General features: G+C 40.9%; 1 protein-coding gene across 2 annotated transcripts; it reads right to left on the reverse strand.

Annotated features, from left to right (window-relative positions):
• Nucleotides 1-14,595: 14,595 nt before the first annotated feature.
• kita (KIT proto-oncogene, receptor tyrosine kinase a) lies at nucleotides 14,596-36,387 on the reverse strand. 2 transcript variants are annotated; one of them, XM_080032523.1, is made up of 21 exons: nucleotides 36,161-36,387; nucleotides 33,292-33,546; nucleotides 30,195-30,479; nucleotides 29,963-30,102; nucleotides 29,094-29,265; nucleotides 28,289-28,475; nucleotides 27,516-27,631; nucleotides 27,144-27,258; nucleotides 25,894-26,078; nucleotides 24,337-24,443; nucleotides 24,068-24,194; nucleotides 23,389-23,493; nucleotides 22,933-23,043; nucleotides 22,654-22,795; nucleotides 22,314-22,405; nucleotides 22,067-22,197; nucleotides 21,590-21,712; nucleotides 21,122-21,233; nucleotides 20,854-20,953; nucleotides 20,517-20,622; nucleotides 14,596-16,983 (listed from the first exon to the last, which is right to left on the reverse strand). In XM_080032523.1, the coding sequence occupies exons 1-21, from the start codon at nucleotides 36,213-36,215 to the stop codon at nucleotides 16,807-16,809; spliced, it is 2,943 nt and encodes a 980-aa protein (XP_079888649.1). In that variant the 5' UTR covers nucleotides 36,216-36,387; the 3' UTR covers nucleotides 14,596-16,806. The 2 variants fall into 2 exon arrangements, with proteins under 2 accessions (XP_079888649.1, XP_079888648.1); XM_080032522.1 differs by having other exon boundaries at nucleotides 29,094-29,286.
• Nucleotides 36,388-62,755: the final 26,368 nt, after the last annotated feature.

Raw genomic sequence — 62,755 nt, forward strand, 5'->3', positions numbered from 1 at the left:
TTTGACCAACTTTTGCTCGTGGGAGTCGGTAGAGCGTAATGCTTTTGGTTTCGTCCAAATCGGGCGAAAACTGTAGGAGGAGTATGTTTTGGTGACCGACACAGTTTTTGCGATGTGGCGAAAAATGTATATATACGCAAATGGGCGTGGCTTATCTCAAAAGATGCAGCTGACTTGTGGGCATCTGTGGATATAAAGTTTTTGACTGTCGGACTTTCGGTGCGGAAGTTATAGCCCAAAACGCCTTTTCCTTTGTTGTAGCGCCACCTTGTGGCCGGCATGTCTGAATTTTTGTGTCTGCGTACGGGGTACGGACCTGGATAAGCCATGCAAGTGGCATGTCCCAACCCTTTACGGTTTGGGCTGCAGCACCACTTTTACGTAAGGAATAGGAATAGGAATAAAAGGCCCAACAAAAACAATAGGGTTCCCTGCCCCGCAGGGCTTGGGAACCGCGTTGCTCTGCAAAACGCGGTCCCAGCCCTACTCGGGCTTGGCCCCCTAATGATCAATCTCAAAGCCACTGTCACTGTGTAGTGAATGAACAACATGCTTGTTTTTAAACAACACACCTACAACTAATCAACAAGATCTTGTTAAAATACACACTCGATATACTTTCTGCAAGTATTATCTGCAGTTTCAGAGTTTTGTCTCTCCTTCAATCATACTTTCTAATACAATAAGACATTTGTAAATCTTTAGCATACATAGCTTACCCTATATAACACATTGCTACAACAGAAAACAGGCAATAACTGAAACATGTTATTTTGAGTGACATGACATATTATGCTACTGTGGTGGAATTTATGTGGAGGGAGAATAAAAAGTACAATAGTTTAGGCTGGGACTGCAGTCAGACCCTCTGCTTCTCCCTGCTTCTGTCCCCCTGTCTGAATCGGAAAACCTCCTCTTCACTTTTTTCTTGATGTATTTCTGTGGCATTATTCTGCTCCGACCCTCTTGCTCTTTCCAGTATTGTCTTTTCCTCAGTCATTGGTCACCCCAGCTATTCTGGCCGGGAAGAATCAAGATGTAAAATGCTCTAATATCTAAAATCATTCAATTACATTGCAATGTGTTTTTTATTTTTTTTAATAAGTCCCGCCCACATATGAATTTCTTTGCCATATATTTTTTATAGACCCAGGTATGCCCCGTGATAGTATCCCTTGAGTTTAAAAAAAATCCCTTTTTTAAAAATGGATTTGCACAAATCTTTAAAGCGCTACCGTTTGGTATTCCGATGGTTGTAGAAAAATTCTTTAGACAACATTTGCTCGTGGGAGTCGGTAGAGCATGATGCTTTTGGTTTCGTCCAAATCGGGCAATAACTGTAGAAGGAGTGTGTTTTGGTGACTGACACAGTTTTTTTGATGTAGCGAAAAAAAATCCCTTACGCAAATGGGCGTGGCCTATCTCAAAAGATGCAGCTGACATGTGGGCATCTGTGGATATAAAGAGTTTGACTGTGGGATGTTTGGTGTGGAAGTTATAGCCCCAAACGCGTTTTCTTTGATTTTTGTGGTTTTGGCGCCCCCTATGGATTACATTCGCAAAACTACGTTAGACGGAAAGATGCAGCTCAATGTACCAAACAAGTGGATGTCAGGTTTTTGAATGTGCGATGTTCGGTTGGGGAGTTATAGCAAAATCAAATTGTCAACCTCTCCATTGTAAAGACACTTTTTTGAATTTTCCCGCCAAAACACTTCGAAACAGGAAGTAAAAGTGAAAAAATAATTTGTTTAATAAGTCCGGCATACATAGGAATTTCTTGGCCATATTTTTTTTATAGACTCAGGTATGCCCCATGGTAGTCTCCCTTGAGTTTCAAGAAAATCCCTTTATTTATTTTTTTCAAGGGATTTTCGCAAATCTTTAAAGCGCTACCGTTTGGTCTTCCGATGGTCGTAGAAGAATTATTTGACCAACTTTTGCTCGTGGGAGTCGGTAGAGCATAATGCTTTTGGTTTGGTCCAAATCGGGCGAAAACTGTAGGAGGAGTATGTTTTGGTGACTGACACAGTTTTTGCGATGTAGCGAAAAATGTATATATACGCAAATGGGCGTGGCCTATCTCAAAAGATGCAGCTGACTTGTGGGCATCTGTGGATATAGAGTTTTTGACTGTCGGACTTTCGGTGTGGAAGTTATAGCCCCAAACGTGTTTTTCTGCTGTTGGAGCGCCACCTAGTGGCCGGGATGTCTAAATTTTTTGTCTGCGTACGTACCATGGACCTGGATAAGCCATGCAAGTGGCATGTCCCAACCCTTTACGGTTTGGGCTGCAGCACCACTTTTACGCATGGAAGAATAAGAATAAAGAATAAAGAATAAAGAATAATCCCAGCAAAAACAATAGGGTTCCCTGCCCCGCAGGGCTTGGGAACCGCGTTGCTCTGCAAAACGCGGTCCCAGCCCTTCTCGGGCTTGGCCCCCTAATAATATGTATGATAATAATAAAAAACTATTTCAACTTGATTCTTGACATCTTTTATCCCAATTGCACAATGTGGCCATTCTCTCCCGTGGCCATACAACTCTTTCGTACTATACAGCATCCTTGTTAGAAAATGTAGTTTAGTGACTTCACAAACCCAAGCAGAGGTGAGGCCATCGATTGACAAGAATCATACATTTGAGGAAATACACTTATTAGCTCTGTGCTGTGATTTCGACTTTTATAGTTGACTTGAATGTGAAAGGACGGTGGTTTACTGACAGGCAGAGAGAGAGAGAGAGAGAGAGAGAGAGAGAGAGAGAAAGAGAGAAAGAAAGAGAGTGAATCCGGCTCACTGTTATCAGAGTGATCAGGGATGTCGGACTGAGAGGGGGAGAATGTGTGCATGTGTGCGTATGTATGGATGTTTATTTAGCTGTAAACAGCTCTGATTGAGGGGGAAGGAAGACTGATATCCTTATGCTCAAAATAATGAATGCAGAAACAGGATGTTTGGTGCGCACTGTACAAGGTGAAGAGATAATGGCATTGTGTGCTGTGTTGTCAGTGGAAGGGCTGCACAAAGCATTTGTCCTCTGAAGTCGTTTGGCCTCGATTTTAGTCTTTAGAAGATTGTAGTTTTATTTGGCTGCAATTTCCCCCCCAAAAAATAACCCTACCCACGCCCCCACCCCCTTTCCCTCTTCCACCCAACCAATAAGCTTATTTTTTTGTGGGGCATTTTGCACTTTATTAGACAGTTTTAGAGAGACAGAGCTGAAATGGGGCAAATAGGGGAGGACATGCAGAGAACTGACCAGAGTCTGAATTCGAAACCGGGTCTGCTGCGAGGCATAAGCCTCTAGAGGGACACTCTAACCACTACCACACGACCGCCCCCCATAAAAGGCTTATTTGTCATAATTTAAGACAAAGAAAGTCAGAAAAAGATAATGAAAGAAAAGTGTTTCTGTTTTGTGTTTGAGTTTTTCAAATATCAATTTGATTTAAATTAGAATGACCTCCAAACACCCTAAGTTTCAGAGAGCTTTTATCATGGATTTCTTAAAATAACAGAGAGTGTCCTCATCGCAGGCTGCTTTCAGGATGTTCAACCTCATAACAATCCACTAATACAATAAAACCTGAGATGAACAAAAAACATTCATGTATTGCCTGTTAATCATGTGCAGGTGACCGAACGTCCAGAAAACAAAACAGCATGACCGATCCTGGCAATATGAAAACCAGTCCTCCCTACACATCTCTCTGTTTAGCTTTTTGCCTAGAGAGGAAAGAGGGGGGCGACCGGTCACCATGAAGTCAGTTGTTGATTCCTCAGCTCCCAACAGGAGGGTGTTATTTGTAAAACTAGTGGTGGCCTGTATTATATCTGTGCCCACCATCTCTACCATTGTGGCTTGAGCAAGGCACTTAACCCCAAACTGCTCCAGGGGCGCCGTACTATGACCCTTGGCTCTGACCCCCTCCGAAGTGTGGTAACTTGAGAGGGAATACGCGAGAAGACAAATTTCAATCTGCCTTGTGTAAATTGACTAATTAACTTAACTTAACTTAACTTAACTTAACTTAACTTAACTTAACTTAACTTAACTTAACTTAACTTAAAGCTACTACGAGTAAGTCGGCACGTTGGCGACACCTTTGAACAAAAGCGGTAGTATTATTACGACGCCAGCTGTCGTGAAGCTGTTTTGTAGCTCGTGCAGGCGTGCAAGATTCAAATAATCAGGAAGCAATATGGTGCGTGTCCGTGTGTTGAAAGTGTGAGGGCACCGGACTCTTTTCGGCTCCGTGAGTCTATGGGTGACACAGCATCAACTAATGCCAGTAAGTGCTAAACACACCTGATTGCAATGAGTTGATGCATTGTCACCTCTCACGGAGCTGAACGAGTCCCCGTGTCCTCACACAAAGCGAATGAACGAGAGATGGCAGTTAGTTAGTATGGATCACGATGAGGTACTGTGTTTATGTTGTAAATAATGACTATTTCCGATGAATAATGGTCATCTGATGATGCTGGTGAGGCAAAGTAAACTTTGTTTTAGTAGGCTACCGCTCATTCATTTAGGAATAAACACTGCAGTCTAGTTTCGCTGCGTGAAATTGTGTATACGTTGCTTGGCAACGCCCTCCCGCCCGACTATCACTCTCCCTTTTAGCTTTTCTTCATTGCATTTTCTTTTTTTTTCTTTTATGGTTCAGCCCCGTTATCGGTCATTATGACGACAAACAACTGTCTCAAACAAGGCTCCCGCTCCCCTTCCCTCACCTGGAGGGATAGGCTTCTCAAATCGCGTTCCTGCGCCTCACTGAAATCTGTTACCAATACGGATATGTGACCATAGAGCATGCACGCGTGAACCGAAAATCGGACTGGGTGTACGACCAGATCAAATGCAGTAATAAAAACTATATAAAAACGTCTTTCTTTGCACTGATGGTCTCGTTTGCTGTTAAAGGTAATTTATGATTATGAGAGGAAACATGAGGCTGTTTAAAAGATATTTAAAAGTTACTCGTTGCCGCTTTAACTTAACTTAACTTAACTTAACTTAACTTAACTTAACTTAACTTAACTTAACTTAACTTTTTCTCTCACAATCAAATGAAGGACAGACACCTACAGATAAGCTCAAGGGAGCCCAGTATTGTGATGGAGGACATGTGAACACTTGTCTTTTAAGGAAAACAATCCCTCAAAAGAGACTTTTACGTTCTGTATTTTGGCACAGCTCACCTCACGATGAACCACGGCCAAATCCACAAAAACATACAGTACATGAATTTCCGAAATGAAGTGATGCCTAATACAACATGTTTGAAGGGCTGACCTCATTGCTTGCTTTTTGTGTTGTGTTTGGTTAAGTAGTTTCATTGTTGGTCAACATCCACTCATCAAACAGCACAGGGGAAAAGAAGAAAGTGCCTCAGGCCTTGTTTTAAACCTCTCTAAATTATCTTGGCGATGCGCCTGATCTTTTCCCTGTGCCTCACCTCCCTGTCCCTGCGTTCCAAATCGCATACTCTTTCGTTTTACTATACTACATACTGCAGCTGTCCATATAAAAACACGTAGATTACATGCAGTGTGCATGCAATTGGGACATAACTATACTCATCCCTTGAACTTGACTATTCTGCCTATATGCAGTATCACCTAAACCTACTTCCATGCTATTAAGTATGTTAAAAAAAGATTTATGATGTCCCATAACATGTGGTCAGATGAAAAAATGCAAAAAAAACAACCAGCGACACAATGGATATAAAAACAAAGTGAGTTATGATGAAAACAATAAGTACAAGCATGTCCCAATTGTGTGTCTACTGCATGCAATCTACATAGTTTTTATGATCAGCTGTAGTATGTGATGTTGAATAGTAAAAAGAAAGATTATGCTATATGGAATGCAGGGATAGGCTCTGTCGATGTGACTAACCTTAAATATCCACTCCTGCGCAACCAACAAACCGTCCATCAATCCACTCATCACTTGCTGCAGGACATGAAACACCGGCTTTTATCCTACACCTCAACTACTGTGACGGGCACACACTTCAAATCAAATCAAATCAAATCAAATCAGTTTTATTTGTATAGCCCAAAATCACAAATACATTTGTCTCAGTGGGCTTTACATTTCATACAATATGATACAATATGATACAATATGACACCCTGCCCTTACACCCTTAGCTCGGCTGAGAAAAAAGTCCCAGTAAAAACCCTTTACTGGGGGATGCGGGACTAGTGCCGCATCCCCCAGTGCGGCACTAGTCCCGAGGAGGACTGGGGCCATAGATAGAGAATAGACAGTATAGAATAGGGAAATAGCCAAATGCACCGCTGCCACGAGGAGCAACCACAGCCGAAACCCCCGGTGGGGCGGGCCGTACAGCCCACTCGGGCCCGCCGGACCGGCCATGCCCAGCCCATGAGGTAAGGCCAGAGGCGCCAAGCACAAAGGGCGCGACGCATCGCACACCCAGAGCTAGGACCGGCCGGAGGAGTACCGACTCCGGGCAGCGAAACACAGACGCCAACAGCAACGCCACAGAGCGGACCGCCAGGCAGGGATAAATGATTAAAACAGTTTAAAAACAGTTAAAAACAGTTAAAACGCAAATTGCATAGATTGCTTCTAACCACCCCAGGACAATCTATCCGCAGTTCTCCCGAGGCGGTCAAAAGCAACCCGCGTCTAAACGATTAAAAACATCGCAGTGCCCACCTACCACTGCAACAATTACACAATCTGCACCCGATACCCATTTCCACCCACTTCAATCCTCCTTGCTTTCTATTATATTATCATGTACAGGATACAATGCGTTATGTTGATTCCTTACCTGTACTCACTGCCTTTCATTGTGTGTCAGGACCATCTCATACCTACACCCACCCGCCCAACCTTTGACATCACAAAGGCCTACCAGACAGCTCATAGATAGATAAATACACTCAACAAAAATATAAACGCAACACTTTTGTTTTTGCTCCCATTTTTCATGAGATGGACTTAAAGATCTAAAATTCATTCCAGATACACAATTGTATAATTTCTCTCAAACATTGTTCACAAATCTGTCTAAATGTGTGATAGTGAGCACTTCTGCTTTGCTGAGATAATCCATCCCACCTCACAGGTGTGCCACATCAAGATGCTGATCTGACATCATGATTAGTGCACAGGTGTGCCTTAGACTGTCCACAATAAAAGGCCACTCTGAAATGTGCATTTTATTGCTTTATTGGGGGTCTGGGGACTCAGAACCAGTCAGTATCTGGTGTGACCACCATTTGCCTCATGCAGTGCAACACATCTTCTTCGCATAGAGTTTATCAGATTGTCAATTGTGGCCTGTGGAATGTTGGTCCACTCCTCTTCAATGGCTGTGCGAAGTTGCTGGAGACGGCTTATGGTGGATAAATGAACATTCAATGCACGAGTAACAGATCTGGTTGACATTCCTGCTGTCAGCATGCCAATTGCACGCTCCCTCAATGCTTGTGGCATCTGTGGCATTTTGCTGTGAGACAAAACTGCACATTTCAGGGTGGCCTTTTATTGTGGACAGTCTAAGGCACACCTGTGCACTAATCATGATGTCAGATCAGCATCTTGATGTGGCACACCTGTGAGGTGGGATGGATTATCTCAGCAAAGCAGACGTGCTCACTATCACACATTTAGACAAATTTGTGAACAATGTTTGAGAGAAATGGTACAATTGTGTATCTGGAATGAATTTTAGATCTTTAAGTCCATCTCATGAAAAATGGGAGCAAAAACAAAAGTGTTGCGTTTATATTTTTGTTGAGTGTAAATAGATGAATACTTTATTCATCCCCAAAACGAAACTGTATGGTTGCTGTAGCAAATAATGATGATAGAAAATTAGTCAATTTCTTCTGATTAAAGGAGTCTCCTATCCCGGTACAATACAGAGCCATCGGAGATGATTATTGCAGTTGACAGGAATGATCTTCTGAAATGGTAGTTGTCATAACTTTAACAGCTGAAAGGTCTCAGTGTCACACACTTAACTGCACCATGCTGTTTGCTCAGTGTCATGATACAAAGCAGTTGGAGCAGGGAGTAGTGTCAGTCAATACAGATGCTCCATGAGGTTCACATTTGTGGTTTGTATGAAATAAAAATGATGACGATCGCTTAGAGTGCAGTAAAATGTGTTTTAGACATTTATGTTCAGCTTGGAATGATCTGCGAAAACTTTATTGATCCTCTGACATTTACCAGCTAATCATTTAAATGTGTCCAGTAAGGTTTGGAATGTTTTTCAATAATGTTTTTTTAAAGTAATTTAAAAAAAAGTAGCTTTTAAATTAGATAGCTAATGTATTATTGATATTTGGCCCAAAAAGAAGATTTTTAGAATTGATGTCCCCACAGTGTTGCACGACTGGGGAGAATTTAGTGTTACAGTCCAGGAAATCGTAAGTGACCCTTGATAATAAAATCATCCCCTTTTCTTTTTTTAATATGGTGATGTTTATTTGGGCCCTCTGCAGTCTACCTGTTCCTGTTCAAATTTGCACAGATTGCGAAGCTAAACTAACAGTTTGTGAAGTGTTTTGTTTTAAATGTGTAACTTTATAATTCACATTGTTTTGCATTATTTTCATTCTCATTTAAATTATATTGTTGAGAATTATTATTTTATTATTATTTAATATATGCATGTTTAGGTAACATTTAAAGAGATATTGTTTTTGTCCATGTGTCGAACAGATATTTTCTCCTACCTACCTTTTGTTTTAGGGGGAACAGTTAAGTGTAGGAATCAGTTGAATAGTGATCGAGTACATGCGAGTACACTGTGTTGCAGTGTTGGCTTTAATTAAAGAAGAGATACACGCCGAGAACAGTTCTATTTCGTTCCTACTGACCGCCAGAGGCGGGGCTGTCAACCGGAACTCATAGTTACATACGTAACTATTGTTTTATGTACTTACATATTTATGGTAACCCGAATGTTCCCACCATCCAAAAGTGACTGGAGGACACTACCGAGCAAAAATAAGGGTTACAAATGTATAAAAATATACTTTTTTTTGCAAACCCTGCTTGCAAAATTACATATTTGTGAAGAGGACTTCCTACAACCTGAAAGCATAAAAGACCATTCCAAAGTGATCCTTAGAAATTCACTAGAAACAAAAAGTACCATTTTACAAATGTTTTTGAGGAGGTTATAATGGAGTTTGATGCAGTTCATGCTGCATATGTTTATACAGAACTAAAGACCTTTATAACCTGTTTTTGTTTTTTTGTATTATGCAAGCTTCCCTGGGTTTCCTCACTCATTCCTTCCTCACAACATATGTGAAGGGATTGAGGGACTATGAGAAACAGCTTGCTGGAAATATCATAATCCTGTGTGCCCATCACCTCAGCTACTGCAACATACAGGACTATACTGTATAAACATATTCTACACACTTTAATTAAATGTGGATCCTGTTTCTAATTGGGAATTCTTAATGAGACCAAGAACAAATAAACCAATTACAGTCTTTGCTACCTTATGGATATACATTCAATCTCTATTCTCATTATAAAATTTAAATGTGTGGCAGTTGAGCTTATTAGATCATCATGATATGTTTTTTGCCTTTTATAATAAAGAATGCTATCCAACTTTCGAATACAGAGAGCCGTTATATGTCTTTGGTGATGACAAAGCACAATGTACTCAACTGGCTTTACGTAATGGCTCCATCAGGAACACAATGTCTCCCAAGTCAAGATCAGACATAACAGCGGAGTGAACCTTAGTTTGAACTGGAATGGATGCCATGTTTGGCACAGAGTTAACTCTGGGTAAACGTCCTGATCTGTGCACCAGATCCAAGGAAACTAGAGATTCAATGAAATCAATACCTTGCTTTTGTCAACCATGGAGCACTAGTTAAATATTTGATGCACGGACAGATGATATCTCTCGCCCAGTGGAACGTTCCGGCCCATGCGTAGGCTCATTTCTCTGGAACAACCGGCCCTGCCTAAGCTAGGTTTTTGTTTGAGATTAGGGAGTGGATGAAATACTGAAAAAAAACTGATCTTTTACTTTGTTTGATTCTAGGTGCATGACCTGAACAAGGGGTTTCACGGTAACACTTTATTTTTATAGTCCAAAGTTGACACTCTGCAAGCCTTCAGTTGATGCAGTTGCATGTCAACAGTGAATGAGTTGATATTCAACATAACTCTTTCAATAACATGTATTCAACTAACTGCCAGTTAACTATAAGTTGCATTTTTAGTTTGTTTTGTTGCATGTCAACAATGCATTAGTTGATATTGACTGATCATTTATTGACAGTCATCTAATTATTAGTTGACAATCAACAGATAGTCAACTAAACATAATGTGCTTAAGTATTGAATGTCAAGATTATATTATCTGTATGTTTCAATGAACAGATGATCAACAGAGGGTTAACTGCTCATGAGATTGAGATACCTTGTAAGTGGGGACATGAGCTACTATCATATGTTGACATCACACTGTTGACTTTCAACTGAAACTTTTGTTGAATGTATGTTAAGTATTTATTGAAATATATGTTGAATATCAACTAATGCAACAAAGCATCTACTTACAGTGCAACTTATAGTTAACTACTGATAGCTTGTAGATTGTCAACAGTGGGCTATCAAAATAAAGTATTACCCAAATTAAATCAATCGTTTCATAATATTTGACACTCAGAGCGAGTGCTCCAACCGTCTAGACCGTCGGTGTAGACTCGATGTGGGGGCAAGCCCCAGCGTCGATCCCCGACGGGCGGGGTGTGGCTCACCCCGAACCTTTGCGTTTAAATAGCCGTTTAAAGAATCTATAGGCTGTGTATATACACCAGACTCTTTTATCATCATGCACACACTACGGACAGGTAGCGGATGGTGAGTAGATCTTTTTTTTTGACAAAAAACATTCTGGATTGCATTGACTGAGTATGCCTTTTAAATAGACGGGGAGGTTCCCATGGTGTTGTGTTGTTAATGACAACAATATGGCATCAGTTCTCAGCGGTGAAGATCAGATGAATGATAACCTTAACTACACAGGGATAATGGCATCTTGAGTAACCTTTAATAGAGTTAAACACAGGGTCCGAGGGTCATGACACACTAATTCTATAAAGACGTGGTTAAACCTTTCTTTTGAAATTAATACAGCTTTTCTGTACTGTACTTGTACAAGTATTTTTGGCCATGCAGGGCATGGCTCGCTATGACTGCCTGTCCCACACTGTGATCTCTACTGAAATATTAATTGTTTGAGAAAATTACAAATATGATGCCAATATTTTCATCATCTGATCAAAATTTTAATCTGCTCCATATCTTGGTTTATGACCAAGTAAATGAACAACAAATGACCTCCAGCTGTCCTAAGTGATTAGCGCTATGAGCAGCTATCACGCTATGTTAAAGTTGTACCTTCTAACATGTTGTCTTGGTGAACATGTTATGTTTTGGCTGAAGCCTCGTATTTAACAAACATATATGATAGTCGTATGTAGCCTATCTTCAGAGGCTTACTCTCTGCACGTGTGTGAATGGGAGTATTTCCCCAAATGTGGAAATGTTCCTTTAAATACAAAGCTGACATCAGGAGACTATTAAGCTCAGTGTGAAGATTGAAACATTTAGACAGCATGGCTCCAGGAAGTGAATGCACCCGTCCAATAAATAGTCTGGCACATAACCGCTCCTCATCATAAAAGCACAATATATTCTGTTTACTAGTGAGGCTTAGATATGCAGGTAGTTGGATCTTTTGTTAAACATTTGCTTTAGGGTTGCTTCCACTGTTTATGCGAAGCCAAAACAAATACATGTCAACTCACTTCACCCTCATACTGTATTAAACAGTCAGATGTGAGAGTGCCATCAATTATCTCACGTAACTTTCGGGAAAGAGCGCACATATAATAAAGCCATAGTACCATAAGAGTTTTACACATTCAAACAATTTAACAAAACAAGAAAATGTCTATGGTGTCTTTTCATGTGAGAACACAGTGAAATCAAACACTGTGTACGATAAAGTTGTTTGTCTATCAAGTTTGCTCTGTGTTTTATAACCCTAACCCCTTACATTGGTTTTAATTAGAGTCAAGGCAGCCATCTGCTGGGTCCCAAGCCCAGCCTGCCTGGGACTGAACCCAGCCTGTTTCTGACCTGACACCCCGCAATGGGAACAGAAGGTTTGCCCTTAACACATGAGAAAGCACAGTGTACCTTAGATAACAGTTGCCCCTCAACAACCCCTCACACACACACACACACACACACACACACACACACACACACACACACACACACACACACACACACACACACACACACACACACACACACACACACACACACACACACACACACTACCCATCCTCACTCAACCATCTCTGCTTTCTCCCACTGCGGTCTGCGTATCTGGATCTGGGCAGGCTGGCAGGCCACAGCACCCCCCCCCCCTAGCCCTGTCAGGGTGCCCAGGGGGGGGGGGGGGCATATTTCCTGAGCAGCTTGTGCAAATATGAGTCGTGGTGGCGACCTGAAAAGTATGTGCGGCACCCATGTTGCCTCCCCCCCACCACAGCACATTGGTTAACCGTTTAAAGAGTTCACAACAGAAATAACTGAGATACTTTTTGTTTGGTTTGATTTTCCTCTGAGATCAATGGGCCTTCATACAATGTATCAAAAGTGGCAGAATGTCAACTCAGGACACATTCTGTGACACCCCATATTCATCTCAGTAAAGCCATTGGAGGCCAGCCAGTATAGGAATGTGTTCTGGTCAGAACATTTTTTTTCTTACAGAATAATTGATGCTATCTAAGTAACATAGAAGCTCACTGGACAAAAAGATGCAAACATCACATGGTAAGGCATGAAACATCACATGACGCTGAGGAAAAACATGACCCCTCACATTGTGATGTGGTCAGGCCCATTTAAAGAAGGCCCCGGAGGTATAGTGCCTAATGTTTCTTTTTTCCTAAATAAATGTGGGGTAATTTCACAGAAGCTTATTCCTGTGTATGGGCTGCAATTTAATTTCTTCAAATAAGTAAACATAATGCGGAATATAATACAACCATTATAACGGAATGCTCCTGTTCACAGAAACGGCCTCCGGCTTCTTTTTCTTCCTTACCTTTGGCTTAAAAACATACAGGAGGGGTTTCATATTAAACTGCCAGATTTACCACAAACTGCGTAGGAAGGAGAGTGACATGCTTATCAAATTCCCCCCCGCGGCAGGGAACCACAGTAAGTTGAGCAATCACACACACACACACACACACACACACACACACACACACACACACACACACACACACACACACACACACACACAAAGAGGGGTTAGATGCACATGCACATGTTCTTACAATTTTTTTTTTAACAGTTTCTGATTTAATATACAGTATATCATATATAATAATTAATATGTATATTTGAATCTACTATCTTGGAGCCAAATCACATTCCAATATTCAACTAATAGAGGGAAATAGAGGAAAGAGGCGATTGTCTGGAGATAAATTATGGCCCCACAGCAGAGTAGCTGCAATATCAATCTCATAATTACTGTAATACTGGTCTAGTCGGCTTGCTCTGACAAGATCATCTGAATTATGAAAACACTGCCCACGTATTGGCCGTTATGGAAACCTGAAACCTATAAGTCAATGTTATAATGAGCTGTTATTTTAAGGAAACAGTCATTGGTATGAAAATGTTGACAGGTTTTACGAATTCCAAAGAAGACAATACAGGAAATTGAAAATGTTTCATACAGCTATCCTGTCAGCCACACCTGGTTCATACATGTACGTGTAATTGATTGACATGACAATAGTGTGAGTGTGTGTTGCGACAAGTGACATTTTATATTGTGAGAGTTGTTGTGTTGAGCTGATTTATTGTACTTCGGGCCACATTACTATGATACTGCATGGATTCTTTCACTCAGCCTTTCCTAATTTTTCCCCTTTAAAAAACTTGAGTCGGACAAACAAACACTTTGCCTCCAATCCCTCTGCTTCAATGGTGGGATTTCCTGCTTGTCTCTTATCAGTTAGATGCCGAAACAATGGACTCTACCCCCGCAAATTGCAGCGGGCTTGTCCTGTGGTCTGAGTGCGGTTGTCCTCCTCATGGCTTTCCCCCCTCATGACCAGATGTCCTTCTCTGGGCTGGAGCCAAACGCTTCAGAGTGGAGAGTAGAGAGAATGGCTCAAATTGTCAGATGGTGTATCGGCCATAGCTGTACTCTACGTTAGCATTTGGCAAAACTGAGACTTGGACAACCTCCATTTTACAGAAAACTAGAGGGGATCTGAACCTTTTGCCACAACCGCTTTGATCATCGCGCGCGCACACACACACACACACACACACACACACACACCACACACGCTATTAAAGTTGATTTAAGATAATTGCAAGGACCATGGCCGCACAGAATGGCGGGATGATGAACATGGTATGTTTCCATGAGCGAAGGGACCAAAAAAGTTTCATTGATAATTCAATATACACAATTTATTTACATTGACACATATATGAGCAACACATCAAATGTACACAGTAACACTAAAGCCACAGGTTTAATAAATATTTAGCAAAATGCAGGAAAAACTCTTGTACGGGCAGCGATGACATGAAAAATAATCTCTATATTCTTAGATGACCTCGTCCTGTTCAGTATCATTTAACATTGATATTTCCAAGATTTTTGAGGAATCACATATGTACATAAAGAGCAGTTTAGCCTGTTTTGCTGCGGCAGTTTCCAAGGAACTGGCTTAACTGGTTAAAATGATTCATGATCCGTTTAAATTACAGTGGTGGTGACATAAGACACAAGCAACTCCTCCAGTAGAATTTACAGTTTAAAACCTATGCACACGTAAGAAAATAGAGCATAATACAATTTTGCATCGATGTACCTTTGAAAGCCTCAACATTACTTTACAATGAACGCACATTTATATTTACAAAGAGACGGTAAGACTAAAGGGTTTTAGTAGCCTGAAGGACTTGATGAATCTTAAGTAGTGGCACCTATTGACAGTAATTCTTTGACATGCACACAATGACGACTAGACGTGCATGCTCTCGCGCGCGCACACACACACACACACACACACACACACACACACACACACACACACACACACACACACACACACACACACACACACACACACACACACACACACACACACACACACACATTCAGACGCACAAAAACAGGACGCTTTTCTGGTGCTTTTCATGACAACATTCACCAGTTGTGACAGGGGTACCATAATGCTCTGGACAACAGGCTATACTGGCTGGAGAGGTGCTGAAAGTCCCACTTCTGACGGAGGAAGCAGCTGGATACAATAGTAGAGAAGGACTGCTCGTAAGCCACAAGCTTCAATAGGAGAACAATGGGATGACCAACAGAGTGTCGGAGCGCTGTAACCCAGTGTCCCATGTGAACAGCCTCTGGTTCCTCTGGCTTAGACAACCTCACAGGGCATTGCAGTCCAGCATAGTTGTGACTCTTTCCATGATATATACTGTACAATAAAGAAATGACAGTTTCAGCATCCGGGAAAATACACTCTAACTTCCGTCAGCCAAAACAGAAAGGTTCCCGTTTCCCCCGATTCCTTCGCGAGAGGGGAAGAAGGTGAGAAAGCAGAAATGGCAGTACCTGTATCATGCTTGTAAACAAAGGTCATACACTGGATGTGGCGGGAGAAATAAACCAGAACAGTTAATAATACAAGGGGGGGAGGGGTAACACATTTGCGTTACATGTTTGTGTGACAAAACTAAGACTATTATAATCCCAGGCTTCTAGGAATGTCTTCTTTGACAAACTCTGATGCCTTTTGTCTCGTCTTCAAGCATCAAATTACAGCCCATACTTGAAAAGCATAGCGTACCACTTCTACACCCTGTCTTCGAGGAAAACTGTATGTGCTGATGCGTGTTATGTCTTACAATAATAGACCAACTTAAGACTCTCTAGGTAGAGAAATCCAACATAAAAAAGAACAGAATCGTATATCCTGATCAACTTGAAACACTTATGGACTCTTAGCATGGCCGACCACGCTGTCTAATAGCTTATATACCAGTGTCTCGATATCTATATTTAAATTGGCCCCCGAAAAGTATCTCCTTCACACAAATATCGATCTAAACAGTTGGAATTAATACTGACAACAACAAAGTAAATAAAAATAAAAAATAGGACCGAAAACATGCATTTTGTGGTGTGTGGAATAACGTGAAGTTCAAGTGCCTCGAAATGCTTTTTCTTCCCCGCCAACAATTGCAACAGCCAACGAAAAAAATTAAAAAGCGCTACATAAGAAAATGAAAATCAGAACACAAAATGCAAAAAGAAAAAAAACAAATAAAGACATGGAACAGTTGATATATGGAGTGATACAAAAACCAAACAACCTTTATAAAAATGAAATAATAATAAAATGATCTCCTCCCCGCCCCCACCCCAGTGCCTGAACAGTACATTGCCCTGAGCAGGGGGAGAATTAGTCCGACTCTGCTTCTTGCGATCAGTTTAGGCAATGATAGTGATAACAACGTTGAAGCCCATTTGGTCCTTTGTAGTTCCTTCAGGTAATAGATAGTAGGACAAGTAGGAACAAATGCAGCCGGTGGCGGGGGGCCAGTGTGTAGGAGTGTAACGGTTGGGTGGTTTGAAGCGAGAACATTACAGGCACTTTATGAGGCAGCCAGACAGGTTTGGTGGGGTCCTTACACCTGTTGGGCTCTGAGGGATGTCCCCTCGATGAAGACCTCGTGCTGGACCAGTAAGGGCTCGGTGGCTGTGCCGCTGCCGGCGCTCACAGAGTTGAGATGGTGAAGAGCCGGACTGGGCTCCTCCCTGGCTCTGGGCGTCATGGGAATCCTGGAGTTAAAGTTCAGATAAATCTAAAAAAACAAAAGGAAAAAAAAACTTAATGAACACATAGTGTAGAGAAGGTGGAGTTTGTGGCGGTTGCCATTTTATATTGCTTCAAACATCTCAAGATTCATCTCACACGCACAGTTTGTAACATTGCCGTTTTAATATTGTGCTATTACACCATGGGAAAACATGATCATTCACGGTCTTTCTGAGAGATGGAGGAGCTTGAAAACCAGACCAAAGGTCTCTGTGAGACTTTACTCAATCTTAGTGATTCTAAATGGTCTGCACTTATATAGTGCTTTTTTCCAGCTGTTAATTGTAGGGGCTGATTTGTGATATGTCTTACAGTAATAGATCCAGTTAAGACCCGCTAGAGCAGAATTGTATCTCCTGATCCACTTAAAACCTGTATGGTCTCTGAGCATGGCTGACCACGCTGTTTAATAGCCTATAAACCAGTGTCTATATTCCCCCATTCAGTCATACCAGCTACCACACACGGTTCAAAGGTTCCACCGGGAGCAATTTGGGGTTCAGTGTCTTGCCGAGGGACACCTTAGAACATTTTAATATCTAGAAAAAGTCCACCTCATAATACCCAGTAAAGCCAAAACTTTTCATCTATTCGCCAAACGTTTGTATGGATCAAATAAACAATACATAACACATTGATAAGCAAGCTTAAGAAGTGCCGACAAAGCCAGATATTTATTCAGCTTGGGCATGAGCCAGGCTACCATTTCCCCCTGTTTCCAGTCTTAATGCTAAGCTAAACTTATTGTCTCCTCCTGGCAGTAGCTTTGAGATGAATGCAAAAACAAAAGCAGCAAGATATCAAGAATTCCCAAAATGTTTATCTATCCCTTAGAAGTTAATATCACCTGTTGAATATGTTATGGTGTAAGTGGAGGCCCCTCATATGCAGCATGAATAAATCAGACAAACTGAGACTTCAAACACGTCTCCTCAAGCTGTGAAGGACACAGCTGATTTCGCTGATTTATGTGTAAATAATTGCTCGGAGTCAGATGTCTTTTCCATAACAAGGTGAAGCCTCAGCATTAGGGTCACACACCTAGCTATGTACATACACTCAACAAAAATATAAACGCAACACTTTTGTTTTTGCTCCCATTTTTCATGAGATGGACTTAAAGATCTAAAATGAATTCCAGATACACAATATTACCATTTCTCTCAAACATTGTTCACAAATCTGTCTAAATGTGTGATAGTGAGCACTTCTGCTTTGCTGAGATAATCCATCCCACCTCACAGGTGTGCCACATCAAGATGCTGATCTGACATCATGATTAGTGCACAGGTGTGCCTTAGACTGTCCACAATAAAAGGCCACTCTGAAATGTGCATTTTTTGAGAGAAATGGTAATATTGTGTATCTGGAATGAATTTTAGATCTTTAAGTCCATCTCGTGAAAAATGGGAGCAAAAACAAAAGTGTTGCGTTTATATTTTTGTTGAGTGTATTAGAGGTTTACACATGAACCATGTCACATCAGTGTTTACCCATTTAAAGCCACTACGAGTAACATGGCACGTTGGCGTCCCCTTTGGACAAAAGCGGTAGTATTTTTACGACGCCCGCTGTCGCAAAGCTGTTTCCTAGCGCGTGCCAGGCGCGCGAGTGTGAACTGAGAAGGGAGCAATATAGTGCATGTCCGTGTGTTGAAAGTGTGAGGACTTTTTCGGCTCCGTAAGAGTGGTTTTGACACTGCATCAACTAATGCCAGTCACTGCCACACACACCTGATTGCAATGAGTTGATAGGGAGAACGGGGTAAGTAGGCACACTTTTTACTCTAGTGAGAATTGCTCATCACCAAAACATCTGTCAATAGCCATTCCTACATTAAATTGAAGCTTAAGGTGTTGGCTAGAAATGTGTGTCTCTCTTTTTTTCCAACTTATTGTAATGAAGAAGTAATTTACCATCAAAGACACTCTGACACATTGTGACAACCAACCCCATCAAGGGGTCGGTTGTCACACACTATGGGGTTGTTTGTCACAATGTTATCTTAATGGGAAAAATCTTAAAAAGAAGGCAAGGAGGCAGAACCAAATTTGAATGTTTAATTGCATTGTCAAGTTGACAAATAGGCCTACATAACGTTCTGTAGCCTTGGCAGCTGGTCTAGTTTGGGATGCACTGGAATGTTTTGATTTTGTTGCTCTTTTTTCTTTTGCTTGCTAGCTGCCTTTTCCTGCTCTATTCTTTCCTTCTCTGGGGTGTCAGTGAGGATACAGCTTGACAATTTCTTTCGTTATTGGGTTCCTTTTCTGGCTGCAGCCTTGAGATAACATGTGACAACCAACCCCCCAAAAAATTTGACCACCAACCCCGACTTGAATTTCTTGCTAGCATCAAGGCCAACAACCATCTGACAACTAATTAGCTTGCTAACCACAATCTAAACTATAGTTTACCCTTCACACTTTCTGAGGGTAACAAGTGTTTTGTTATAAACCCATTGTGTAAAAGCCTAAAAGAAAAATACTGAGAAGCAAAATATTTTGAATTTGACATGAAAAACACAAAACATCCTCTCACCTGAAATGCAGCTGTCTTCCTCCAAGGAAGTCTATGTATGTGACCTCTGATCCCAATTCTGGGCCTTTTTTATATCAACATTTCAGAGCTAGCGCGCTCTGGTGGCGAGATATAACGAATGTGACATCCAACCCATGTGACAAATTACCCCGTTCTCCCCTCCAGCAGTGTCACCTAACTACTCTCTCTCACGGAGCTGAAAGATTACGTGTCCGACTCCTCACAGAAAGCGAATGAACGAGAGACGGCAGTTAGTATGGATCACGATGAGGTAATGTGTTTATGTTGTTGTAAATAATTACTATTTCAGATAATGGTTATCTGATGATGGTGAAGCAAAGCAAACTTTGTGTTAGTACCAACCGCTCATTCATTTAGGAGTAAACACTGCAGTCTAGTTTCGCTCTCGTGAAATTGTATACACGTTGCTTGGCAACGCCCTCCTAGCCTATATCACTCTCCCTTTTAGCTTTTCTTCATTGCATTTTTTCTTTGATGGTTCTTTGATGGTTATTTGACGACAAATAACTGTCTCAAACAATGCTCCCGCTCCCCTTCCCTCACCTGGAGGGATAGGCTTCTCAATTCACGTTGCTGCGCTACACTGAAATCTGCGACCAAGGCTCGTGCAGGCTCTATGTGACCATAGAGCCTGCACGAGCGAACCGAAAATCGGACTGGGTGTGCGACCAGACCAAAAGCAGTAATAAAAACTATTTAAAAACGTCTTTCTTTGCACTGATGGTCTCGTTTGCTGTTAAAGGTAATTTATGATTATCAGAGGAAACATGAGGCTGTTTAAAAGATATTTAAATGTTACTCGTAGCCGCTTTAAGACTCTGGAGTTGCTTGCTTTTTACTACCTATACAAATTCCACTGAGCGGCCTGTGGAGCCTCCTTGGTTCATTACTTTGAAGGAATAGAGTTTCAAAGGCTTAACGGTTAAAGTAAACATCAAACATCAAACTGGGGCAACCTACGTGCTTAGTGGCATCGGACAACTGTTGTTCAATCTTTTCCACAACCTTCCTGAAGGGGGGTCTGTTGAAGGGGTCAGCATCCCAGCAGGACCTCATAATCTGATACCTGCACAGCAGCAAAGACAAATATTTCCTTTGAAAATGTGAACTTTTACATCCCCTAATGTTTGTGTGTTTATTGATTTTTCTTTTTTTTTCTTTAGTTTTTGTTATGAGGCTTGAGAAAAGCCAGATACATCAGGATGTGAGCGTCTCCTCACCTCCATCTAGCAGGTCACACTATCTCTCCCATGATCCTCAAACAAACACTTAATATTTCGCTTCAACAATAACTCACATTTCACTCGGGGCAAACTCTGGGGCCTCCATTCTGTATCCTTCTTTGATCAGTTTGTAGAACTTGGCATCGACAGGCATACCAGGATAAGGACTGTTTCCTGCATTCAGTTAGAGATTCAGTTGTAGTACATCATATACCTCTGAAATTACACATTGAGCCATAAAACACACACGCGGATGTACGCACACGCACGCACACACACACACACACACACACACGCACACACACACACACACACACACACACACTGGATGTGTAGACGCACCTAGTGAGAAGATTTCCCAAAGCAAGATGCCGTAAGACCACACGTCACTCTCAAACGTGTACACACACTCAAAGATACTTTCTGGAGACATCCACTTGACTGGAAGACGAGCCTAAAAAGAAGGGCACTCAGTGAGTAGGTGGAGAGTTTGAGAGTTTGACACTTTTCCCTAGTTATGTTTGTCTGTTTGTTACTTTTTACTGTGGTACTGAGCAAACACATAATGTTAGTGATAGATGAGGACTAAAAGAACAGACTGTACCAAATGCCAGGTGTGCACACATTGTTCCAGAAATACATAGCGGCACACATACTGTATCTATATCTGAATGTCCAATCTTAATAATTACATCTACACTTTTTTTTTCTTCTGGAATTGGAACAGTCACTTAGTAGGAAGTTACTGATTGGATGAATCCTGCCTCTCATCTCGTGTTCCTAAGCGTCACACCTTTAGAGCAGACTTACGTTGCCTTTGACCACGTAGTTGGAGTCCGTGGTGATGTCTCTGGCCAGGCCAAAGTCACATATCTTCGCCACTCTTCCTTGAGTCAGTAGGATATTTCTGGCAGCCAGGTCTCTGTGGATGCACTGAAAGACAAATGCGCCACTTCTTTTAATATCAAATGATACATGACCAATCAATAATATAACATGGGGCGTGAATGGTGTGCTTTTTTTTCTAATGCAGTTCGGTACTGAATTTCCACACTTTGAATCGGTAACACCAATGACACCATGACACATGAGCTTCCTGGCCACAGTATCTTTCCTCCAACACTAATAAATCTTTCAACGGCATGCTCCGACATACGTTTGAGATCCGTTAACTGGCTGCGGATACATGATCATCTGCAATTTTATTATTTTTAAAGTCAGAAAAACTGCACAACTCAGATGTTTTCCCCATCCAGTTTAAATATAGTTTTGATATTCGGTGCTCACATTTTTAGCAGCTAAAAACTCCATGCCTTTGGCCACTTGGTAGGAGAAGCTGAGAAGGTCTTCGGTGTCTAGAGACATGCCGTCCTCATCAAACATCTCGCTCTCGGCGTCTGCTTCAACGTAAGAGCCACCTGGGAGGAATATCAGAATGGACATTTGGAGTTAAACTTTGTAGCATTTGGGGAGAATAACCTCCCTCCTGTCTATTTCGAGACGGATCATTTAAATGAATGGCTGGCTTGCTTGCCTTTGCGCAGTGAGCGCCTCTTCTCCGAGGAGCTGGACGGAGGGTTGCCAGCAGCAGAAGGCCTCATGGTCATGTAGCCGTTCAAGCTGTCACTGTGAAGAGGAAAAGGAGCAGTCTGGTCTAAGCTAAAGCACAGCCACACATAGGCACGCTGCTGTACAAATACCTCCCTCCTACGCACGTTCTGGATAGTAAATATACGAGTACTCTCTTTTCTCTTACACACACACAACCACACACACACACACACACACACACACACACACACACACACACACACACACACACACACACACACACACACAATAAACCACTCTTCATATACAGAGAGAAACCTTACCCAGCTGCGTCTCTCTGCATCATGACGTTGCGGTAGTAGCAGTCTTCCTCCAGCTTGTAACAGATGAAGGATTCCCTTTTTCTTCGTAGAAAGTTAAGAAGGTCTCCAAAGCAGCAGTACTCTGTGATCACCAGTGTGGGGCCTGCAGACAAAAAGACATGCAAACGTTATCTTTCCTATCATACAACACACATATAATGAATCAGTCTAAATCTCTGAATTGTCCATCTTCACTCCACAGTCTCAAATGACAATGCAGTGAAAACATGGCTGCCATACCTCCCACAGTGCAGGCTCCCAGCAGGTTGACAATATTCATGTGGTTTCCCAAGTAGCTGAGGACTTTCAGCTCAGACATCAGTGCCTCTTTCTCTGTGGCATGAGCGCTTGCTGTGGGAGGGAAAAAAAAAAAAAAAAAAAAAAGATTGGAACAAAATCCGTATGTGCACAAGGATTTGGAGTGAATTGAAGTTGTTGAACTAAAATTACATATCCTGATCTGGTATTTACATAGTTTAAAAAAACAGGTTGTCAATGTAGGCTAGTAACAATAATAAATGGTTCAAATATGTTGAATTGGCAAAACACCAAAGACAAATATCCACTCCAAGCTGCCTGAGCTCCTGCTGGTAAATCATTGCTCCATTACCATTCATTCAGTTTGTGGAAGCTCAAAGCTACTATGCTCAGTGCCTTTCCCACTTCATTTGCACGTGTGCTGACACTAAGGCTTACATTTGAGCATTTTCACAGCCACCGTCATGACCGAATCTGCTTTGGAGAGTCCATATGCGGTGGCTTCCACCACTTTTCCAAAGGCACCTGATCCCAGTGTCTTCCCTAAAAGACAAGGAGAAGGACAAAAAACTGTTATTTCTCATCCTTCCCACAAACTGTCCGCCTGCCAGCTACCCTGGGACTACACCTATGTCCATGGACTACACCACTTTTAGCCCCGGGCTGTGTACACAGGCACCAGGACATGCAGGATCCTGTTTAAGAACATTTGTTATAAACCAACACCCAGAAAATGTCAACAGTGTAATGTTTGCAGTGAGGGAGCGGGGACTCCTCATTAAAGGGCAAGAGAACTGGTTAGTGGCTAATGACCACGGACACAGTGGTCAATTGTGACCATCTGTCAATACGCAAGAAGTAGCCTGACACACACACACACACACACACACACACACACACACACACACACACACACACACACACACACACACACACACACACACACACACACACACACACACACACATTATTCCCACATCACTCCCGCCCCGACGGTGATTTACTGGAATTACATTTCATCACAAGTGAGTCAGAAACTACCATGTTACAGAATTATGGAGGCACAGGTACAGCACACACTGTTAATCATTTTGACAGGGCAGAAGATGACGCTCACCAAAGCGCAAGTTGTTTCGAGAAAACTCCCACTGGTGATCGTACGGCAGCTGGGTGGGATCAATGTACACATAGTTGTTTCCGTGGATGCCCTCAATCACCTTCCACTGAATCTGGTATTTGGGTTTCTGGCATGAACACAGACAAAGAGATAATAAAACATATTGACTTTGACATAGGGCAACATGTGCTTTTTCGACATCCTCTATTCTTTTTTTTCTTTTTCTCAGATTTTGATCCAAGAGGTTGGGTCGTGCTTAGCGGTCTTACCTGCATGTACTTGCAGAACAGCACGACGAGGATGAGACAGAGGATGCACGCTGCTGACACTGAGCCAATTAGCAGAGGTGTGAAGAGATCATGGGGAACAGTTCTCTCTGCATGGACACAGATATGAACATGTCAGATACAAGAGCAGTGAATGGAGCCATTCAGTGAATCTTTCAATGGTGTGTCATGTTTACACTCGAAATGACATTGCAAACGGGCATTAAGGTAAGCCAGAGGGGGCTAAATCAGACTGAGACCCACGTTGGACAACTCGGAGCGACCTAATCCAATTATACATGGAAACACATCTGTATAAGCAGAAAATACATCATCGTCTTTTCTGCTTATATCTTTGTTTGAAACTAAACATTAATCAGCATTTGACTGTATTGCTGTTGCTTTGACAGCTGCGGAGGTGAGTTATTATACGTAATCAGTGTTCTGTTCCTTTGAGTCTGGCTGTTTGTGATGCCTTATTCTTTTGCCCCTTTGTACAGAGGGGCGTAATAAGCTCTTTAGAGATAAGGAGCTTTCTCTCCACTCTAAAGCTGAAAATGCAGAGTCTGCAGGAACTAATCCCCTGTAAACCTGTCAGTGGTTTTTAAAGCTCTGTGCATTCCCTGCCGCAGCTCACTGACACCTCCAAGCCTTCGCCGCAACCGCCAGGACTCCCTACTGTGCCCCACACTCTCAGCGCCTCCGCCTGGTCTGCTATTACTCTGCAAAACCCTGGACACACTCTCCCAAAGGCCTGTCCTGCCTGGCCACAAAGACCATCCTCCCTCATAATTCTCGCCCACATACCCGCTGTAGCCCATTTAGCACCAACAACCCCCCCCCCCCCCCGTACTGAATAAACCCAGGTATCTGCAAGGGACAACTTTGCTGTATACTTTCGGTTCCTGTACTCAGGCCAATTTACGGACATTGTGGAGCAGATGGGATGGCCGTTAGAACAGGGCGGATTTGGAGTCATAAAGTAAACAATGGGCTATTGCTAATTCCTATTTTGTAAGTGACAACATCTTATCGTGGTCAATCTTGTCTGAGGTATCTCTCCACATGGTGTTTACCTACAGGATTATAGATCACCTTGATACAGCTGTAAAACGTTTATGGGCAAATCCTCACCTTGTAGTAAATATTTTGTGCCGAGGATTAAATACCACGTTTTGTTTACAGAGGGACAAAACTGCTAAAATAACTTTATTTTGTAGTCCATAGAGCAGAGACACACACACACAAAGACTTTAGCGCACACAGATTACTCTATTAAATTTTACGATGAACGTAACATCAGGTGGAAATAAAAAAATTTGGCAATTTGATAAAGAGGAAACTTTCACGCAGGTATATCCTCTCCCATGCTGCTAACTCTGTTGCGCTTATCATTTTAATCTGAAGGTGAAGATATGCAGAGGATTACATCAACCCAGCAACAAAACATGAGACTTTCAGGCGCCCCTCTTACATATCACGTGACCCCTATTTAACTGTTTGTGGACTCACACATTGCATCCCGCCTTGTGTTTGCAAGAGCATGTGATAAAAACTCACCACTGATTGAAAAGAGTGTGTAGGCCTGCTCCCCTTCCGCCGTAGCCACACATTCTAGTGTATTGAACCGTCCCCTGCTGACGTTCACTCGACTCTCCACCTCTGTTTTCCCAAACAAGGGGCTGAACAGTGTGATAGTGAGGACATTTTGCTCCTCCTGGGTGGCATTCACCTGTTGGGAGCACCTGATGGCAGATAAACGTTGTTGAAAGAAGGGCTGAGGCAATCACAAAGCTTTTTTATCAACTGTTTCATGGTTGGGAAACCGACAGACCACTCTCCCGCTATTGTCTCTGCCAGACACACATTCCTTTCCTTAATCTTGAAAACACTTGTGTGGATAACAAAGCACAGACACACATTTTTATATTTCAGTTTGTTGACAGCTGTTTGTTTCAGTAGAATTTGTAATAAAGGGGAAAATGTATTTATTCCACAGCATGGAATGATAAAAAGCATCTGCTGTCTAAACACTGCCTGGTCACAGGCTAACTTGGGTCACACCCCCCTCTGTTCCCGTGTCAACATTTGCGTGCCAGCATCTTATTAACACTAAGTGGATTTGATTATAAGCCACCTCTGTTTATTTCTAGGAAGGAGTTTAGGGATGTCATATGGTGGGCCCCTGCCAATCACAAGTCAATACTCAATCCCAAATTCCACAGTGATCATCATTTCCTGTCATTGGTGTGACCTCTAGGACCATTCAGATGCACAAATAAGATTGAATGTGAAAATGCAAAAAAAAAAGCACAGATCTGACATTGTAGGTGCACGCATTGCAATGGCAATAGGTGTAGCTCTGTGGAACATTGGAAGAAAAGAAAAGAAACAGAGGCACAAAGAATTTTGCAGGATTATGAGAAAGGTGCCCATGTTAAAGGTGGAGTCAGTGAACGCTTGTTGTCTCAATCACTTTTTGTCAAAATCAGTGAATATCTACTCACTATCTCACTTATTAATTACTTTTGATCGGAGAAGAGGATCATCTTACCGTCTTCAGCACCCGAAATCTGAACATTCAATTATTATTGGTATTATTTGGTAATAACCAAAAACTATCTTGTTTGAAAACAATCATCTTCAGAGCACATGAAGATGTAACCCCATTAACCCCACCTCACTTAATTCTGAAGGGACGTACTACACCACATTTCCTGACTTAACTCAACTCCCCCTACTGCAAACCACACACACAATTGCCCTCGGTGGTCAGAAAAATGCTTTCAGGACCGGTAATGAAATCTCACCTGGCATAGGGCTGCTCACAGTAGTACCAGGTGATCTGCGGGGCAGGGAACCCCTCCGCCACACAGCGTACCTGTCCATCCACTGGGCCCGTATGAGACACGATTTCAGGTTTACCTAACAAACACGAGTTAATATCATAATAGGTAAGAGGTTAGAGATAAATGACAAGCGACAAGAGTTGATTTATTTAACTGTTTTGAACATAAGTGAGGTGTGAATGATACAGGGCGAGGTAAGGCAGAAAGCAAAAGGTCAATGAAACCTGTTCTCCCATTTCAGCTACTGATGCATTAATGCCTTGCACACCAAGGAAATACCATGTGTGGCTTAAGGGGACAAAAAACCTTTAGAAAATCTACGACACAACTTACTGATCACAAAGATGGTGAAAGTGTGGTTCACTGATGCATCGCCATTGGAGGCTTGGAAGGTGTACACTCCACCCTCTTTCATTTTCAGTCGCACCAGCCTCAGCTCACTGCTGTACCTAAACATTACGACATTACATTTGAAATGACTGCAGTTTTCAAGAAAAATCTGTTAGAAATTATGATGATTAATTGTTTATGTGTGTATGAACAGAAAGGAGCAGATGGTCCTCCATTGAGGCCCATGCTGTCGGAGAAAGCAATGCTCAAGTACTTGCAGATTAGATCATAACCCATCTTGTCTCTTTTATGCACATCTGTTTATTGACGATATGCGCGTGGATTGCATCAATAGAAAATATTAGGTCTTTGCAGTTTTTAGTCGTTCTCAGGCTACCTAAAATATCTCAGAAATCTTGTGATGTCCCATGTCTAATAATTCCTATGTAACAGAGCAAATGAGGCCTGATCTCAATTGCTGAATGCTGAACTACATCCTTGGATATTATTTTGATATATTTCTATTCGTAGCACAGAGGTGTTGCAATCACTTCATGGTTTCTTTCCCTGTGAAAGCCATTGAGTATACTAGAAAACCCGGGGCACTTTTTGAGTTTTAGCTTCTTTTTTGTCAGTGAGCTGTGAAAGGGCAGCTGTTAAATTAGCACCTCCACTGACCCACAGCCAAACCAGAGGCGTTACATTTCACTGACTGAGGATAATGAACATTCTAACCTATGTGGTAAGTGCTTAAAGCAAGCCTGTGTATTACTCACCTGTATTCATGGCTTTGTGTGGTGATGACATGGTCGGTTGTGTTCCTCAGCTCCTGGTCCATGAAGCTCCAGGAGAAGGTGTGAGGCTTGGGATAGGCCTCAAAGTCCACATTCAGGGACAAACTCTCACCCGAACGGACCTGGATGGTTTCGTTGTTTGTGGGTGTGACGTTGATAAATCCTTTTTCTGTAAAATAAGGAAAATAAGATATTGTTTCACATTATAATATTATTATATTATAGCTATTGCGTAACTTTTTCATATAAGTGAATGTCCGTTACATTCAAGCCGTTGCCACATTAGCTGGCACAAAGTTGATTAAGTCCATCAGCTCCACAAAAAAACTGTCTGTATTTTCTCAGTATGGCAATATTTTTTTTCTGCTGAGGAAAAAACCCCGGACATACAGCAGAAGGAATAAAATCCAAAAGAGAAAGTGACCTACGGACATCGAAGGCTTACGCCATGTAGCCGTGGTGACAGTGTTGTTGTAATTACTCAGAATTACCCATTGGGACGACACAAATAAAATGGGGAAATCTAAGACTCTCTCAAGGCTGTTGAATATGAAGCCACAACTAGAGGTCCGTATAGGTTTTTAGTTTGCATAATGGAATGAGGGGAAACAGCAAGCTTAGGTAAACAACCAGCTGACAGTAAAATGAATGCAATTTCTTGTGAAAAAAAATATTAGGAAATATATTAGGTCACACATTTTGCCTCAAATGTCAGGCAAATGCATATTTAATTTGCTTTTCAAACAACCACGGCTTTAACAAAGAGGGAAAATCTTCACATACTCACCATAAACATCCAGCCACACTGACTGCGATGTGACCCCCTTCTCATTCTCCGCTTCACACCGGTACCTCCCGGCGTCCCGATCTCCCACCGCCTGGATGTTCAACGTGGCACTGCGCGTGTGGATGAAGTGCTCCTCCAGAATACGCGAAGCACGGTCAACCTTGGGTGGTTGCTGTGGATACCAGACGGCACCCTGTCAACGCCCAGAGATCTCTAGAGATTAACCCCGACTACACGTCTATCCTTGCCAGGCACACACACAGATACTGACTGACACACACATATGGCCTCTTACATAGGTATGCACACGGTAGTCCACATGGAACACACACACACACACACACACACACAGACACACACACACACACACACACACACACACACACACACACACACACACACACACACACACAGCCAGGATCCTGAAGTTTAGACGGCATGAACTTTGACCCCTTTCACTCTTTCACTCTTGTTCATAAAGACAGATCACCAGAAAAATCAACCAATTTTGGGAAATTGCTGAATCTAAATTTGGTTTGTGATGTTTTCGGTGAAATAGAGTGTCACTTTTCTCACAATAATCCTTCACAGTTCACGCACATCTCTTAAATGCACCCCAAAAACTGATTTGAAAACTTTTGTTTATTTTTTTTAATTTTTTTTCATTTTTACAGTGGATTCAGAATACCACACTGAGGGTGGGCATAAATTCCCAGGACAACTGGTGGTTCACTCTTCCAGACTTTTAGGTCAAATATCTATTCAAACTCATCAAAACCTTTTTAGAATCTTACAAGAAAACAATTAATACCAAATGTGCAGCATTTTTCCTGTTGACCAACATCAAAGAAAAGGCAGAATGGTCTCACCGAGCTGGGCGGGGGGATCCACTTTATATGGATTTCTCCGTTGACGTTAGTGGTGTTGCAGGTGAGGGAGAGACTCTCATCCTTGGTGAGAATGACTCTTTTGGGGGCCTGCAGCTCGATCACAGGACGGGCAACGGGGACTGAAAGGAAACAGAATCTAATGTGAGTGAATATTCGCGTAGCTTTTGATGCTGTGTGATGCGCACACACTTAGTACTTGACACCACTTTACCTGGCCTTACTGTCAGCAAGTAGTCATGCGATTTGACATACTGTCCACCGAGCCTTCCTGTGCACACATAGCAGTCTTCGTAGGCCTTCTGTGTGTGGTGGATGGTGATGCCCTGCTCCAGGCTAGCAGAATACTGGAGACCAGAAGCCAGAGCTCTCCTGGAACATGTTTCCAGGCGCAGGTTGTCCAGAACTGGATCTGTTGCCAGGCAGGGGATGGAAGCAGTGTCTCCCACACGAGTGAGTATTTTGGAAACCATTGATTTTCTGAAAGGATTGTCAGGATCTGCCAGAAAAAAATTAAATACAATTGCACATCAAAGGATGTCAGAGCGGAAAGCACATTAAGGTATTAAGTTTGTGACATCTGCCATTCCCATGCTGGATTCAAATTGCCTCCACATGCACAATGGATTCACAGAAAACGATGCACGCATGTCATTTAATTTCACTACCCAGGTTTCCATCCAAATGTAGTGCAAATTCGAATTGAATTTCAGGAAGATCCACAAAAAAAGGGAAAATAATTGAGCACTTCCACCCACTACCGTTTTGACAATATTGTCCAGAATCGGTATATCAAGATGCATATAACGTGTGCCTACTTGCATTTTCAAACCATTGCAAAAAGAGTGGACTTGTTCAACAGATTATTTAGATTATCATTTAGAATACTAATCACAAATGGGCAATCCATTTCTAAAGTATATCCCATCCATGTAAATAAAATAATACATATACTAAGAATAATCAAACAGGATCATCAACATCAACATGCCAAATGACAACAGGTGCTCAGTTCAATGGGTTGGGTCTATTAGCCTGATAGCTGAAGAAATGAAGGAATTTGTATGGTAATTACTATGCAGATAAATACACCACCACCCATTCTAGTGGGGCAGAAGCGATCATTGAGAGGGATTGTTTTTGTGTGACTCTATAATAATTTTTTCTTCATTTTTATCTTTGACTGACAACCCATTGAACCAGTGCAGAACTGAATATTTTAAAAGAAGCTCGATAAAAGTTTGCTACAAAAATATATCAAATGTTCTCGCCGACAGCAAAAGAGTGGAGCCTTCCGCTTGACAAAACAATCAGTCTTCTCATTGAATATCAGTTGCTAGTCGAACACTGTAGTGTTCCTACATACTTGTACATTTGTATACGGTAAATACATTTTCGCCGTTTATTCGGTTTGACAATGCACTTCCTTTAATCTAAAATTAGTTATTTGCGTTTTTACCACATTTATTTGAAGGAAGTTGTCATCACACATCATTCGATGAATGCAGGTAGGGAACAAGCATGATCAGATTAGAGGCACTGAAGAGCAGACATAGGGATGGTGTTTACCTTGCCTTCCTGAGAAGACCTGCAGCTATCTCTGTATAAATAATAATACGCAAGGGGGGAGAGGACACAGCCCTGAGCAGCGCCAGTGTTTGATGTAGCGACAATGGACGTGTCCATTTATAAAAACTTGATGGATTCTGTTTGTTAAAAAGTTTAAAGGTAACAGTAAAATCTGATCTGAAGCTAATTGCTCAACTAAAATATGTGGCTGCATCTTGTTAAAAAGTAGGCCTAACCTAAAATCAGCAAATAAATGTCTTGCGAGTTAGTTTGGTTAAAAAGCTTTGAGTCCTCCACACCTTTATCACTGAGCCACTAGTGGCACTGTGAAGCTGTTTTTCTGTGACTGGGGAATCATTTTATTTGTCTTGTGCGCATGCCATACACAATAATGGTTTCTCACTATTCCACTGATCCACAAGTGGCGTTGATGTGCCAAGAAAAACAACAACGCACCAACAGAAACAGTGATGAAGAAGACTGTTGACTAGAAGACATGGACGTAAACAACGTAGGTCGGATTAAAGGTAGGCCTACTCGTTATTTAGGCCTCCAGAAGACAAACAATGCAGTATGTTAAGTGACAATGTGAACATATACCTTTTGTTGGTTTACAAGAATACTCCCCAGGGCTCATTTTAAAGTCACATGCTTCATGTACGTTGCAATGTATTGGCCAAGTCAGTTTCCAATGCAATTTGTTGTTGCATGGAAACCATTTTGGGCAATTTTTTCACTTAAGCGTTTTTATGCACAAATTGAACAATCGCATAAAAACATGTGGACAGAAACACAGTTATACTGATAACAGCCTCCCTGTTTATTGTACACTCTCTCGACAAGTTTCAGAGTTGTGTGAAGTTACTGCTCAAGCAAATGGAAAGTTTCCTACTCACGCATTAAAACATCTTCCAACTGGCAAAATCACATGGCGGCTTTTATTGCAAAGCAGCCACAAGAGAAGTGCTGTGTCTTTCACTTAGTGCTGACTGTGAACATTTATTCAAAAGTATGTTAAGCTGTTAAGCCCATACACCAGTTGTCCTCCGTGTTCTAGGAACTGTTGTATCAGATTGCACTTGCTGTTACTACTTGTTGTTACTACCTCAAGAGTGGTATAAGCTTGAATTGTCAAATTATTTTAATAAAATTTGGTATTATAAAGTACCACCATAAAATGAGTGCACAGTGTTCAACCGCACACTTAATGACTTTTTATTGATGCTACATCTGGGCGTACATTGAGAGAGATGTTACTGCAAAGCTGGATGAGTGTACTGTGGAGTGAATGATCAGCACATGATATAAGCCTGCAGTGTTGGCAGCAGGCCATGTTGATGGGGGGTCATACAGAAAGAAAACAGTAAAACCTAGCCATGCGCTCAATGAAACACAACTACAGTATCTACTGTACCTGTCCAGGGCAAAGTGAAAAACACCTTTTTACACAAACACACCCACGCACATTGCTCCTTGTCAATGCAGTGAGAAAGCCAGATTTCCTCATCTGAAACATGCCATCTAGTTCCACTTACATTTCAGTTTGTGCTTATCCCCTCTCTCTCTCTCTCTCTCTCTCTGTCTCTCTCTATCTCACACACACACACACACACACACACACACACACACACACACACACACACACACACACACACACACACACACACACAAAAAGAAACCACAACAACAAACACATTTCAACCCAAAATACACTCAAAACACTGTTACATCAAGCTATTTACCTTTCACAAAGACGTAAATAGAGGTGTGCTCCCGGGAGCTCCCCTCCACACAGATGTAGCGTCCCATGTGAACAGGCTGAGCCCTGGGGATTTGCAGTGTGGACAGCCCGTCCACCTTCTTCTCCCCGCGCACCTTCAGTCGGTCCTCCCTTAGCCAGTGCATGGCCCCCTCACCCCGGCAACTCAGCTCAAAGGACCTGCTGAGTGCCACCACAACGTGGGGGCCATCTGGGGTGATAGTGGGCTTGGTGTTGCCTGTGATGCCACGGAAAAATCAAATTAGGTGCATTACCAGACATACCAAAAATCACGACAAGCCAAGTTGTGTTATTTATGTCATAGAGTAATCCCGTTTATACCACACTAGGGAAGAAAAAAATGCATCATGGCCAGGTTACTGATGACAGCTATAGTTAACTCAAAGTTTGAGAGAATTTGAGAGGATATTTAAACTTTGCTATAAAAGTCTCACCACTGTGACATCACGAAAGATCCAACCACACACAGCATTCCTGTTCATTTAGAAGTGTACAATTCCCAATCCTTCATCCACATATAACACATGTGTTCCCCCCCCCCCACACACACACACCCACACAGATAAACACACAAAGACACACACACAAATGATTTCTTTGTCCTGTATTCTCCACCGTATAGTTCCCTTTTCTCTTCCTAACAATGCCAAGTTATTTATTATGTCTCATAGTGACTAATACTGTATATGTATTTCCAAACTTCATTAAATTGCTTTGTTTTATTGTTATGTTTCATCAGTTCTTTCCTAATCTAGGGGCCCTCTGTTTTTTTCCCACAGTATTTTAAAATGAGCTTCTTATAAACAAGAGGGAGGAACTTTAAGAATCTTCTGACCACTTAGATTTATCTTTAAACGTCTTGGGGGGTTACGACTCCGAGGTTCGGTACAACGTTGTAAAAGGTTGTTCCATTTCAGTGATGTTTGTTAGACTGTATAGGTCAATACAGATGCACTTTAGATAGTTTGATAAATATTAGACTGGCTGTCATCTAATGCAGGTAACCTCTTGACATCTGAGCAGATCTCTGTAATCGCAATGAGATCAAATGATATTAATAAATAAGGGAACATGAAATGCCAAATTGGACATTCTACCATTCATGGTATGAACGAAACCCAATGGAGGTGGTCAACCAGAGAAGTGCAAATGAGTACTGTTTTTTCACTTATGTGGGGGCAGTGGGCACTCAGTCTCTATTGAAACCACAAGTGATAGCTGTGGCACCTCAACTGGTGAGACAAGTCTCTCCAAACTACAACCCCTCATTTGAAAAAATAAGTAAACATCATATATGAAATTTGATTTTCCTATTCCTAAAGTTTGCACTTTGATGACTGAGACAAAGGGTGTGGTTGCGTGATTGACATATCTGAAACGTTTAAAGTAGAATCAGAGAACAGCAAACAATCATAATTAAATTAGGTATATTTAGAGACCTGTAGTAAGGTTAATGATCTCTTTTGGACTGTGTTTGCAGAGCCTATGCGTAAATATTTGGCTAACAACTGTAATATTATGCCTAAAGATTTGGTCATCAGTCATTTGAAGGAGATAAGAAGAGGACCTGCAAGTTCGCAATGGGATGTAGGCTATGGTATTTGGGTAGTTTAATACTGTATGGATCTTATATGTAGGCCTATTAATCATCATAGGGCACAGGAAACCACGGGAAAAGTAAATGAGGTCTGCAGCAAGACTACTATCAAGCTGTCGATCATATGGAGATAAGGGCAGAGAGCACCTGCATGGTGCCAAACAGAGCTGCGTGAGGTTCACAGACACACCGAGGGCGCAAATGAGCGCAACGTTACACGGCAACTATTGTTTCGGCCAATATGTGCTCGTGCGAGGTTAGGCGACTCTATCATTCCATATAAATAAGCAGCTCTAGGAAAATCCCCAATTATGATTCGTGACAAGAATCATGGACTCGCCCATTATCCGACATAAAATAGAACCTTTGGGTAAAAATAAGTAAAAACGACATATTTTAATAGGCCATACAAAAACTAATAAAATAAAAATACATAAAAAGGCAGTATAATAGTTCGTTTTGTGTGGACCTTGACCTGCAGCTGGACTCTGAAGGTGATGCCAAGTTTGAATAGAGAATAGGCAAATCTGTCCTCAGAATTCATCGTCAGAGCAAAAGCGCAATAGCTGCGGGGAAACAGTTTTGTGCTCAGTGTTAAAGTCACACAGACTGGTGATAACATGTATCCCACAAGTGAGAAAATACGGAAGCATGCTAAGCAGCCCCTGATAAACCACCTGCTCGTTTGCATGTACGCTTCCCAGGAATCAGCGGTGGCTCAGCAATAATAAAGACGGTTATGTGCTTTCCGCACATAGAAGCGGCAAACCGCATGAACCAACCTGTCCGCTTCATCGACCTGTCTATTTGCATTGCGCACACTTAACCAACAGTATATTCTTCAGCATCCCACTTTACCTCATTGTTTTATAACTTATTTTTTTATTATCTTCTTGTTCTCTGAATAAAACATGTATTATTAAAGTAGCGCGCTAGCGTCACTTTCCTCATCAGGTTTCAGAGACGTCAGGTTGCTTTATCAGTAGCCTTCAGCTCCCATTGCACCAGCACTTCCCAGAACAAAGAAAAGTGCGGAGCAAGTGGGACAATTCAATGCGGTGCGGAGCAAGTGGGACAATTCAATTCACTACAACGAGGATTTTTCTTGAGGTTACTGCTAGTAACTTTACTGGGCTAAAAGGGACTGAATACCCTTAACAGGGTCGAGACATTTCACTGTCATGAACAGCAACAAGTTGCGTGCGTAAAACGCCATCAAGTGCAAATGTCTTACCTGAATGGAAGGTGAACTGTAAAAAGAAAGACAGCAGTATCCAGTGGTATTCCATAGTTATTATTCCATGAGTCTTGCCGTGAAGGTGAGCCAGTACCTCTATGGTTAAGGTTGCTCTTCTCTACTCGCCCGAGCGCGTCTGAGTTGAGGGAAGTTGACTCTGACCGAGGCGCACTCACAAGTATTTAAAGGCACAGATGCACAGTACGACTCGCAGCAGCAGCAGTCGTCGCCTATCTGCAAACATGCTGTTCTCTCGGAGCACGCCAGAGGGGAAGGTGCCGGACGATCGGTTATCTCTCACTGATGTGGCTTCAACAACATGTTTATAAGAGCCAGTGGTGGAGCCTATTACTGACACGATGCATGAGGGAGGAGGAGGCGTCTGGGACCTAATGTCTGTCTGTGACAACAACACCGAGTATAGCAGGGTTTAAAACGTTAGTGATGACTTTCACCAACAACTGTACAATATCTTCTCATAGCGTGATGTAGATAACTTAGATAAATCAGGGAACACCTTTCACATTAAAATTACCATTACTATAAAATTTGTCCAGTACATTTTTATTAAATTGTATGTATAGGCCTTTTCGCTCATGTGTATTTCTTTCTTTCTTTTTCCCCCTTTAACACACAGTGATTCTAACTGATAAGCCAAATCCTAAATTGAGACAAGACCACATAACAACCCTTTGTCTTTTGCCCCCTCCTGATGTCACACATGACACTTTGGAAACAGTGGGGCACACTCACACAGGCTATAGAGTTGGCCTAGTTTCCACTGGCTGTCATGCAGAATACAGTCTATTCGTGATGATGCAAAATGCTCACAGCAATTAACAATTCCAGGTCATAATAAAAAAAGATGTCTTTATATGTACAATAGATTTGCCCTCCAAGTATTTCCTTTAAAAAAGGTTTCTCACCCTTGTTGTGATCCCATCACACACTGAAAGAGATGTAGGGGGAACCATTGGAGAAATTTGTGATGATGTGCTTGTATTTATCCTGGAATATGATGCAAGTCTGCTTTGCTTTTCCTGTAATCTCTCCCAATGATTCGTGCACATGCTGTGAGAGCTATCCAACAGCAATTTCACTTCTTCATTGTTGTGCATTTTAAGTGGTTTGACTAGTTTCACGCTTCTAGGAAATGTTCAGCATCTGTGTAACTGATAAAAAATTAGAGAATTCCGCCAGTTGGAGTTTTAAAATTAAATGCAATAAACACCTTTATATTTATAAGCCACCTCAGTGATTTGGTTGAGCACCATATAAAAGTGTGTGTGTGTGCATGAGTGTGTTGGTAGCGGTTTAAACAGATGAACAAAATTGAAGCTGTAGAGGCTGAGGAAAACAAAAACACTGGATCCTACATTTCCCACAATGCAACTCAAGCGCATTTTGCCTTGTTTAATTCCCATATCGTTTAAACTCAACACTCCATGTTCATTTCCAGTTTATAACACAGTTGTTCTGTCTACTATATTAGTAATAACACAACCATATTCTCAGACATTAGGGAGCTCTCAGCAGAGTCCGGTAAGATATTAGTAGCAGTCCGCATGATGAGTAAACAGATCATAATGAGTAAACTTGGTGGAGTGCCTTGTATATGGTTGGTCTGATTTAAGAGAACTAAGAGTCCAAACACTCTGTATAACTAATGTGATACTTGGTCTATGTGTTCGACAAACAACTTACCTGGCTGTCACATTTTTCAACTGAGGCCATGAATGTCAGTCACCACAAACCCATTTAAACACAAGTCAGGGAATGTGGTAAAAAATTAATCTCTCTAAATCCAAAAAACTTTGCTAAAATAACCTGGCTGATGCAACTTTACACGTGGAAAAGTTTAACTGGATGCTTTTCGAACTTAAAACAATAGCTATCAGTTTAGTATAAAGGTCATTCCCTGCTCCCTGATAATAATATTAATGGATAGGATTTATATAGCGCTTTATTGCCTAGGCACTCAAAGCGCTTTACAGGGTTCCAGGTTCCATTCATTCACACACAGTCATACGGGTGGTGGTAATCTATAGCCACAGCTGCCCTGGGGCAGACTGACGGTATATGGTCATGAGTACCATAGGTGCTTGGGCCACAGAATCACTTCAGGCTGCTTTATGAATATATTTATTTAACACAAGACACTGTATCCCCAAAGGACAGTTTGAAATCACAAGTTTCTGCTTTCACTGTGTGTGAAGAGCTGTCTTCACAATACCACAGCGGATGAGCCTCAAGCAGTGCATTTGCGAAAAACATGATTGTCGTAAAACATTTCTTCATGCCATTTAAAGATATGCACCATAATGTCAAGCTAGCCTGCCTAGATTGTTTCTGTCATCTTATATCTTCCAGAATCACTTCTCATAACGTGAGCACCAGAGACGACTTGTAAAGGCTCTAATGGTTTACACACTGAAACCAAATATCTAATTGGACTTCCTCGAAGCATTACCTCTGGTAAAAGACCCATAAATGATCACACATTGATTTTTTCCATTCACATGAATGTCTTTTTAGATGACAAATGGACATGTTTGTCTAATCAACATATGGAAATGCAAATACTAAATGTAATAGTTCACAAGTTGCTTGAAGTGGCATCGTAAACATGAACATTAATGATAATGAAGAAGGATTGGCTCTCGGCAGATCAGAGGACTGAGAATAATGGGTGATGTTGAAACAATGTAAAGCTCAACAAGAAGGCTTTTATTACATTTCTACTGGTAAATATAATACATTTATCATAAAAAAATTTTGCAGAAAAAACTCAAGGGTACATTGTTCATCACCTCGTCCGTGTCTACGTGAAAATAGCAACTGCACAGAGGGAAAAACATGTTGCCCTCTATCTCATAAATATGGAAAGTAGTACCAGCTCTGCAACAGTCACAACCCAGATAATGCACATTAACTAAACTATAATTAGTTTATCTCCCCCTTTAGCCAGAGCACACATTTCTACCCACAAAAACATGATTGTAATATTCAAATGTTTGGTATGTTCAGTTCTAAGATAGAGGAAGCGTCAAAACAAAGTCTTCACTATGTCTCTGTCCCAGAGCATTTCCTATTGAAATGTTAAGGGGAAGAGTAGGGGAACGCACGGGGATGCTGCGAGCAGGAAGTGGGAACGTGATACTTGTCCTCATGCTAAATAGTGTTTGTCTAAAGTCAGTATCTACCAAGGAGCAACAGACTCCAGTCCAGGTTCAGCAGTCGCTGACAGTTTAGATACAATTTTCTGACGCACCTTGCTTCACTTGCTTCCTTGAAAGTACATGCGGGCATATGCAAAATTTGTGAAAAGCAACATGCAGAGATGAACACACACATGCAGAGGCTTGTTTTAACCCTTGTGTGGTGTTCATATTGTTGTTACACAGCCAGTGTTCGTGGGTCTAGTGGACCCGCTGCATTTTAGGAGGTTTTAATTCAACACAATCAAACATTTTATGTTAAAATACTCAACAGATGTTCACTTCATCCTATTTGCAAGAAATATAAACAGCATATATGGTTAATATTTGCCCTTTACCTTTGTTAGATCACATTTATGAATTAAAGTACCACTTGTGTTTTGTCTGATTTTGAATAAATGTAATAAAACAAGAAAAACAATTGTAAAAAATTATAACAACAAATTAACAAATGAAGCAGGGTTTTTCACATCTATTGATTTTAATTTATTTTAAATTAATTGGAAATTTAACCCATTCAGGTCACTTTACACTACAAAGCTAATGGGCTGGTCCTAGGGCTGGCTGCTGAAGGCTGGTCCTGTGTCTTCGTTTTGGAACTACTGTAGCTGATGCTCAATCTCATTCTCTTCTTCAAAGTCACTGTCAGATTCTGAAATTTCAGAAATGTGATCCTCACTGTGAGCTCATCACTGCTTTATGCAGATGATGTGGTCCTGATGACATCATCAGTCTGTGACCTTCAGCTCTCACTGGATTGGTTCACAGCCGACTGTGAAGCAGTTGTTATGAGGATCAGCACCTCTAAATCTGAGGCCATGGTTCTCAGTAGAAACCTATGGATTGTCTACTCCAGATAGGGAATGAGTCCTTACTCCAAGTGAAGGAGTTCGAGTACCGTGGGTCTTGTTTGCGAGTGAGGGAGCAATGGAGTCTGAGTTTGGCCAGAGAAACAGAGCAGCGGGGGCGATATTGCACTCGCTTTACCGCACTGTGCTTCCTGCTTTCCTACTGTGCAGACGCTTTTCAGACCTTCTCAATAGAACGTGAGGGGGGGCCTAACAACAGGACAAGCCTGTGGTGACTGGAAGCGAGGCGCTCAGCTAAAGCTAATTAGCAGCAAGATGCCTCCCTTATCAAACGAGGAGTATCAAATACTCCTACAGAGGATTACAGCACTGGAAACAAAAATGAATCGAATAAAAGTGAACATTGAAGTGAATGGACTATGTGGGAACGACACCACTCTACCAGTGACTTTAAACGGCAGTGGCAAAGTGGGTAGGAAGATTGCCTCTGGAGTGCAGGGTCAGAGGTTCAATTCCCCGCCTACCCGCCACATGTCGAAGTGTCCCTGGGCAAGACACTGAACCCCAAATTGCTCCAGATGGTTCAGAGAGCGCCTTGCATGGCAGCTACTGCCATCGGTGTATGAGTGTGTGTATGAATGGGTGAATGTGGTAAGATATGTAAAGCGCTTTGGGGCTGAGAAAATCGGCTAGAAAAGCGCTATATAAGTCAAGTCCATTTACCACAGCAATGGATTACTGCAAGGGGGAGAGGTAACAACAACAAACTTCCACAGCAAACAAGTGTGCAAGTGTCGAACTGGTTTACTCCACTGATGCAAGTCCCAAAATTTCCCTCTGATGACCAAGATAGCATAGCACCTGCACACAACAAGGTAAGGCCTGAAAGCCAAGAGCCACAGAGAGAGCTAACAACCGGGCTAACCAAGCTAACAACAGAGCCTGAAAATCTGATTGTTGGAGACTTTTCTGTTAGAGATATGAAAAGCATGTGTAGGGTTGATACCAAAGTACTCTGCTTTCCCAATGATATGGTGTCGGACTTAGAAAAAAGAATCCTGGAAATTGCAGCAGCACACACAACTGTAAAGAAAATCATTCTGCACATCGGGTCAAATTATGTTGTAAAGCATGAGTCTGAAATGTTGAAACAGGACTTTAAGAATCTCCTGAACACGGTCAGCTCACTGAATGCTGAGGTGTATATCAGTGGTCCTCTGCCACCAATCAGAAGAGGACTTGAGAGATTCACTAGCCTGTTAGCACTGAACACGTGGCTTTCAATAGCGTGCCCTGACCACTCAGTGCATTTTATTGACAATTTTAACATTTTCTGGAACCGCAGGCAGCTTTTTAAGACAGATGGACTTTGTCTAAATAAGGATGGAGTCGAACTATTCACATCCAACGTGATCTACGTCCTACATCACCCATCTGTTCGTGCCAAGGACAAGGCCCAGGAGGAGAAGATAACACAGCGTAGCAGCAGCGCCGAAGGACAACTGCCGGCCCCAGATGACAGCTCAGACCATGAGAGATACCAGGGCAGAGAGGAGGGGGCCCGACCCATAACAAGCCCACCTCTTGCTCATTCAATCTCTCCTACAACAACCCTTTCTCCATCCTCTCCTGATCTGGGATTCAAGGAAATCTTATGTACCCCCAGCAGTCAACGTCCCCCTCAACTCGCCAATCTAAGCCACAGCGCCCGGCTCTTCACCCCTCCACGCAAACCCCCTCCGATCCCACCGCGACGTCATCATCATCAGGCTTGGGAGACTGATGTTGTCAGCACTTGTGCCGGGCCGCGGCTACACAGTTATCGCCTTCGACCCACAGGATAAGCCGGGGCCCTGTTTTTCAAGGTTTATTTCAAGAAACGGGAAACCGTTATCAAATCTGATAAGCATTCCTCTTCAGCCACAATCTGCTGAAATAAATCGGGCTGACAATGCTTCGAACACACTAAATTTAGCTTTATTAAACATCAGATCCTTGGCAGGTAAAACATTTTTAATTAATGATCTTATTACTAGGCACAATCTTAATTTTATGTTTTTAACTGAAACTTGGTTAGACCAAGATAACAGCTCAGCTGTACTGATAGAGTCCGCCCCCCCCCCAAACTACACTTTCGTGAGTGAATCCAGAGTGCATAAAAAAGGAGGGGGGGTTGCTATTTTGTTTAAAGAATCTCTACAATGCAAAAAGATGTCATTTTGATTCATTTGAGTATGTGGCTCTCCAGTTAAATTCAGCCTCTAGAGCTATTTTCATCAATATCTACCGGCCACCACAATACAATACAAGCTTTTTAGATGACCTTTCTGAGCTGCTGTCTGTAATCTGTATTGAGTTTCACTGTGTATTAATTGTTGGAGACTTAAATATTCATATCGACAAACCCGAGGACAGATGTGCGAAAGAACTGTGCTGTGTCCTTGACAACTTTGGACTAAATCAGCATGTTGACAAACCAACTCATAACAAAGGGCACACTCTGGACCTTATCATTTCCAGAGGAATGAACATTTCAGACGTAACAGTGGCAGATATAGGTCCCCTCTCAGACCATTCCTGTTTATTTTTTGAGAGTAAAATGTCTGTGCACACAACTGATCAATCAAAAGTAATCAAAAAACGGTTTATTACAGAAAATACCAGTGAAACATTTATTCAAGCATTTTCTTTAATACCACCCCTCCCCTGTAACTCAGTTAATGAGCTTTTAGACAACTTTAATGGCAAAATTACAAGTGTTATAGATGCTATTGCGCCCACTAAGATGAAGGTTGTCTCTGGTAAGAAAAGATCTCCTTGGAGAAATGCCCCGCAGGTCAGAATAGAAAAAAGAGAGTGCCGTAAAGCGGAACGCAGGTGGCGAAAAACAAATCTCCAGGTTCATTATGACATCTTCAAAGAGAAACTTGCACTTTTAACTCAGAGATGAAAAGTGCAAGGCAGTCTTTCTTTTCTGACATCATCACCAAAAACAACAACAATGCACGTGCCCTGTTTGCTACTGTCGACAGATTAACAAACCCTCCTGTGTCAGTAGCGTCTGAACATCTCTCCACGAGGGCCTGCAATGAATTTGCCTCCTTCTTTACTGAGAAAATTCACAAAATTAGACAAGCTGTCACTGCATCAATACAAAGTTCAACATATGTGTCATCGCTATGCCCACTTAAAATCAATCCAAATGCAATGACACAATTTTATCTGATAAACCACAAAAACCTGGAGGACATTATACAACACCTGAACTCATTGAAAATCATTGAAAAAGCTGTTTATCAACAGCTAAATAACTACTTAGCAATGAACAACTGCTTTGATGTTTTCCAGTCAGGATTTCGACAACACCACAGCACTGAGACTGCTCTGGTTAAGGTCCTCAATGACATCCACTTAAACACAGACAGTGGCAAAAGTTCTGCTTTAGTTTTACTGGATCTCAGTGCCGCTTTTGACACAGTTGACCACAGCATATTACTAGATTGACTAGCAAACTGGGTTGGACTCTCTGGAACTGTACTAAACTGGTTTGAATCCTACTTAAAGGACAGAGACTACTATGTGTCAATAGGCAATTTCACATCTGAGCGGACACATATTGAATGCGGGGTCCCCCAAGGTTCCATTCTTGGGCCTCTTCTGTTTAACATCTACATGCTCCCACTAGCTCAGACTATGAATAAGAACAAATTATGCTACCATAATTATGCAGACGACACACAAATTTACATAACCATATCACCAGGAGACTACAGTCCGATACAAGCACTGAGTAAGTGCATTGAACAAATCAATGATTGGATGTGCCAAAATTTCCTTCAATTAAACAACGACAAAACTGAAGTAATTGTCTTTGGTGCCAAAGATGAACAATTAAAAGTCAGCGCACAGCTTTCATCTGTTATGCTAGAAACCACACACCAAGCCAGAAATCTTGGTGCTGTCATAGACTCCGACTTGAATTTCAAGAAACACATTAAATCAATTAATAAGTCAGCATACTACCACCTTAAAAACATATCAAGAATTAAAGGACTTATGTCTCAGCAAGATTTAGAAAAACTTGTCCATGCATTTATCTTTAGTAGACTTGACTACTGTAACAGTGTCCTTGCAGGCCTTCCAAAAAAAATCTATCAGACAGCTTCAGCTAATTCAGAACGCTGCTGCTCGAGTCCTCACTAGGACCAAAAAAGTGGATCACATTACCCCAGTTCTGAGGTCTTTACACTGGCTTCCTGTCACTCAAAGAATTGATTTCAAAATACTGATGTTGGTTAATAAAGCACTAAATGGTTTAGCGCCAAAATACATTACTGATCTGCTGATACGTTATGAACCGTCCAGAGCCCTTAGGTCGTCTGGGACAGGTTTACTTACAGTCCCAAGAGGTAGGACTAAACGAGGAGAAGCAGCTTTTAGTTTTTATGCACCAAATATCTGGAACAAACTCCCAGAAAACTTGAGGTCTGCTGCAACCCTCAGTTCTTTTAAATCGAGTCTGAAGACTTTTCTGTTTCCATTTTAACCTGTACTTTTAATTTAATTTAAATGTTTTACTTCTTTTCATTCGCTTTTAAATGTCTTCTAATGTGTTTTATGTATTTTAATCTTGCCCCTGTAAAGCACTTTGAGTGGCCTTGTGTTTGAATTGTGCTATATAAATAAACTTGCGTTGCCTTGCACTGTTGTGCCAAAAAGAGAGTTGAGTTGGAAGGCTAAGCTCTCGATCTACCGGTCGATCTTGGTTCCTACTCTCACCTATGGTCATGAAGGCTGGGTCATGACCCAAAGAACTAGATCGCAGGTACAAGTGGCCGAAATTGGAGGGGTGGTTCAGGAGGGTGGCTGGTGTCTCCCTCAGAGATAGGGAGAGAAGATCAGTCATCCTGAGAGATTTGGAGTAGAGATGCTTCTCCTATGTGTAAAAAGTAGCCAGTTGAGGTGGTTCAGGTATCTGGTAAGGATGCCCCCTGGGGGCCTCCCTGAGGAGGTGTTCCTGTCACGTCCAGCTGGAAGGAGGCCTCGGGGAAGACCCAGGACTAGGTGGAGAGATTATATCTTCACACTGACCTGGGAACACCTCAGGATCCACCAGTCAGAGCTGGTTACTGTGGCCCGAGAAGGAGAAGTTTAGGGCCGCCTGCTCGAGCTGCTGGCACCGCGACCCGACCCCTGATAAGCAGTTTATCATGAGTAATGATCATGAGAGAGTGTGTGATCCTCACATTCTGAAACGTCTAACCCTACATAATCTTTAAAAGCTTGTCTCTCTTCCAAAACCTACAATTTTCACACTTTTATTAGCCCTGGGTCCAGTAGACCCGAACATCCTGAATGTATAAATGTGTAGGGGGGGTGTATGGTGTGTTGACCAAAACATTTTTCTGATATATGTTCTTCACAGTAAATTAGCCAAGGCCAATGAGTCTCAGTTTGAAATTATAATTTATAATATAATTTTTCTTTTGATAAAAATTAAAATGAGTCCCACAGACCCTAACACCACACAAGGGTTAACTTGTGAATGTGTATCAGTTGACAAACCTTCAGCTCAGAAATAGGTAACATGACACCAGAAACAACTTTTTTGTATATTGTTTCTAGGATTAAGTCAACTAAAAAGACAATATAAATGGTAGTGGAAATGATGAATGACACTAAATGATTAAAATCAATCAATTATTTAAAACATACAGGGAAAAAATGATAATATGCAAATAATTTTATTTGACCTACCACTAGCCTCCCACACACAGTCTTCTTAGGAAATACTGGTGTTAAAGACAAACACAATGAGCACAACGTGTAATGTCTTGTGTGTGGCAGGGCACAATACAGTGTGATACATAACACTTTGTTCAGACAGGCAGATGTATGTAGGCTTTTTTTGTTTTCGTCAAAGCCAGCACAGCAAGAAGCCAGGTCTCGCTCACCTGCAGACTGTAATCGCTCTGTTGGAGAAAAGTTAACAAACTAAAAGGTGTTGTGTTGGCATTAGAGCTGAAAGGACATGGTGTAATTTGCATTCCTGTATGATGCAGTTGTCACTGAATTGCAGGGTTAGGAAAGCATGAACGCGTTATTTTGTGGAGTACATCGTGTTCTACTGACAAAAATAAATAGGAGAAAGTTGGCTGCTTAAGAAATCCAGCAGCAATAATGAAAACAAATGTATTCCTTGCTAAGAGAAGGCACTGTTTTCTTATTCAGTCATACTTTTGAAGAAAAAAAAGGCTTAGTGATATTGTTAACAAACGTAGATTTAAATCTCTGGCTAATAAAAAGGCTTATTCTTCACAATTAAAGTCCCTTGGGAGTGCCCCATAGTCAGTCATTTGGGCTCAATTCCAATGTAGCCTATCATGCTAATTGCTGTACAAGGGATGTATATGTTGGATGTGCTTAGTGAAGAGCAAAATCCTTTCTCATTGTCTCAGCAATAAACAGTGACAAAACACATGGAATTTAAAAAAAATCTTCAGTTGAGTTATCGTAGTAGTGTACTCATTATAGACTAACACTTTCTTAGACATGTGGATTAGAAACAGTGACGAATTTAAAAAATAATGTATAATACCATGCATACTTAAATAAGCTTCTTCTTAAAATTCTGCTCCGTACTGTCATTGTTTCTGTGGTTGGTTGACAATGAGCAACACAGTCATTCACCATAAACGTAGTCAATTAGATTATGTTTTCTTCCAACCAACGGTAGTTAATGGAAGATTGACTGACGTGTCATTAAGATAACACTGGCATTATCATGCCTTCTAACAGCCAGGGCTTGAAATGTAGAATGCATTATCTAGAGAGTTTACATTTATTCAAGGACATTACTGCAGTTTGGTGTTTATTAACATGACCTACGTTCTTCTTTCTACAGCACTGTAAAGATTTGAATCAACCATTAAGTGTTACTATTAAATAAATTATCAATCTAAAATTACGATCATGTCAGAAAAAAAGAATCACTTGTAGCTAGCTCCATTATATTTTACCCATGAATATTCATGCAACAGCTTCTAGTTAATCAGATTTTGAAAATCACATTAGAAGAACCTTTTTCCCAAAAAAACAACAACATTGCTCTCATACAGTTTAATTACTTTAAAATTGTATAGCATTGTAAATGCCTTAATGTGCAGGTCTGTGTCGCCCAGGCAAAGACACCAGTCCAGCCGGCTCTGTTAAGGATGTCTGAACATCAGATAAAGTAAAGGGGGCTCCGCTCAAGGCCCTGTAGGCTAATGATCAGACAACTGACAACAGTGATCAGATGGCAGTAAAAATGCCAACAGATTAGCTCACAGGTTGATAGGGCTAGCTCAGCTCCCATACGGCGAGCAGGTTTGAACAGTTGGCATTCAGAGCAAAAGCACTGACACAGAGAGGAAGGTAATACAAATTAAGCAATGGAAGTTAAACAAACTTGGTGACCACAATTTTGATGGAAAAAACAAACAATGAAACTGACATGGATATTGAGAGGAGGGTGGAGGGTGGGAGTATTCTTGGGAGTACAAAAAAAAGAAAATATTGGTTTGAGTAAAACCTAGGAATGCATTTTCATCAAGATGTGATGGGATCCCGGCCACAACTGATAGAAGCAGGACAGATCTGAGCCAAAAATCACTGATAACATTCATCTACACCAGTCGAAACCTCTAAATATAACTATCACAAAAGCAAAGAAGCTGAGCAACTCGCAGGCAGCAAGACAGTCACTGCAAAACCTGTGAGCGTTTTGCTGCTACTGACTTCAGCTTTTCAGTTGTGAGAGGAATGTTGCATTATTACCCTTTGTCCAAAAGCTACAAATGTTGTCTTATTTCCAGTCTGTGTATTATGTAAGACTAAGAGATCAATATTGAATCATGGCAGGACTTCAAATGTTTAATAATGCTGAGAGTGTAATTGATAACTGAAGCTGTTGAAGGGAAACTTTAGATATGGCCATCCCAACACTTGACAAAATAATTTTTTGGGGAAATGCATTGCATAACTTTTGGAGTGAAAAAGCCTATCATTGTATGCCGCTGATGTTATTCTGTTAATGATATGTTGTAAATTTGGTCTTGAATGTATGTATTTTTGGGTTCTGTCTTCATTTTTGTTTTTCTGTGATGTTGTAACTGGAGCTGCCGCGATGCAAGACACATTTCAGACGTGCTTTGACAATAAATAGTATATCTTATCGTATTATATTGTATTGTATCAAATCGTATAATGCTCTTGGATATATTCATTACAATATGAACATTTGGTACAGTTTCTACATGTGTTACTATCAATAAAGTCCTAACCTGCTATTTAATTGTTCGGAGAGGGATAAAGGTGGTTAAATGTACAACTTTACAAAGGACCAGGTGAGCAGAACACCAAAATGTTCCAAATATTTGGGTTTATTACTGGGCAGTCTTTTATACAACAGGTATCAGGGGGGGGAAGAGGGATTTGGAGCAGATATCCATGTTGCCTAGAGTAGGAGTCTTCTTTACCCATAGAGTCAGCAGCTGATCAAACTATTTACTTTTCTAGGGAAATGTTGCAACATTGACCTTATGCATTTGCATAAACTTGTTTTTACAGACATTCATGATTCCTGCATGCAGCCTTTTGGTGACCCCCTCACTTGTTTACTAGTTCTACCACAAGGTTCCTGTTTTTGTTTTTGAGTTAAATATCTCAACAACTATGGGATGAATTGTTTTAACATTCCGACCACATGGTACCCTCAGGATGCATTGTAATAACTGATACCTTGATGTAATGACACCTTCGGGTCAAACCAGAGCCGGCCCAAGCCTTCAGGGGGCCCTAAGCGAAATATGTTTATTTCTCTCTCCAATGTTAGCGCTGCTGAAACTATAGATCATTGTTAAATATCATTCACACACCCAGTGTTTTCCGCTAGTGCCTCCACTGTGCGGCTGTGCGAAAATATTAGACAGCCGAGATTCAGACCCTCCTAGGGGGGTCCGGGGGTATGCCCCCCCGGGAGATTTTTTTAACCTTTTTAAAGTGAAATGCATGAATCTGGTGCACTTTGAGAGGAAAATTAAGAGGCTAAATCTGAGAAATTGTGTGTGAACGAATAATTTGGAGACACTGGGTCAGATGAATTAGAAGCTATTGAAGAAGGACACATGGATTTTCCATAAAAATATTAATATAAAATAAAATATTATGGGTTGGGCTTTGAGCTCTTTTTCTTTTACAGGACATATTTCTCTGTAATATAGTGAATGCATTTAAATGCAGTGTGAGGAACGAAGTAGAATAACTCTGTTGTCCAGCTACTGTATCTTTTTTTCCACAGACAAGGCTGACATAGGCTATAGACTATACACAGTGCATGGGCAACTGAGGGCAGCCCCATTTCCAAATGTTTTTAAATAAACTCAATACACACTGTGCATGGATGTGAACGTGACATGATCAGATAATTTCGGATTTCCTCCCAGATGAACTGATTTTTAGGCTATTAATTATCTAGACCAAAACATTTGATTCCTTTTTTTGTTCGATAACTCACTTATTATACTCACATTTGCATAGTATGATGTTAATATCAAACACACAAACTAAAAAAAAACAAAAAAAAAAACATTATTATTATTTTTTTTAGGGGGCCCCCCAGGCTGCTTAGTTCGCTTATGCCTCGGGCTGGCTCTGGGTCAAACGATGTTTAATGTGTCAAATACTTTTGTTTGGACTGGAATATACAAAAGAAAAAGGAAAATGAGAAAGATTTTTCAAACTATTAATTTTGTCTGTGAACGTGTGAAAGTGTGTTTATATATTTAGCATTCTCCAAAATAATAAGCAAATGCTTAAACTCAAATATCTCTCACCAACAAACAATCCTGTGTTGTCAAGTAGTTTTTGTTTTGTATTTATTTGCATACGTGTCTCTGTGTCTGTTCAGTGGTACACATGCTGTACTATGGCCTAAGTATTTTTTCCTGTACATTTGTTTATTTTTTCAAGCATGTATTTTCTAAATTGCACCATAAGCATCTTATTGAGCATACAAATCGATTCCACCCATAGATAGCATATAAAAGATTCCACCACAGCTACTATAGCTCAGACCGCTACAGCACTGCACACATTATTACCGTGGATCCCGACACAATGTTAATTATCCATGAGAGGGAAGTTCATTTGAGAAGATGAAAAGGTTTGACAAGCACCACTTGTCCTTGGACCATAGTAGGGATTGCTGGGGATACCAGACACCCAGCTATTCAGTTCCACTGTTGCCTACACCACTCCGGCCACATAGTATATTTAAAACATTTATGTACCTTCTCAGTCGCACAGTACAGCATTTCAATTCTGAATGACCATTCCAATGATGAGTTGGTACTAAATTAAAACATTTACACCGAAAGGATTTAACTAAAATTGCTCTGATCTTTATACAGAGATGTGTGTGCTCATTGGCAGTTCCGGCCCCTGAGACAAATGCCTTGAACCAAGCAGACTGTTGCAGAATGCTGCTTCAAAACTTCTAAAAAGCAACAAGACCCAAGGCGTGCACTCCCCCCCCCTCCCCTGACCCCTTCCCCTTTGCCTCCAAATACACACAGGCATCATGGAAATTCTGGACAGAGTGATGATTGTTATTCTTTTTATTTCGCTTTATGACTTACCCCGTTTCTTTATTGTGTAGATTTCGTTGGGGAACACTGAGCCCGTTGTTGCTTCCTGAAGAGGGGTAATGGTGGCAGGGGGAGGTGACCTGGACGTAAAAATGTTTACTCAATTGTGTGTTTGGCGTCTTTTTAAGTTGCGAAGGCCTGTTTTTGCCTTACACTGTTTTTTGGATCTTACAATAGCTTGTGCGTGTTTGTGTTCGTGCGTGTGTGTTTTTGTTCTGGTGTGTCTGCTGTTCCGTGTGGATGCATGGGGATGTGCGTGCTACTAAGCCGTTGTAGTAGTCATGTGCTATGTGACTTGTGGCCTTGGCCTGGGGATGACACCCTTCCACTCATGTGATCAGTGACACTGGGTTGTGTGGGTTTTTTGAAGGAGCCCTCAGGCTAAAGTAGGGAAAGATCTATTCTTTCCTTATTCCAGACTGAAATAGATAAATGAACCCTCCAAAGTCACCGCTGTCTCCATCTGTGTACCAAAGGGTCTAAAAAGCTGGCATGGTTTGCCCTCCATGTGGTGTGAAGCGACATACAGTTAACTCAAATACTCCCCAGACACTATCTGCACATATTTGCCTTGTGTGCTGAGTTTGACTGATTCAACACAGGCAACACGTACACTGATGCCATCTTCATCTGCACCCGTTGTTAAACCAGAGGAGTGAGACTTGAGGTACTCTCAACTCATGGGGATGGGAAGAGAGTGACGTTAACTCTATTTGGTTATTTGATTATCATGTTGGTCTCATTTGCATTCAAAGAAAAAACAAATCCAAATACAGAAGTGCTGCAGCTCTCATTTTCCTGATGGTCTGTGCACGGCAACATTCCCTGTATTTTGGTTGTGTGGCTACATCCTGTCTTAGTTTTACTGGATCTCAGTGCCGCTTTTGACACAGTTGACCACAGCATATTACTAGATCGACTAGCAAACTGGGTTGGACTCTCTGGAACTGTACTAAACTGGTTTGAATCCTACTTAAAGGATAGAGACTACTATGTGTCAATAGGCAATTTCACATCTGAGCGGACAAATATTGAATGCGGGGTCCCCCAAGGTTCCATTCTTGGCCCTCTTCTATTTAACTTCTACATGCTCCCACTAGCTCATATTATGAATAAGAACAAATTATGCTACCATAATTATGCAGACGACACACAAATCTACATAACCATATCACCAGGAGACTACAGTCCGATACAGGAACTGAGTAAGTGCATTGAACAAATCAATGATTGGATGTGCCAAAATTTCCTTCAATTAAACAACGATAAAACTGAAGTAATTGTCTTTGGTGCCAAAGATGAACAATTAAAAGTCAGCGCACAGCTTACATCCATTATGTTAGAAACTACACACCAAGCCAGAAATCTTGGTGTTGTTGTAGACTCCGACTTGAATTTCAAGAAACACATTAAATCAATTAATAAATCAGCCTACTACCACCTAAAAAACATATCAAGAATTAAAAGGCTTATGTGTCAGCAAGATTTAGAAAAACTTGTCCATGCATTTATCTTTAGTAGACTTGACTACTGTAACAGTGTCCTTGCTGGCCTTCCAAAAAAAAATCTATCAGACAGCTTCAGCTAATTCAGAACGCTGCTGCTCGAGTCCTCACTAGGACCAAAAAAGTAGATCACATTACCCCAGTTCTGAGGTCTTTACACTGGCTTCCAGTCACTCAAAGAATTGATTTCAAAATACTGATGTTGGTTTATAAAGCACTAAATGGTTTAGGGCCAAAATACATTACTGATATGCTGATACGTTATGAACCGTCCAGAGCCCTTAGGTCGTCTGGGACAGGTCTACTTACAGTCCCTAGAGTTAGGACTAAACGAGGAGAAGCAGCTTTTAGTTATTATGCACCAACAATCTGGAACAAACTCCCAGAGAACTTGAGGTCTGCTGCAACTCTCAGTTCTTTTAAATCGAGTCTGAAGACTTTTTTGTTTCCATTTTAACCTGCAATTTTCATTTTATTTGCTTCTTTTATTTGCTTTTAAATGTTTTATAATGTGTTTTATGTATTCTAATCTTGCCCCTGTAAAGCACTTTGAGTGGCCTTGTGTCTGAATTGTGCTATATAAATAAACTTGCCTTGCCTTGCCTTACATCCTTTGAATTTCTTTATTTTATTTCAAAATGTACGATCTTTCCTTCATCCTATTTTGCGTTGTGTGTTTTGTAAGTCGCAGTTCAATGTTCACCCAGGACCGACTTTGTTGAAAAGTTTTTGTTCCGAGCGAAAAACACATCATAACATTCTTCAATGCTCAAAATTCACATTTCAATTAGAGGACACTTTAAAATGAGTGATTTGCCACAGCTGCTGAGCTATCGATAGTTTGCTCTTGACTGTCTTTGCATATCACAGTCACCTTGTTGTCCTTATGAGCACTGGTAGCCCGTATGTGAAGAAAACTGGTTCCTCACAGAGCAGAATTCGCCCCAAAGCCATGCGATGATTCGGCTATGGTGGAAAAAACCGATGAAATTGTTCAGAGCTCTGTGTTATGTTTTTCATTTGCCTGCAGTTGAGGCTTATCAAAGGCCTAATGGATTACTTTTCTATCGTTGGTTATAGGCTTACTAGTCACCATTCTATTTGGACTGATCACAATACATTTCTGATTTTTTTTTTTACTAATCTAAATTGTTGCCCTAACTCTATATTGCAACATCACTTCATAACATGCACTCTTTACACACCAGCTTGCATTTGTTAGTCACAGCCTGATTGTAGATAATGACTGTAGGTCGGATTTCCTGGGGCCTCTACGGATTCTCTTTTTTGCATAGGAAATTTCCTTTCCTATCGAGATGACCCGGAAGTACTCGGCGGATAGGTGGTTCGAATTCTCAAAATGCTTAGGAAAGGACCCTCGATTCATCCTTTAACCCTCCTTTAACTCTCCTTTAGCATAGTATACTCCGGACCAACCTATGCGAAAGGAAAGGAGATAGCCTAGTGGTATCCCATAATCCTTTACGGCGGAAATGTTTAAAGCAACAAGCCACGGACGGAGTTTACCGACTCTACACGAATACGAACGAGAGGTAAAATAGAAGAGAAGAGAAGACAGGAATATTTAACTTGGCTAAAACAAAATACCCCCCTGCCCCCCCATAAAGATAATAAAGAACTCATAAAAGACCAACATCATAATAGTTATTTTCGTAGCACATTATTTACACAATAAGAAAATAAAATGCCAACTTTACATTTAGCCTAATGAAGATTACTGGGGGCAGTTCATTTCAACATCAACATAAGTGTAGCCTCTTTTTTTTCACATGTGAATTGGGCTTCAAGTGGCCTTAAATAGTCCCCTTGGCCAAGTCCGATCTAAGTGATTCTCACTCTGTTGGCGACAAGCTGATTAAAATCAATATGAAAAGAACGTATGGATCAAACGAGTGCTTGTTGTAGTCCATTTTCAGAAAATAGTGTAGTTTCACGCTAGTGACTTACGTCAGCAATACTCGCCGTCGCGCAATGACGTCGGTTAGGAAAAGTGGAGTCGAATTCATTTGAAACAGTGCTGTCTTTTCCTATGTTCGATAGGAAGGACCTTTTCATCTCTCCTTGACCCCGATGACGTTTAGGGTTAAGGCATAGGAAAGGAGGCTTATAGGATATGAGATTGGACTATTCGTAGAGGCCCCTGGTGTTATATGCACCACTTAAGCACCTATGAACTTTGATCAGAAATGTGTGAACTTTACAGTGAAATCTGGGCACCAGGTTGATTATTTCAAGCAGGAGGCTCTCTAACTAGCTCCAAATCCCACCATGATCCCAACACCTCATGCACCATTTTTTACTGGAAATCTCTTACTTGATATGCTCCAGAAAGAGTTCATTTGTGGTTTCACACGAAATTCAAAGCGAGAAATTTGATGGTGTCACGCTTGTCTGTCACACTAAGACCGTTAGCAGACGGATGGACCCTGTTCAACATGCCTTAGACTCCTTCAGATTGATCTAGCTATGAGATCACAAAGCCTTAATAGTACTGCTCTGATTGTAAGCTATAACAGATGTCATGAAATATCATGGCCACAACTGCCTTTAATGAATGGATTTATTGACTGTGAATGATGAATATAAAGTAGAAAATAATGTCTTCAGTGTCTGAAGGCTATAGGTGTCAATTTACTTTTCTGTTTCCAAAGGTTATTTCGGTATAGCAGAACCAAGAAACCTAAACTTTCCATACGTCCAAAACATATTCTTTGATAGTCTTACAGTTATTTCTACTTTGATATGTAGCAGCTTCACAGATGTCAACAGAGTCCTTTTAAACCTAAGTTGTTACACTGTGGGTGCATTGGCTGTGTCAATATTGACATATGCAGACAAGGCATGAAGGGAATGCTGCAGGAGAGCTGCCAAGGCTTATTCTCACATACTTGTAGAGGGAATTTCATACTTGAGTAATTACTTTAATAGGGACATTCAGAGTTGTCTAATTGTGTTTGGTATCCAAGCAAACATTCTTGACTATCAACCAGCCTTTGACGAATAAAAAATTCTGGTAAAAATGTCTCCTCTATTAAAACTGCAATTCACATGAAAAGTTACGTTGTAAATGTGTCTGCGCTAAAGCAGCAAACAGCCTGGCCTATCTGGTAAACTGGATTTTTTATGTAACTGACAGCAGCTGCCCCCCACCCATCACACACACACACACACATACACACACACACACACACACACACACACACACACACACACACACACACACACACACACACACACACACACACACACACACATACACACACACACACACACACATACAATACACACACTCCCTTGCCGCACACGTGGATAATAGACAATATTTAAGTAGAACGGTGCCAGACATGCTACTTCCTCTGTTGTAAATCTCAAAGGCTCATTGCAGTCTGTTAGCGTCATGTTGATAGTTTTATGGTGCATAACAAACAGAGCAGTATATTTAGAAGAGATTGCAGACAAGTTCATGTGTTGTGTATAAAATTGAAGGAAGTTGACAATTCACACAATAGGGTACCACAAGTGATAAGTGCTTATTTTTCCTTCTAGCGTCTGTAAAAGGCAGCCGTCACTCAGTCTCTGCAGTCCTGGGAACCATCAGAGGTCCAATGAGGCGCTCAAATGATACAATTAAAACAATGATTGGGTATTATTATGCTTTCTCAATGTGTTGGATAAGCTACAGTGGTAAAATATGCCACTGTCTGTTGCACTCTTTTTTTAAAAGTCAAGCACTGTAAGAGCCCGAAAGGTAACAACAACCCAAAATGTAACAATTTGTTTGGAATAAAACCCGAAATGTAATAACTGGTCTATAATGCTGAGCCCAAAACATAATAACTTTTTGCCCAAAATGTTACAATTTGTTACATTTTGGTTCACTTCACATTATGGGGCAAAAAAATCTTCTCCGAATAGTGTAATAATGGTATTACATTATAGAGTGAGTAAAACATTTATAGATTAAAAGGCTAATTGCTCCAATGTAGATTGTAGTTTTGATGAAAGCATTCTTTCAATAGTTATAATTTAATTCAAGGCTCAAAGTGTTCATACACAAACTTTGATTCTAGACAATACATATTTTGCTTGCTCCATAATGTAATAAGTGACCCAAAATGTCAAGTTGCTACATTTAGGGCTATATATTTTTACGTTTCGGGCTCAGCATTTTGTTACGTTATCGACCAGTTATTACATTTTGGGTTGTTGTTACATTTCAGGCACTGCAGTATACCCATACAAAAAATGAAAACATTTCTGACAGGGATGCAGTGGGATATTAAGAAGGCGCCCATGTTGTGTAGCCTGAAGTGATTTTTCAGGGCTTTTATTCATAAATGACCTGTAAAATACTGCCATGAATTATTGTTATCGTTCTAATCCACATCAACAGAGCACAGACCCATTGTACTGATATTTTATAGCTGGCTATTGAAGGAAGAAGCACGAACATCTGGCACTTTATCAGCCTTATGTATTTGAATAGATCGTCTTGTAATAAAAAGGATAGAGCAAGATGTGACCCAACAAAAGTTGGCTTGGTAACATGACAGAATAAATATAAAAGGAAGTATTAAAAGTGCTGTTTGGAGGGCTGTACCTCTACAGCCTTGAGGGGTCTCATATGATTCCTGAAAGCGATCTGTCTTCCCAGTCATGAGTTAGCATGTTTTCCTTGCTCGCAGCAAATTCCCAACAACAAGACCTAAGTTAGAGATTTACGGTGTCTTTGCCTTGCGACAGCGTATATGTGTGTGTGTGCGTTGCCTTTTAGAGGGCAGTTGGGTTTATGTAATCTGAACCCTGTTTATTTTCCTGTGCGAGTGTGATAAATCAATGGTGGTATCTCTTACAGAGATAAGGGTTTTAATCTGCATATGATTCCCCCTGTTAATCATAAAGCCAGTGAGGCACATGCAGGCCCAGGCCCCCTCAGAGAGTAAAAGCCTGAAATGGGACACCGGCCTGGAGGACGCAAGGCGGCCAAGAGACAAATCTATTTTACAGCTGATCTGTCCTAAACCTCTGGACCACTCCTGGACCTGCTCTCCCAGAGGATCGCAGGAGGGGAGACCACATGGACGGCAGCGAGGCGTCGAGTTTCACCAAGGAGACTGATGTTACATATCAAACAAACCAAAGAGATGGCTAATCCAATTGTCTCACACTCACTCGCTCAGCCAAATATATCAAAATCAGATTTCCCTCTCACTCTGGCAAAGTAAAACACGAGACAATCAAATTTCCCCTCAATCTCTTTCATGACTTATGATCTGGTAACGTCTCACACAAGCCTTTCCATATTGTTAAGAGACATCTTTATTTGTCATTCTAAATCATATAGTCTCAGCTTGGTTCTCTGGGCATTCAGTAGCTACACCACATGTCATTGCACTTAACCGCAGTTAACACATGACTTTGCTTGTTTTAAAACACATGCGCTAGTCAGCCCGGCCATAAGCAAGTCAAAGAAAGAAACTGTTCCTGTGGAGAGGCAGGGTCAACCAGAAAGCAGTCATATGATTTGTTACTTCTTTCTGTGTGCTACCTTGCCCAACACATGTTTTTCTGTTTCTCCGTGGGTGAAAGCTCCTTGGACACATTTGGACAGAGACCAAAACACTGTGGGGCATCAACAGTTCTGAACGGCTCGGTAATTTTACCCAAGAAATTAAAGTAAAGCGCGTGAAGTGTATCAGCAGCAGCACACCAAATCACTTCATAAATAAACAAGTGTGGAAACAGTCGATGATGTGTTATGTCTCGCCCTGATCTCCACTTCTGTCAGATCCTTATCTTATCACACAAGCACATCTCTAAGGTTGATTTCCTCTGCTTTAACAATTTTCCAGCGCTTTGGTTTCAGTTGAAATATACTTTCAGATGGATTATTAGTGGATGAGTAATTCTTACTATCATACGCTGTACAGATTGTTATGGATTTTAATGCAGGCAGGTTTTTGATCATATACCTACAAAACTTAATGGCATTCCCATCAGCCTCGGCTGTTCATCTGCTTTTGGAAACTATGGTTGCGTTCCGAATCGCATACTTTCTACTATATAGTATGTAGAAAAATGATTTAGGATGTCCCGATTCTTGTGGCCAGATTTAGGATGGTTAGAAGTACCCGGATGTCCTACTTCATGCGGCCAAGATTGTTAGTGTAGAAAACTGCATCCTATTTGGGCGATTCTGACCCACAATCCATTGCGCACGTGAAGTGACGTCACATCAACGAAGCCTCCATATGAAAACAAACGGGGATGCGACGGATATAAAAGCAAGAGGCAAGATCAAGGCGCAATGTTATGATGAAATAAGAGAGTAAAGTATGTCCGAATAGTATGCCTACTACATCCTAACTAGATTATTTTTATCGTTGGATGTAGTATGTAGAATAGAAAAAAGAAAGAGTATGCGATTCGGAACGCAACCTATGATTATAATCCTGGTGAATATGATACCTGCTTAGCATTAGCTTTTTGGCGTTAGCTCGAAGCACAGCTTCACAGTGCGGCTAGCATGGCTGCTGATCCTTAGCCATATTCATTTCTTACAAGTGCTGCAAATATGTTTTGTCAGAATCTTAATCTTTTTTTTTTCTTACAGATCAGATCAGAGTGATATTTGATTTTCTTTTAAGTGAAGCTAGCCTTAAAAGGAAAATATTTTCTAATCAGATACACTACTTTGAAATGCAGTTCTGCCAAACCTACAGTTATTTTATTACTTTATGTTCCCCACGGGCGGCAATGTCACACATTGAGCAGTGAATGGTGCATGCGCTATCATTACGAGGGGATCTTCCTCCTCTGGAGCCGTTGTTCTCTTTTTTGTTGGGTTTTTCAAACCATACTAAATAATACTTAGCCTACAACAGTGACATATTTTGGGACCTTTTTTTTATGTTTTTCTTTATAAAAGTTGTATTTTCATTTGCAAGCATCTGCTGACTTTAACAGACTCTCAATTATTTCTCTGATGGCTAAACGTGAGCGTTATCTTCATATTAATGCCCAGGTGCCAGTGTTAATCTTATAATGATATTTGTAACCTTTCTGTTGGGTTCTGGTCCATAATTTCCATTTCACTTTGGGTCTTTTGGTCAACTTTTGTGTTCCCGGTGTTTAAATGGATTTATAATCAGCTATAGTCTTAATGTAGCGGCCATTTTTGATAAGGAACACCAAAGTAGTTAACATAAAACCAACACAAAAGTAGAGTTAAAAAGTGTTCCTTAGCTGCACCAGTTTATTTTCTCATGAAAAAAAAAAAAAAACTTCAACTGTCTGCTGATGTGTTTACCAGTAGCTTCTAGAACATATCCACTGACTATCACTACTTGTCTATCCAGTCCTCTGGTTGCTCCCCTGAGGTGCTGCTCCCTGAGATTTCTTCAATTTTTTTTTAGAAAAAACTCTCAGTAAAAACCCTTTACCGGGAGTTTTTTCTCAGCCGAGCTAAGGGTGTAAGGGCAGGGTGTCATATTGTATCATATTGTTAGTTAGTTAGTTAGTTAGTTAATTCTTTATTGTCCACGGTGTGGAGATTTGTCTTTGGTCTCATATAAAAAACAACAAGCATTGTATCATATATTGTATGAAATGTAAAGCCCACTGAGACAAATGTATTTGTGATTTTGGGCTATACAAATAAAACTGATTTGATTTGATTTGATTCTGCTGCAGTTTGGAGAAGATATAGACCCTGCTTTGTTCTGGCACAGGTCTGCCTTAAGGGTTCACCACTTTGAGCTAACAGAAAAAGAAAAGAAAAAAAAAATTGCACTTAACCTTCCTCCTGTGTTAACTTTCTGCTACCATCCATGGTGTTAGCGGGTCGGTTTCGACCCGTGTCTGAAATGAGCTGTAAAAAACACTAAAAACAATTATCTATCATCCAGTTTGTTTCTCATCTCTTGGTTACCTTGGCTTCCTTATCCATGACAATACTGTTTTTAATATTTTTGGTGTAGGAGACTAGGCCTTTTTTTGTCAGTATGCGTCCCAATTTCAATAAAAAAAAAATTCAAAATGAACCTTAAGAGAATCATATAAATAATATATATTTGGTTGTTGTGTTACCTGATTATTACTGTATCAGTATGAGAACACATTTCTTAACTACATTTGTTTTATTTATTGTTTCATATTAATATTATTGACCTTTTAACATCTATGGTGTTACTGGTCAATTACGACCCATACATATTTATTTCAGAAAACAGCAAAAAAACTTTTATTTCAGCATTATACAAACACACAATGAAAACCAGAACAAGTCACAACACAAAATATAGATTTGTAAGGTCAAATAAACAACAACCAATCAACAAATCAAACCAATCGAAATCAATTACTAGTTCCAAAACTAGTAAAAAAACAGAGTAAAAGTCTCTGTGTGCATATGTTTGGTTGTGTGTTCAGATGTGTGACAAAAAGCAACACTTTCAGTGTTCTTTGCAGAGATATTTCTTGCAGGTAAAGCACAATACGTTTATCTTTCTGTCCTTAGTGCTTCGGCAGACCTGAAACCTCTTATTTATAGAATCAGGTGGCCATTTTCACCAAAAACATGATCCAAAACTTGGCTCACTGTATATCTCCTCATTTTTGAATACTGCAAATAGGATATGCACTCTGCAAGTCACCAAACTGAATGGACCTCACATGTCTGGATATGCCCGTCTGTTTGTTTTGCTTTTATGCAGGTATAAGGGCAAAACAAGTCAAAATGTGAACCCCCCCAGAGCTCACATGATTGGGAGAGGAGCTGACTGTCATTGTGTTGGCTGACAGTGCACTTATGATTTCAGTTTTGGCTCTAGTTATTGTTTTTTACATCTTATTCTATAACCGGGTCGAAAACGACCCTAACACCACCAGTGTTATAATTTCCACCAGAGCATTTTATAATTAAGTGAAACATTTTTTATTTTTTATTTTGTTGAAATAGAGGTTCCTGACAAAGTCAAGAAATCTTTATGCAATAAACAAAATGTAAGTGGTTCTTTTATGCATTTGAAATCCAAAACGGGTCGGTGGCGACCCTAACACGAGAGGAAGGTTGTTAGTAGCCTAAAGATAAATAGGCCTAAGAGAAAAGTGGCTGTAACGTTGTGTCTGTGCAAACACATATTTGCCTATTAAAATGTTGTTGCTGGTTAACAGCGGTAAACAGATGCAGATAAACAGTGTCAAGAGACATCATTTGAGGATTGCAGGATGCATAGGACTGTACTTAAGACAGAACACAAAGCTGTATCTTTCTAATTCTCAATGCCCTTCACAGGTTGTTATGGTCAGTCAGGGTGGAGGTCCACCTACCTCTGCAGGCTCACATCTTCACACCTTTCTTCTCTCTCCCGCTTTATTTCTCCCACTGAAGGCACGGAGCATTATCTACACACTGCTTCCCTCTTGTGGTAGACGATGGTAACGACCAGTCCCTCTCGATGTTGGTGTCATCAAACACAGTGGAGCTTTCGCTGGGATTTGCAGATGGTTCAACATAATCTCAAAGTTCCACCACACCCACCAATTCCCAAAATGTATAGGCAGCATATTTTATCACCAGGTTCTTGTTCGCTGACCTTTCTATGGAAGCCTCAAGATGACTGCCCTCTAGTGGCTGTCCGTCAGATTGCATTTGTTATGCTGAGGCATCTTAGTCAAATATTGCTGAGTAGTACAGTATATAGTTGTAAAATATAAATAATACTGATATTGTACACATATACATTTTGAATGTAATTTACTAACTATGCATATAACCAACCAATACATTAATGTATCAATCATTTCATTTTTTCATTGACCTTTATTTAGAGAGATCATTGAAGGTGACCCTCATTTACAAAGATGTGGAGTCAAAAACAACACAGTATACAATGCAACACAATATACAATGCAAATACATCAAATACCCAACAAGCTGATAAAGACACCAAACAATTGGAACGTTTAGACAGCGATCAAACAATCAATCAATCCTTCAACCAATCAAACATTCAATCTAACCTTATTTATAAAGAAAAATTCATACATCCAAATGCACTGAAAGAGCTGAACATTGGGATTGACATAAGGACAGATTTAAAGCTTGACTTTAGTTGCTCTCCAGATTTAAATTTAAACCAGAAACATGTGATAAGTTTTGAAAATAAAAATCATTGGTAAACATCAAACCAGAGATTTGCAACTTGTTTAGCTTGTGACCCCTGAGACTAAAGCTGTGTCTGGTTGGGGCCCCTGTCATGTGTCGGATGTCCAAAAGTTGTTGTCAGATCCATCAAAACATACATTCGGCATCTAAAACCTCCTAGGTGTTTCATTTAATTAACTGTTG

The sequence above is a fragment of the Ammodytes marinus genome (genome assembly GCF_949987685.1).
Source record: "Ammodytes marinus genome assembly, chromosome: 8".
Taxonomy (NCBI): domain Eukaryota; kingdom Metazoa; phylum Chordata; class Actinopteri; order Uranoscopiformes; family Ammodytidae; genus Ammodytes; species Ammodytes marinus.

Bases quoted from the DNA above. Each gene is read 5' to 3' on its own strand.
- kita (XM_080032522.1), bottom strand. From the start codon at position 36,215: ATGGAATACCACTGGATACTGCTGTCTTTCTTTTTACAGTTCACCTTC. The intron at 24,444-25,893 runs GTGAGTTTTTAT...GTGTCCATGCAG, and splicing joins CACACTCTTTTCAATCAGTG to AGAGAACTGTTCCCCATGAT. The intron at 22,406-22,653 runs GTAAGGTTTCTC...TCCTCTTCACAG, and splicing joins ATGCAGAGAGACGCAGCTGG to TGACAGCTTGAACGGCTACA.